This window comes from Rattus norvegicus, chromosome 20 (assembly GCF_036323735.1).
Source record: "Rattus norvegicus strain BN/NHsdMcwi chromosome 20, GRCr8, whole genome shotgun sequence".
In the NCBI taxonomy this organism is placed as follows: Eukaryota; Metazoa; Chordata; class Mammalia; order Rodentia; family Muridae; genus Rattus; species Rattus norvegicus.
The window spans coordinates 28,645,835-28,716,777 of record NC_086038.1 but is presented as its reverse complement, the minus strand read 5'-3'; the positions used below and the strand labels follow the sequence as shown (position 1 = coordinate 28,716,777).

The window sequence follows — 70,943 nt, the reverse complement described above, 5'->3', positions numbered from 1 at the left end:
GTGTAGATAATTTGCTATGTGCCATGTGCCGAGAGTTGTTATTAGTGATTAAAAGACTGGAAAGGACGTTGCAGTCACCAGTTTGCCTGGGTATCTGGATGACAAATTGACATCACAGAAACCACTAAGCATTGTGAATTCAGTGTTACTCAACAAATTCTGGCATTGTGGGATAACATGAACATGTCTGTCCATGATTCAAACACTGTGACAATGACAGATGACAATGGCTATTTTCTTGGAGGTGTGTGTGTGTGTGTGTGTGTGTGTGTGTGTGTGTGTGTGTAAGACAATTGTCTGGCTACACTTCTTTATGTTTTATTTTTGTTTTAAAATGCATATTAGTGCCAGGAACAGCCAAATGGGACTCTAACAAACCTGTCTCCTGAGAGGCCTCAACTGGCAGAAAAACGGTGCAGAGGCCTACAGCCATCAGGCAGAGCTCAGCGAGTCTTGTGGAAGAGTGGGGGATAGAATTGAGCAAGGACACCATGAGAAGAGCTACAAAGTCCACTAGCCTGTGCCCATGGGAACTCATAGAGACTAAGCCACCAATCAGGGAGTCTCCAGGGACCGGACCTAGGCCTGCCATTGGATCCCCTCCCCCTACCTGGACTTCGACTGGGCCTCAGTGGGAGGAGATGTGCTTAGTCTATTTTGACTGGAGGTCCCAGGGGAGCAGTACCCAAAGGGGGCTTCCTGTTTTGAGGGGAGAAGAGGGAGTACTGAGGGGAATGGCAGGACTGGGAGGAGATGAGGGGCAATCAGGATGTAAAGTGAATAAATAAATAGCTACTGCTAATAAATCCACGGGGGTGTTTTGTCTGCATGTTCGTGCTCCACCTGTATACAGGTACCCACAGCAGCCATTAGAGGTGTTGTATCCCCCGGAACTGGAGTTACAGATGGCTGTGAGGTGCAGTGTGACTTCTGAGAGAGTCAAACTGGGCTCTTCTGCGTTCTCAACCACGAAGCCATCTCCAGCATGGCTTTTCTTCTTTCTTTTTCCTTTTCTTCCCTTCCTTTGTTTTTTTATTTTGTTTGTTTTTATTTGTTTGTTTGTGTTTATTTGTGTATTGGATATCTTCTGGTCATTTTTTTTCCAAGACAATTTTATCAGGCTCAGCCAATTGGAGAATGACCTGCCTTGCCCATCCTGTGGGTGGCCTCTCAGCTGGCAGAGGTTTTAACTCGGCCTTTAGACTTGCCTCTGGCTCTGTCAGCCTTGGCCACCTTCATCTACATGGATGCAAGGTCCTTGGTACTGATTTCCACAGCATGGACAGATGCTCATGGACTCACCGGGTGTCTTCAGGCATGGTGAGGGTGGTCCAGTGTGAGGGCAGAAGGCTATTTATTTCTGTTTAATTATATGTAGATGTGTGTTTCTGAGACTGTGGGTGCAGTGCTCATGGAGACCAGAAGATGGCACTGGGACTCTTTTTTTTAAAGATTTATTTTATATATGTGAGTACACTGTAGCTGTCTTCAGACACACCAGAACAGGGCATCAGATCCCATTACAGATGGTTGTGAGCCACCATGTGGTTGCTGGGATTTGAACTCAGGACCTCTGGAAGAGCAGTCAGTGCTCTTAACCACTGAGCCATCTCTCCAGCCCCCTGCACTGGCACTCTTGGAGTTAGATGTTTGTGAGGTTCCAATGTGAGTTCTGAGAACCAAAATTGAATCTTCTGCAAGAGCGACATGTATCTTTAACTAGTCAGCCATTTCTCCAGTTTATCTCTCCTTTCTTTTTCCCTCTGTCTCTCCCTTCCTCTCCCTCCCACTCCTTCCCTCCCTCCCCTTTCTTCTTCCCTCCCTCCCCCTTCCTCCCCGTCCCTTTTCATCCCCCTCCTCCTTCTCTCCCTCCTTCCCTGCCTCCTTTTTCTTCTTCTCCAGATACTTTCTCACTGTCTTCCTGGCTGGCTTCAAACTCACTACGAAGAAGGATGACTTTGAACTTCTGATCCTCTTGCCTTCAGATCCCAAGTACTACTCACAGGTATGCATTACCATGTCCAGCCTGAAGGGGGCAGCAACTCAGTCTGGCATCAGACTCCAGGTCCTCCTGCTGCATCCTGTTCAGCCCATACCTACCAGAATGGGATATCACAACTGGCGTTCTGTTTGTTTGTTTGTTTGTTTGTTTGTTTGTTTGTTTGTTTGTTTGTGACAGGGTTTCACTCTATAGTCTAGATTCACTTCAAACTCATGGTGATCCTCCTGCCTTATCTTCTCAAATGATGGCATCACAGGAGGGGACCACCATGCCCGTTCAACTTATGAGGAAATAGAAATGGGTAGAGGAGACCTGTGCAAAGCTACCCGAAGGGAGCCTGGAGTTAGGCAAAGCTGTTTACAGGGACATCTTCCAGACGCTGTCACAGGAGCCCAAGCCTTGTCACATGCATGGGTGGACACACTGTTTCTTCTTTCTTTCTTTTTCTTTTTTCTTTCTTTTTTTTTTCTTTTTTGACACACGATCTGACTATGTAGCCCTGGCTGTCCTGGAACTCACTCTGTAGACCAGGCTGGCCTCAAACTCACAGAGACCTGCCCACCTCTCTCCCTTCTGCCTCCCAAATGCTGGCATTACAGGTGTGGCTGTCACACCCGACTGCTTGTGCTTCTTTCCTGGATCTCAGCTGTGCATGAACGATGCACACTGTTTGTCTTGCTAAGGTCTCTGTTGCTGTGATAAACACTATGACCCCCAAAACAACATTTCCAGGCAACAGTCCATCACTGAAGGAAGTCAGAGCAGGAACTCAAGCAGGGTAGGAACCCAGAGTCAGGAACCGAGAAGCCATGGAGGGGTGCTGCTCATTGACTCGCTCCCCATGACTTTCTCAGCCTCCTTTCTCATAGAACCCAGGACCACCAGCCCAGGGTGGCACTGCCCACAAGGTACTTGGACCTCCCCCATAAATCCAGAAAGTCTACCAAAGGCCAATCTAGTGGGGGCCTTTTTCTCTCAATTGGGTTTCCCTCTTCCAAAATGACTCTAGCATATGTCAGGTTGACATAAAACTAGTCAGTACCCAGTTGAAAACTTTCCCAGACATCTTTGAGTGGCTTGTTACCTCTTAAAACTCAGACTTAGCATGAGACTTGTTGGGCTCAAGGGGAGCTTCTGGGACCACGTCTTTCCAGTCCACCAACAATAAGCAAAGACAAGCTGGGGCCATTCCCTCACCCGCGGCCTCATCACCTATTTTTCCACCCTGGAGATGGTTGATGATGATCCTGGCTGCTGTGGGAAGGAAAGTTCATTCCGTCCCAGACAGCTTTTGCAAAAACAGCAGCCTAGTCTGCCATCCAGGATGTTTTAAAAACCAGAATCCGTACAAGTGGAAAGCACAGATTGTGTGTCCAGATGGCCTCTGAGAACAGGCTCAAGGAGGGAAAGCTTCAGAAAAGGGCGGGGTCTAGAAGAGGGCGGGGTCTAGAAGAGGGCGGGGCCTTCACAGAGGGAGTGGCTACATGGCCTGTGACTGGATCTGTGGTTCTCAACCTTCCTAATGCCGAGACCCTTTAATATGGTTCTTCCTGTTGTGGTGACCCCTAACTATAACATTATTTTCATTGCTGCTTCATAACTATAATTTTGCTACTATAATTTTTTCCCCGTAAATTAACCCGTTTATTGCAGGCCAGGCAAGTCTCAAACGGTAGGGCTTCTACTGGTCTATCAGTTCCTTCAGTCTTCTGATGGCAGACTTCACTGCTACTGCAAAGGTGGTGTTGTAGGTCCAGGTCCCGCCGGCCACCGTTTTCACTCAGGAACCACAATGCCAGATGCCAACGGTTCATCTCTTAATCTTCGTCTTGCCACAGAAGGAGCAAGTATACTTGGTATGCTGGTTGATTTCAATTTTCTTCACCATTTTCCGGAGGGTCCCGTATTTCCCAAAGATCCCGGCCTTCTTGGTGAGTTTAGCTATGTCGCCGGAACCGAAGCCCAAGCCCGAAGAGGCTACTATAAATTTTAATGTAAAAATCTTACATACCGGATAGCTGATGTATGACCCCTATGAAAGTGTCAATCAACCTCTCGGCACTCTGAAGGGGTGAAGGGTCATGACCCACAGGTTGAGAACCTCTGACTCTGGAGCAACATGTAGAAGAGAACGTGCTGTCTATACATGGTATACACAAGGCGTGTTTGTGGAGATGCTGCCTTCCCCTCCTGACATTAGCCCAGGCTTTTGGGTGGTTTTGTTTTGTTTCGTTGAAATGGAGTCTCACTCTGTGACCCTGGCTATCCTGGAACTCCCTATATAGACCAGGCTGGGCTGGAACACACAGAGATCCACCTGCCTCTGCCTCTATGTGCTTAGATTAAAAGCATGTGCCAACCCCTGGTCATTTTTCTTCATCCTAGTCACCAGTTCTGATAGCCCTATAATTTGGACGTCTGATACCCCTGTACTATAATCCCCAGTAGACATGGGTGTCCATTCAAGGGACTAAGGGTTCAGGGCCCACTGAAGCCAGCTCAGGATCTGAACACCAGCCTCTAGTGGCAGGATCCCTAAGGAGTCATCTACAGAGGGACCTGGGCATCTGTCATTTTCCTCTCGATTCTTGTCAGGAAAGTCAAGTACCAGACAGGAGAGTTCTGCCTGTGCCTGGGCTACGGCTTGACCATGGCTACAGAACCTTTCAACATACTCCAGTGATATGTGGCCAGTTACCATGGCCTCCTCCTCCACAGCCAAGGACGTAGGCATGCTTCCACCCTTTAGAATGAAGGCAGGCCCCGGAAATACGACCACAGTCAGCAGGGTTTTATGCTCCTCCTTAATTCCCCGGGAACATTCTAGAAACCATGGCCTCTGTGGTTTGAGGTTCCTTCAGATAACATCTTTGGTTGCTACTGAACTCAGAGGGAACCTTGTAGCACACTGTGGCCTGTAGGACCGCAGTGATGTCCTATTGACAAAGTTTGCTCTGAGGGTCTGAGAATCTGTCTTTGGGCAGGTCTGCGTGGCCGAAACTCTGTGACTCTGGCTTGACAGTAGAGGGCGCCAGAGCTGTGAGGGACCTTGAGAGTTATTGGGACAGAATCTCAGTGTCACAGGAAGGAACAGAGAGAAAACAACTTGGCAAGGCAATAGTTTCTTATCGTTCTGCACGTGACCGAGATGGCCTTGTCTCTTCTTGATGTTAGTCCTGATTACTCCGATCTCATTGGTGGGAGCTGAACCTCACAGTCTGACACGATTGGCTAATTGGTGCAAAGGGGGAAATGGAGGTTGGGGAATACAGCCAGCCCTTGTGGGGCTAACTACCTTTCCCCCCAACTTTTTATTCATTCTCTGTGAGGTTCATATCATGCACCCAGTACCCATCTCCCTCATATCTGTCTTCATCCTTGCAACACCTCAAAAGGAAATTTAAAAAACAGGGCATAGAAAACATCTTGTGGAGGCTGCAGTGTGTCACCGTGTGTCCCACAGCATACCCCTCCGTCCACACATCTTCACTTGCAAATGTTCATCGCAATGAGTCAGGTTCCAGGTCTCTGGCTTCTGTGACACCATCAATATTGGATCCTCACCAGGACTCCTCCCGGTTATCCTGTTGTTGCCCGGCATCATGGAGAACCTGCAGCTTTGGATTAACAGGAACAGCCCCTTCCTGCTCCAACAGTTCGCAGATGATATAGACATTTGGGTGTCCAACTCAAAGCCCTGGATCTGGGCCTGGGTAGTAGCTGAGTTAGTCAGCCAACTCTCCCATGTTTGCACCTCAGGGCGAGCTCCCCAGCACTGTGTTCGCACAATGCCACTGATATGCAGCACACAGGGTCAGCTCTCCTTCTCTCATGCCCTTAGGGCCAGCTCACCCACACCCATGCCACCAGAGCAGCTCACTGTGCTGCCTAGGCGAGGCCTGTGGCCCACCCCCTGGAGTCCTGCAGCCAGCAATGCCTGGGTGAGCTCTCCTGACTACCACAGGTGGCAAGGGGTGATGGGGGAGGGCATCACTTCCTCACCTGCACCACCTTACTGTAGACAAGTGTCAGAGCCAGCTACCCCTCACTCCCACACTCCCTCAGTGCCTGCTACTGTATAGACAAAGGTACAGAGACAGACAGCAACGTCACTCTTAGAGACACAGGTGTTAACACAGGGACAGGGCTTTAGGTTGAATTCCACACAGGGGGCTGAATTGGGACTCTTTTGTTTGCTTGTTTGTTTGGGTGGGTGGTTGGTTGGTTGGTTTATATCAAGACAGGGTTTCTCTGTGTAGCCCTGGCTGTCCTGGAACTCACTGTATAGACCAGGCTGTCCTAATTCAAAGAACTACTTGCCTCTGCCTCCAGAATTCTGACTAAAGCAGGCACCAGCACCTGACCACCTGGGCTTTTATCACAGTGGCTTCTTAAATCATCTACCCAGGAAGCCAGGGACAGTGAGGAGCCAAGCACTGGACCCCAATCCATGTCAAGCCAATCAGCAAGGCACAGAACTCTGCTCCAGAGGCAAAGTCTACGAGGCAGAGCCGTTCCAGCCAGGATGAAGAGATTCCAGGCATCAGAATCAATCAATGAACACCAAGATGCTGCCCAAAGTTGCCCTCCAACTTAAAGGTGCAAGTGTTAGGGCCAGGAATGGAGCACCCAGAGAGGGTGTGCCTAGAAAGTCATGGGAAGTCCCGGTGGACTTCACAAGCTAAACAGGTTCCCTGAGGCCAACCAGAGAATTGTTCAGGAATCAACCTGTGCTTATTGGCTTGCTCAAGATCCACTGTGGGCCCCACCCTTACTACCTAAGGGAAGCTACCTCAAGTCTCAGGGACTGGATCTGACTTAGAGATAGTTCACTTCTAGCCAGCCCCGTGTGTGGGAGAAGGAGCTGATGCTTATGGTCACACAGCTGTCAGGGTCACGGCTGGGGCTGACTTCTGACTTAATAAGAGTCTGCTTTACTGGAACGTCTCTCAAGTGCTTCTCGAGGCCCTGTAGGAGGGCAGTCATCTATCTAATCTGGGAGACGGCAGCAGGGGACAGTCTGAAGCCAAGAGGAGGCAGGCAGGCTGTGACCAGTTATGGCTTGCCTGGATCCCAGGTAAGGACAGGTCTGCTCACAGGAAGTATTCTAGAAGCATCCAGAGAGGGTAGAGAGATGCAAGCTTACTCCGAGCACCTGGGCATGCCGGGTGTTTGTGGACGTTAGCGAGGCAGAGACGCTGCCAGGCAGTCAGCCTGGGTCTGGGCTTCCTGGAAGCAGGAAGACATCTAGAGCCACGGCCTTCGTTCACTCCTTGTCCTGAAAAATGTTAAACTGGAAGGGAGGGGGGCAGAAGCTCCATTGACAGAATGCTGACCACATTGTGCACAAAGTTCTGGACTCAATTCATTGCCAGCACAGCCTAAACTGGCCGTGGTACACACTTGTAATCTTGTCTCTTAGAAGGGGGAGGCAGGAGAATCTGAGGTTCGAAGTCATCCTTGGCTACCCTGAGCTACAGGAGACCCTGTCTCAAAGATATACAAATAAGACTTCCCCCCTCAGCACCTCTCTCTTAAGCCTAGAGCTAAAAATATATATTAAAATCATGCTTTTTTGTGACAATTTTCAAATCTGTTTCAAAACACAGAACAGAAACAGGGGCCTGTTGTTTTCAAAACAAAAAAATCCCAACTATCAGATTTTACCAATGAAGACTCAGGATCCAGATGTTGGGGTGAAAACCTGAAGCTCAGAGAGGGGAGAAGGCTCCCAGCCGACCTTCCTACCTCACCCATGTCCCAGAAGGGAAAGCCCCTTCTTCACACTGTCTTAAATACCTTGCAGCCCTGTGTCCCTCCTTTCTCTTATGTTCACCCCCTGTCAGGTGGTTGCTTGCTCTGCCTCTTGACCTAGGGTTGACTTTATTTAGCTCTGGGGTTAAATGGTGTGTGTTAGGACTGAGCCACACCACATGGTTTTTCCAGTCCACAGTCTTGGGATTCACAATGTCATCAAATATTCTGCAACGGGGGCCAGTAAGATGGCTGACTGGGTAAAGGAGCTTGCCCCCATGCCTTATGATCTGAGGCGGATCCCTATGAGCCACACGGAGGAAAGAGAGAACAGACTCCTACAAGTTGCCCTTTGACCTCCATGTGTGCTCCGTGGCATATCCTGTGACCAATACATAAAATATAACAACTTTTTAAAAGAACTTGTCATGAGAATCATTGAAACGAACACAAAACTGGAGGAAGGGAACTGCAGCCTGCAGGGCAATGGCCACTCAAGGTTCCACAGAGTTCCACACAGGCATTCTTCCCACTGGTCCCCAGCCAGAACTGACTGCTTTGTCAGGTCAGCTAACACCAGTCCCTCTTCTCCAGTTGCCTGGCTCTGTCCAGGCCCAGGCCTTCTTTACTGATCCTCCAGACCATCTCAGAGACCTGGGTGGCTTTTCCCCCAGTCCTGCCCCTTCTACCTGAGTCCACTTACTGTCCACCATGCAGCTGCCACCCCTCCAGCTGTCTAACCAGAACGTTTTTAGCACCATGTTCCAATTCGAATCTTGGAGAACGAGGACATGTCTTATATAAAGATCTTTAACCCATATGTAATCTGGGTCAAGTCCTCTGCTGGAAGCTATATAAAGACACAGGAGAAGGAAACCTTTGTTCATTGGCTGCCTGCTCCCACTTTGCTAGCAAGTCTATTCCGCCATTGGAGCCTACTTCTTTGGGATTCCAGCATATACTGAAGACAAGCGAAGACTTCTAACCTTGGGGACTGAGCAAGCCAATAAGCAGCACCCCTCCGTGAGCTCTCTCTGCATCAGCTACTGTTCTGTTCGAGTTCCCGTCTTGACCTCCTTCCACGATGTTATAGAAGTATAAGCCAAACGAACCCTTTCTTCTCTGAGTTGCCTTGGTCGTGGTGTTTCATCACAGCAATAGTGACCATAGCTAAGAAACTCCTGCCTCCCACCCCCCGCCTCCTGTCTCCTTGTAACCAAGCCTATCCTGGAGGCTTCGTTTCCCATGGACATCAAAAGGTTTTTGGGAATCTCTGGGTTCACTTTTCCCATGCAAACTTAGATTATTTATGGCTAAGGATATGCCCTTGGAAGCCAGACCCAGTGACACAGGCCTGTAGTTATAGACTTGGGAGGTAGGGACAGGAAACTTAGGAGTTCAAGGTTGTCCTGGTCACATAGTGCCTTACATGAGACCCTGTCTCTAAAGACGGGAAAAGACAGAGGCTGGAGAGATGATTCAGTAGTTAAGAGTGTGTAGAGCACTTGACCATGACCCAAGTTCATCTGTTAATGGCATGGGCCAGCCTGTCCTGCTTGGAACTTTCAAAATATAAACAGTATTTCTGTTTTGAAAAGGCAGCTGCCCTCATTCCGGACTTCCGAATAAACTCCTCCCTCTTCTTCTTCCCCATATCCAATCCAGCTCAGACTCTGATGACCCCATCTCTGACCTTCCCCACGGCTACCACCTCCTGCTCAAGGGACTCCCTGGTCCCTAACCCCACTCACATGATCTCCTCTGTACTCTGTGCTCAGATAGCCATGTCCCCGTCCTGCTGTGCATCCCTCCAGAGCTGCTTAAGAAGGATGCTGGATCTCTGCAGACACCCCTCAACCCCTCCTTCCCCACAGCTTCCCCCCCTGGTCCAGCTTACGTCACACTTCAGCTTAAATAGCCGGCCTCGAGTGCATCCTGTGCTTGCTGATCTTGTTTGGAAAAAGGCTGGGAGGCTGGCTTTAAACTCTAAATATCCCATCTCCTCTTCCCAGGCCCTAGCATCTCAGGGGTACACCATTATACTGTGCAGTTGTCTGTGGTTCTCAGGACGGAACCCAGGGCTTCTGGCATGCCAGGCAAGCACTCTACTAACCGATCTACATTCCCAGCCCTGAATTTATTTGTTTCTTTGCTTTGAGGAGCTAGACTCCTAGCTCTTGAAGAAACAAACGAAACTTTATTTATTTATTTATTTATTTATTTATTTATTTATTTATTTTTTGGAGACAGGGTCTCAGGTAGACCAAGATAACCACGAACTTACTGTATAGTCAAGGTTGATTTTGAACTTCAAACCTGAGTGTCTCCACCAGAGTGCTGGTGTTACAGGTGTGGGATATCATGCTAAGAATCCTGAAGGAAAATTTCAGACACATTCAGAATGAGTGGTCTAATGGGCACAATGGACCTTTCTTCAGTTGTCCCCACATGGCCTATCACATTTCAGCTACATGAACCCACTGTCCTCCAATAAGGAGGGAGAACACTTCACTCTCTGGTGTATCATTGCATCCATGTTTCAAGAAGATGTAATTCTTCCCCCCTACCCCCATTTGTAAGACAAGATTTTTTTTTTGTATGTGTTGCCCTGGAACTCACAGAGATCCACCTACTTGTGTCTCCCAAGTGCAGGTTTTAAAGGCAACACCACCCCCAGCCTCAGAGTCTGGTGTCTAAGATAAGGACTCACTCTTTACAAAACTCTTAATCTAGTCTTGTAATTCATCCTGAAATTATGGAAAACTCCAGCAAAGGTTACACCCCACCAGTGATTTTATTGATCTTTACAGGTGAGTTTTTAGTTTTGAGTCAGTTAACCTGCACGTGGTTAACATTCCCATGTAGTTATTGTGGCAGTGAGTCTCTCTTGGAGGGGGCGAATCTTTTCAGAATCCTACAGAAGCTCATTCTTTTTGAGTGCAGGGCCTGCCATCTGGGCAGGGAGCTCACATCTGCTCCCGAGGACACCCAGGCAACAGGGGGCTCTGAAGTTTGATGTCTCTTTACAGGTGAGTTGGGCATGGTGGTGGAGGCTTTTAATTCCACGGTGATTGAGGCAGGAAGACCACGCATTTGAGGCCTTCCTGGACCACCCAGCAAGTTCAAAGTTCAAAACTAGTTTGAGTAACTTAGATGTCTCCCAAATTAAGAAAAGGGGGATGGGAGTGGGAAATAGACCAGCAAGATGGCGTAGTAGATTAATGTGTTTGCCACCAAACCTGATGACTTGAGTAGGGTCCCCAGGACTCACAGAATGGAATAAGAAAACAGACTCCCAAGTTGCCTTCTGACCCTCACATTCATGGTGTGGCTTGTGTGTATATGCATGCTAAATAAGTAAATGGAACTTGAAAAAATAAAGCTCACATAGGAGAACTTTACCAGACCTTTAAAGATTTATCATTTTTTTTTATTTGTGTGTGTGTGTCTGTCTGTGTGTGTGTGTGTGTGTGTGTGTGTGTGTGTGTGTGTGTGTGCCTGTGTAAGTTTATGAGCACCTCATGCATGCAGGAGCCCACAAAAGCCAGAAGAGGGCATCCTGGGGACCTGGAGTTACAGGAAGCAGTGAGCTGCCTCGTGTGGGTGCTGAGAACCAAACTCCAAATCTGTGTAGGAGTTTTTTAAGGGCTGCTGGAGGGGTTGGAGAGATAGCTCAGCACTGCATCCATATCAGGTGGCCAGCAATAGGCTGTAATTCCCGCTTTAACAGTCTAGAGGACCTGGCACCCTCTTCTGGCCTCCTTGGGGACATGCATACATGTGCGGCATACACGCATATAAATAAACATTAAAAACAAATTTTTTTAATTAAAAAGTGGTGATGGTTGTGAAATCTGAGTCTTTCATCCATAGAATTTTCCAGAGACTGCATGATGTCAATCTTTCAATAACATTAGCCAGGCTATGGCGATAGATGTTTATAGCACCAGCACTCCAGAGGCTGAGGCAGAAGAATTGTCACAGCGTGGGAACTTGTCAAGGCTTATGAGTATAAGATCAGTCATGGATGCATAGCAAGACCTGACTCGAGAAACAAACAAGAGCTAGCCTTGCTGGTGTGTGGGCAGTGGAATAAGAAGAGCTGGTGGCCAGCCTCAGCTACAGTGAATGTTTGAGGCTAGCCCTGGCTAGAGACTCTGTCTCAGAAAAGCTTTTGTGCTTTCCCCTGGTCACTAGCACAATTCCTCCATGAGGTGCTAGTTCCCTTTTCATAATAAAATCTTCCTATTTCTGCTTTTACTTTCTTAAAGGGTCACTAGGCAAGCAGAGGCAAGCAGGTCTCTGTGAGCTTGAAGCCAGCCAAACCTACACAGAGAGTTTCATGGCCATACAGTGAGACCCTGTCTCAAAAACAAAACCAAAAAAAACAAAACAAATTTTAAAAAAGGAAGGCAGAATCTGGGCACGGTAGCACATGCCTTTAATCCCAGCACCTGAGGTAAAGGCAGGAGAATCTGAGTGAGGGCAAGGCCAGCTTAATCTAGTGGCATAGAGCTTTCTAGACCAGCCAGGGCTGCCCAGTGAAACCCTGTCTCGAAATCTCAAAATACAAGCAAACAACCATGAACGCCAAGCATTATGTCTTTTGTCTTTTATATTCTCTCTCTCTCTCTCTCTCTCTCTCTCTCTCTCTCTCTCTCTCTCTCTGTGTGTGTCTGTCTCTCTCTGTGTCTCTGTCTCTGTCTCTCTCTGTGTCTCTGTGTCTCTGTCTCTGTGTCTCTCTGTGTGTGTGTCTCTGTGTGTGTCTCCGTCTCTCTCTGTGTCTCTGTTTCTGTCTCTCTGTGTGTGTCTCTGTGTCTGTGTCTGTCTCTCTCTGTGTCTCTGTCTCTCTCTGTGTCTCTATGTGTGTCTCTGTCTCTCTCTGTGTCTCTGTGTGTCTGTCTCTCTGTCTCTGTGTCTCTGTCTCTGTGTCTGTCTGTCTGTCTGTCTGTCTCTCTCTCCGTGGTGGGTTGCCTAGGTGCTGTTTGTATTGTGATGCTAATTCTGCTGCCTCAAGAGAGAGCCCTGACAGGAGTGGATCACTGAGTGGATCATAGTACTTGAATGATTCCATGTGAACCTTCTCCCCCATTTTAATTGGTCAAATAAAGGCTAGAGCCTGTGATGGGCAGTGGAAGGTAGGGCTGGAGGTTTTAAAGAGGGAGAGAGGGCTGGAGAGATGGCTCAGTGGTTAAGAGCACCCGACTGCTCTTCCAGAGGTCATGAGTTCAATTCCCAGCAACCACATGGTGGCTCACAACCATCTGTAAAGAGATCTGATGCCCTCTTCTGGTGTATCTGAAGACAGCTACAGTGTACTTAAAGAGGGAGAGAGAGGAAGGAGGAGGGGAGATGAGGAGATGGCGCGGGGGGGTGGGGGGGGGAGGAAAGTGGAGCAGAGCCACGTGGCCCAGAGAAGCTGCAAGCAGCACGGGATCTCCTAGCTGACAGTAGAGCAGTGTAGCAGTGAATCTGCCCAATCTGGGTGTGCAGCTTATACATATATTAACTGAGTTGTGTGTTCTTTGCACGGACTTGTTGGGGTTGGAGATTTACCGCATCTCACTCTCTTGCTCTCTCTCCCTCTCCCTCTCCCTCTCCCCCACTCTCGCTTTCTCTTGCTTTCTCTCGCTCTCTCACTCTCTCCCTCTCTCCCTCTCTCCCTCTCTTTCTTGGCTGGCCTGGAACCCAGCCTCTTGCTGGGATTGAAGGCGTGTGCACCATGCCCAGCCTGCCTCATATTTTCTTAACTGGACAAATAAGGCCTCCTACTCTTTTCCACCCATGGCCTTCATTCTCCTCTCCACCTACCTTCACCCCATTCATCCATTTGTCTGTAGCAGAATGGACCACTGCTGCCAGTTGTTCACCCTTGCTGTACCCATTCATGCATGGCTGGACTACTCCTCAGATACAGGAACTGTAGGGCATGTGGGACAGTGCTACCAGACAGGCATAAGAACTGGTAAGGTTGCATGAGCTCAAACCCCAGGAATCTCAGAGGTTTGATGGCAAGAGTGGAGCTGCTTCCTACCTGTCTCTGTACCTGCTCTGGGACCCAAAACCATGACAACCCCACTGAGAGGACTATGGGCACTCAGTCACATAACATAACTCCTGGAGTTTGTCTCCATGCTAATGAGGTACCTAAATAGCCTTGAGCCTTCAGCCAATGAGCTTCCCATCCTGGGTATTCCTTCCCACAAGAGGTATATAATCCCTAGCTTACCCCAAATAAAGTAAATACACTTATGTCCACCATCAAATAAACCAGTATGTGTAGATTAATATCATTATGCAGGTGAAGGTAGGTATAGCATAGAATGAAGCCTGTCATTGGATGAGAAGGAAGGATGGGTAGGAGAAAAGTTTTAGAAAAGGAGAAGGAGACTGGAGCAAGAAGAAAGAACAGCTGAGAGAACATGGAGGCAGATGTTAAGATTTCTCTCTGCACATTCACAGGTTGTTATGACTATTCTTAAGGAATGGGGTGTGTGCAGGATTTTGCACATCTAGATGAGCAAACTATATCTTATTTAGGTGGATAATTATATCTTATCAATTGGATCAGAGATTATTGTGTTGTGTGTTCTTTCATGTGGCAATTTAATTGAGTTCAAGAGAGTGTGCGGTAGCTGGACACACTGGGCCACCACAGAATTGGGATGTGTATGTCTGGCATGGTGGCAACATGCCTTGGGAACTAGATGGGTAGAGAGATTGTTGCTGGGCTCAGAAAGTAGCCATTGACAGTGTGATATGGGCTGGAGCTTAGCAGGCAAGACACTTTGTTGACTGAGATGAATATCCCACAGATGTCATGTGGCCCTACAATGCCAGCACTAGAAACCTTTTTAAAATATACTGCAAAAGGTGGCGCCCAAAATGGGGCAAGAATCCACTAGTAAGCCTAAGAGTTGAACGTTTTACTTTCTAAGTAAGAGGGCCAGTGCCATGTTGAGTCATGTGAGTCATGTCTCAAGCACGGGAAACTTAAACAAAGAAACACAAGCAGATGGCAGGCTGTAGGTCCCCTGCTGTAATAAGACTGACAGCTCAGAGAGAGAGATTAAAAGCTGCTTGCTTCTTTAACAAAAGCTGTTTAGAAAGTCTTACAAGATACTCATATTCTTTCTAACATGGGCTCCACGGGAACTTTGGGTTAAAATTCTAGTTAGACAAGCGGCCTGCTTCTTAATGACAGGTATTAAGGTGATTAAGTTTGTTTTCGGAAGAGAGTACAGTTTACCCAAATCATATGGGGGATTTTCACCCACGGTTTGGAATTTAGATAGGGAAAATTAGTCACTGATTCCAAGTAGAGAGTTGTGATTTTTTACAAGTTAATAATAAGGTTTTTAAAAATAGAAGTCTGCCTGGTATAGACTAGAGAGAATACAGACATATATTATAGAAGTTATCAATAAATAAAAAATCTGAGGCTCCAGGTAGAGAGCTTGACAGATCGATGTATTTTGGGCTAAAGTCCTGGTTTGATAAGTTGCTTACTTCTTATTGGTATTAGAATCAATAGAAGGTGTTTAATTTATTTTATAAATTACCCTGCTAAAGGACATATGGCTCAATGATGTCAGCTAGCAAGGTTTCCTGGTTATTTTTGATATTTACCACAACAGGAAGCTCAGGTTCTCTTAACGTGGGCTCCATGGGAACTTTGGGTTAATTTCCTGTTATGACAGATTGAAAAAGCCTAAACAGGCTCATACACCATTGTTTAGCTTGCTTCTTTTCTTAAAATTGTTTAATTTTTATGATGGGTGTAACTTCTGGTTACAGACTAAGGAACACAACATTTTGGGAGAAAGGTTTTGTCTTTGTGTTTTTAAAAAGGGTGATTAGGCTCTGACACCTTCCAGAGTCATATGGATCAGATTTGATAGAGGGGGACCACCTATCAAGAGAATCAAACAAAAAGGTATCTCGATTCTAAACCTTTGTCTTGAGAATTATATTTTGCAGAATGTACCTACTTGGATTTCTGATCTCAGGGATTTTCACCTGGGTTCAGTCACATCAGGCTACAATGTTACTTCCGTTTTCCCTACCCCTGACCCCTGTGCCAAGGGTGTTGACCCATGTACAGTTTGAAAAAATTATTGAAGAGTCATTACCCCAATCCCCTGGAGTTTTGGGGGACTGAGAGTGGTTATTCTAAGGTTGTTTTTATGAGGAATTTAGAAATGGTTATAATTTAACAGGGAGAAATTAGCTATCTTGAGTTGTACAGCAGCAATCTCACTTGGTAACTAAGCTAAAAATCATATCTTTGGTATAGAACTTATTTGTTACAAAATTTTTAAAAGTACAAGGCTTCAACCCAGTCCTTCTATTGATGCCATTACAAACTTCTGAGTTGGTTAAAAATAGGAATTAGGGGCCAAATAACAAATTCATGGCTCTAAGTTTATTGTTAGAGAGCTTTTAAGATAATATATTAAGATAGTTAACAGACAACAGTCCAGATTACCTTATATAGACAGATGGTTTTCAAAAACGTCAGAAATCCACGAAATATGACGTTTAAAGTTATTTATCTTTTGTTGAGACATATATGCTCCTAACAGTTTCCCTTTGGTGGATTTAACATAGAAATTGAGCATCTCTACCTTTAGGTGAGGTAATACTTTGTGGCTAGGCAGCCACTGGCCAGAAACTGTCTTTTTCACCTACAGACTAATGCTGTCCAAAATGGGACACATTATGCAGAACAGTTGACTAATAATCTTTGCCAAGCCAGAATTATCAGCCCTTCAAGATTTCTGCATTTCACGAGTCTGTCAGTTGATTTTTGGCCAGAAGGCTGAAGACTTAACACTCACATGTTGGTAACAGAGGACTGTGCTAGTGGAGATTTGTCTCTACAATCTCTCAGTTCTGGAAGCCATGTTAGGCTTATTATGTTTATAGATATTTGGTCCTTCTCAGATTTCTGGCAGGGTTAAAGACTGATTATAGTCTCATAGACTACCCAGGCTGTTTAACTTTGAAAATACATATTTAATTAGGTCGTTATCAGAGAGTATACAAGCTAGCCAGGATATAACAGATTTTAAGCCTTTCTTAAGCTGGAACGGATAACTAAGTGTTCTGTTTAATTGATAAAATGTTGGACTGGTTGTTAGGTATATTTTATGCTTTTAAATTACAAAATGATAATAGTTGTGCTTAGGTTATATTTGAGAAAAAAGTTGTTTTTTGTTTTAACGTAGAAGAAAGGGTGAAATGTAGGTTGATGTCATTATGCAGGTGAAGGCAGCTACAGGATAGAATGAGGCCTGTCATTGGAGTAGAAGGAAGGAGGGGTGGGAGAAAGGTTTTAGAGAGGAGGAGACTGGAGCAAGAAGGAAGAGAGCAACTGAGAATACATGGAGGCAGATGTTAAGATTTCTCTCTGCACATCCATAGGTTATGACTATTCTTAAGGAATGGGTGTGTGCAGGATTTTGCATGTCTAGATGAGCAAACTATATCTTATTTAGGTGGGCAATTAAATCTTATCAATTGGATCAGAGGTTATTGTGTTGTGTGTTCTTTCATGTGGTGATTTAATTGAGTTCAAGAGAGTGTGTGGTGGTTGGACACACTAGGCCACCACGGAATTGGGATGTGTATATCTGGCATGGCGGCAACATGCCTTGGGAACTAGATGGGTAGAGAGATTGTTGCTGGGCTCAGAGAGTAGCCGTCGGCAGTGTGATATGGGCTGGAGTTTAGCAGGTGAGATGCTTTGTTGACTGAGATGAAAATATCCCACAGATGTCATGTGGCCCTACAATGCTGGCACTAGTGTGGGGTTAAAAAAAACAACCTTTTTTTAAATATACCACAAGAAGTATGGACAAGCAAGGACCATCTCAGAGAGCTGCTTCATTAAGGATCACTGTGGGGAAGGCCTTCGACTAAACAGCCATGCCTAAGACTCCTGAGGAAGGCTTTCTCTCCCCATCCCCTCTGGTATACTTAGATCTCACTCTCAATTAGACTGAATTCTGTTTGTCCCTGCCCCACCTCCCCCTCTCCACCAGGTGCACAGATGCCCTGAGGGGCAAGATAGACTCTGGTTCTGCCTTCCTCTCCCAATGGTGTGAGAGGTGCAGGAGGCAATCAGCAAGAATGTTACATTAAGTGGGACCTCAGGCTTTGCTTTAGCCAGTGACAGAAGCTGAAGCATTCTGCGTGCATGTGTGTTTTCTCAAGTATCTGTTACTCTTTTGATCTATTTTGAGAAGAACATACTCTAGTACAGCTACTGATCCATGTAGCGTGTGGATCTAAATAAAGGAGACCTGAACTCCGTCAGAAGCCCTAGACTGTCCCAAGTCCTGCTATTCCCTGCCTGAAATAGAGCCCACCTGCAACCAGAGAGCTGGAAATGAGGAAGCTCAATGTCTATTGTTAAGTGTGAAGATTCCGAGGGCCTTCGTTACGGCAGCCTTGTTGAAGCCGTAGCTGACCAAGACATCATTTATCCTTTTGTTCCAAGCCCACCACAATAGTAGACTTTAAAGGTGCATATTGGTTCATGTCTATACTTTGTTTTAGCAGTGCTGAGAGCACCTTGTGCCTGTCAGGCAAATGCTCTGCCACCAAGCTGTTCCCCCGTCCCTCATTCTTTGAGCCAGGACACCTGCAGTAGGGAGTTTCTCAAGCATGGTACCTCTCAGGACATTTAGTACTTCTCCTTCCAATGGGCATACGATGGTTTCTTTACCGTGTGCCCAGACTCCGTTTGGATTTCTCTTTTCTCTTCCTTCCTTCCTTCCTTCCTTCCTTCCTTCCTTCCTTCTTTCCTTCCTTTCTTCCTTCCTGTCTGTCTGTCTGCCTTTCCTTTTTCTGTCTGTCTGTCTGCCTTTCCTTTTTTCTTTCTTTCTGAGACTATGTAGACCCAGGCTGGCCTCAAACTCACAGAGATCCACCTGTCTCCATGTGCTACAGCTAAAGGCATGTGTCACTGGCTAGAGCAAAGCATGAGGTCACACTTAATGTAACATTCTTGTTGTGTTCTCATTTTTTATTTATTTTTATTTACTTGTTTACTTATTGATACAGAGTCTTGCCATGTCTTCCTGGCTGGCCTGGAATATCACCCTGTTGTTGATAGAATGGCGGCTTGTGTCTGGACAGACCATACCAGGCCAATGCAGCACCCCATGAGAGAGGTTTAATGTGGGTGAAGAGGACAAAAGGGGGCGAGAGACAAAGAGGGGAAAGGGAGAGAAGAAGAAAGGATCAGGAAGGGTCTGCCTTTTATTTAGGCTGTGATGTAACAGCTCACAGGTAAAGGTGGGAGATAAACCAAATGGATGCTGAGAGTGCATGGTGATTGCCATGGCAACAGATGCAAGGGTCCCTGTGGGCTATGGGTGACGTCACCGTCACCGTCATGGCTGTGTTCGGAGATGATCTGCAACCAAATTATAAAGCCGGTTCCTGATACCAACACTCTCGCCTCGGCCTTCCGAGCACTGGGGCTACACCAGCTGACTTGCTTAGGTAGTTCTATTTTTGCAATTCGGGAGAAATGAGAGAGGGGAGGGGAGGAAGATGGCAATACCCGTTCTCAGTTGAGTGATACTGTATACTGAACCTGGAGAGTATTTTAGAATGAAAAGTGCTTAAATCTCTTGAGTTAGTCTTTCCACTCAGTGGCAAGTCACATGTCTTCACTGAAGGCCCAGGAACCAGCTGTCCTGTGTTGAGGTATAGCCCTTTGTTGCTATGTATTGCAATGCTAAATACTGGCCCCCAAGGTCTGGTTGTCTCAAGGATGAGAGAATCCTCATGTACATCAAGGGATGCTATGTGACCTTGCTCCTTAATTTAAAACTATTGGTTAAATAAAGATGCTTCAGCTTATAGCTGTGCAGAAGAAAGCTAGGTGATGCTTGGGTTCCCAAGCTTGAGGTCTGAAGCAGGACCCCAAAGGGGGAAGAAGAGAGGGTGAGGAGAAGAGAAGATGACATGGGGTAGGTGAGTCATGAAAACATGGCCATGAGGGCTGGCCAGTTAGAGTTAAGAGAGGCTCATTTGGAACATGGTGACTTCTAACTCGGGGTTATTGGTAAAGAAGTAGATACTAGTAGAGGGTAGCTGTCTGCCCAGCGCTAGTGCTTTAAAGACTTATTATAAACATAAAAGTTACGTGTCTTTTACCTAAGGCCAATTGAGCTTAAATATTTACTACAAGAGCCCTGGTTCCCCAAAGCCTAGGGTAAGGGTGTTTCCCATACCCACTGAGCGTCCAGCTAAGGTCTTCAGCATGGCAGGTTCTGACAGGCAGCTGTCAAACACAGTGCCCATCTGGGGTTCCTTGTGCTCCAGCCTTGTAAGCACCACGTTTCATCGCTTGCATTTGTTTAGATGGGTGGTTCTCAACCCTCCCAAAGCTTCAATCTGTCCTGCCGTTCCTCACGTTGTACTGATCCCCAACCATAAAGTGACTTTTGCTGCCCCTTTAGAACTACAATTTGCCAGTGTTATGAAGAGTAACGCATATATCTGATATTTCAGATGGTCTTGGGCAACCCCTGTGAAAAAGCAATTCCACTCTCAATGGGGTCTGCAGGTTGAGAACCACGGGTTTGGATGTATCCTTCTTCACTACTGCCTATCACATGCTGATGACATAGTTCTATCTGTTGGAGAAAGTATTTAGTCCAGGCTGGAGGTTTCTACCCCACCTTAGCTATTTAAATTCCCGGTGAAAGACACACACACAATCTTTATAATTACAATAAGCTTTAAACAACACAAGGGCTGGGCAGATGTCTACCCTTTCTGATGTTGGAGTCTCCTTTCCTATCAATGACCTGAGTTATTAGTTATTATGTTTGGGGGGGGGAGTCTTTTGTTTTCTAGGTTGGCCTTGAACTCCCTAAAGCTGAGGACGACCTTGAACTTCTGCTCTTCCCATCTCCCCCTCCCACGCTCTGGGATTACAAGTGTGCATCACCACGCCCAAATTAGCGTAGTGCTGGAGAAGTGAAGCCAGGCACTCTGTCCACTTGGCTCCACTCTCAGCCTGACACGGGCCTTACTTTTTGTCTTTGTGTACCCTGAGGTGGATCACAATTTTTGGGTGATTAAAATCCAAGACTCCCTGGGTCCCCAAAGGGAAAGCCTTCTGCATGAGGCTGGCAGGACAGAGGTCAATGGATCATCTTCACAGCATGTCAGACAAACAGACATAGTAGAGTTGGTGCATGTGTGTGTGTGTGCGTGTAACTCCAGACTTGTAGAAGAGATTGGTGACTGGCAGAGTCTATCAGAAAAGGGGAGCCGGGGTTGGGGATTTAGCTCAGTGGTAGAGCGCTTGCCTAGGAAGCGCAAGGCCCTGGGTTCGGTCCCCAGCTCCGGGAAAAAAAAGAACAAAAAAAGAAAGAAAGAAAGAAAGAAAGAAAGAAAGAAAGAAAGAAAGAAAAGGGGAGCCAAGAAATCAGTCCCCAGAAGTGAGCTGGGTCTGCCAGTGAGGGTTTCCTGCTGAAAGCTAGCTGCAGGTCTCACATGGCAATGAAGGGCCCCTGCTATTCAACAGGTTGGCAGATTTGTATCAACCTTCTAATCAGGGACCTGAGAGGAAGTTCTTGAAGCCACCTAGATCCCACTGTCCATTCTGTCTGGCTCTGTATCTGGCTGCCTGAGTCTGTTAATGTCTTCTACTGACATAAATGTTCAGCATGACAGAGCAGGGTCGAGGAGAAATGTGTAAGGTTCCTTTTTTATATTTTCTTACTTCTCCTTTATAGACAATTTGGCCATTTTCTCTAAACCTTACAAAAGCCAAAGAAATGTCAAGAGGGCTGTCTTAGGCCTGAATTTAGCTGGAGGAAGAGGGCTAGGAAGTCCAGGAGGAAGAAAGTTGTACTGGGAGGCCTCGAGGACAGGCTGCATCACCAGAATTGGAACATAGAACCTCAAGTTTGGCTTGTGTTCAACACTGAGCCCTTTACAGCGGTCTTAGCAAACTGGTCCTTTTACAGACCCAGCACCACTCACTACTCATCCACTACTCATCGCCATTCAGAAGTGACATGACCGCCACCTCAGGGGTGTCAGCAGTCCAAGGGGATCTTAAGATAATGACAAGGGGCTCCAGCTCCCTCTGCTTCTTCGTGAGGACCTTTCGTGCATCTCGCCCTGGGGGTTTTGTGAGAAAGCACAGACGACACTTCTGTAACTTGTCGCTGTAACTTGTAAAGAGTGTGGTGGCTTTTCAAAATCTCAGGAAGCATCCACAGAGGGACAAGGTCTTCACGTTCAGCGAGGGCAGCAGCTTTGGGGTGCTCGGGCAGGACAACTCTCCTAGAAGCTTTGCCTCCGGACTCCCTTCCCCGGAGCTGGGAGCTCCTCCCAGCCCTGTCCTCAAGGGTAGGGATGACTGCAGCCCGGCGGCCCCCGGGGACTCAGCCACGTCGGGAACAAAGGCCCTCAGAGGGGTCGAGGAGAGTGAGGTTCCCAGGGGGGCGGGGAGGGGGGCTGCTGCCCTCCCTCCCGGCTCCTCCCTCCTCCTGCGTCCTCCGCCTCCTCCATCCTCTCTGAGAGGCCGGGTGGGCGGCCGCGCCAACTTCACCGAGCGTCCCCAAGTTGCCGGGTGCGCGTGTGGAGTGAGGCGGGGAGCTTGGCGGAGAGGCGAGGGGTTCCCGAAGCCTTGGCTGTGTCTTAGGAGGCCGCCTCCAGCCGCTAGCGGGATCGGAATCGTGGGTAGGACGGATCGTTCCCCTGCAGCTGGGACACCGCCCGCCTGGCGCCGCTTCCCGCCCAGTGAAGGGACCAGCCCGGCCGCGCCTCCCTCCCCGAACTCGCCGGGGACACAGAGTGGGCGCCGAGGGGAGCGCGGCCCCAGCATCTTCTGAACCGAGAGCGCAGTTGGGGGCGGATGCTGCCCGGGCTGGACGCCGGCCTCCGGAGAGTCGGATCCGCCCGCCGGGAGGAGGAGGCTTGGTCGGGGTAAGTGGGGTGCCCGCGTCCCAGCACCGCCTTCTGGGCCCCAAGCGGGTGCCGACCGCGTCCCGGAGCGCGCGCCAAACTTTTAGAGGAGAAGTGGACTGGCGGAGGGCGGGAGGGGAGTTCCCTGCGCGGGGAAAGACCCACGCTGCCAAATTGCCATCTGCCTGGTACCCACAGCCCGGTCACCGCACAAGCCACAAGCGAGGATCTCAGCACCTTCACGCCGACCGTCCTACACACTCTGAAATGAACGACCCTAGGAGCCAGGGTTGGGAACTTTTAAACCAGGCTGGGTTCTTTGCTGGCCTCGCAGCTCCATCCAACATTGAAGCGGAGCCCCCAAACTCCATAGCAGGGGACTACTAGCTGCCTGGGCTTTGGGAAGCTGTGACTGGGACCCACTGAGGCCCAGGAACGGGGAGGAAGAAGCAGACATTAAAGTCACTTCTCCCGGGCTAGCAACTCGGTGGAAACTCGGTGTGTGGATGATGTGTCTGGGTATGTGCAGCCCTTCCGGAGGCAGATGGGGGAAACCCGAGCCAGTGGTTTGGAAACTTTTAAAGTTCTTCAGCACTGGGGTCTTCAAGCTGTAAGGAAAAGGCTGCGTATGTGCTGGTGCTGCGCCTGACATCTGCGTGGTGTCCGTGACAGGGCGTTGCAAGGAAGCAGAGACCCTTCCCCCTGGCGGATGTGCTTCCTCAGAGGAACTTCCATGGGGGATCTCAGCTCGGGGCCATATAAATGGGGCCACGGATTGAGCTGAGACTCAAGTCAGGGAGAAACCAGGCCTATTGGCCTGTCTTGCACCAGAATGTCTGCTTGATTTCTGATTTGTAGTGTCTTGGCATGTTCCAGGGATATTGGGACTAGTGTAGTTCAGGGCACACGGTCTTAGTAAATCGCTGGTGATTGGGGGGGACAGGCAGTGAATTATGGACTTGCCTTGAGTGGAGCCCAGGGAGCCTTGGCCGAATTAGCATTGGTCTTCTTGGAGAAAAAAAGGCCTCATTGGCTGCAGGGAGCCCTGCCTGGTGTCTTGGGAGGTGTGTGTGTGTGTGTGTGTGTGTGTGTGTGTGTGTGTGTGTGTGTGTGTGTGTGTGTGTTGAGTCCACAGTGCCTCAAGGTTACCTCTCCCTCCCCAGAGCAAGAGGAAGGTTCCATTTCAGCATGTGGCTACGATGGGGGAAGGAATAGGATTGGAGGGGTTGTGTGCTGTTTGACAGACTTGAGGAGCTCTGTGCTGGACAGTATAAGTAGATTCCATTAATCCTCCCATACCCTCACCATGGGCACAGGTGAGTTAGTGGAGGAAAAAGGTCAGTGGGCACATGCTGGGACGTGTGGAATTGGGACGGGTTGTGTACTCTTGCTGGCTCCTATTGACCTGGCTGGAGAAAGGTGGCTACAGGAGTCCAGTAGAAGCTGTGTCTTCCAGCAGGGGCTTGACTTGATGGTAGCACAGGACTGCATCTGTGAGAGGGGGTTGGTCATAGTTCCGGTGCAGAGCGTCCATGTCTGTTCTTCTGTGCCAGCTGGTGTGAGGCTCTCTGAGGGACAGAAACATTTCTTCTTCCTGGAACTGGGGCTGCCAGCAGTTGGGACTGAGAGTCCACAAAGATGTGAGGGTGGCCCTGGCTTGTCACCGGGAGGAAATGTGTCAGTCCCCATGCCAGTTGTTGAAGAATACTTACTAGCAGGGGTGTAGACTCCAGGGCCCTCAATGCCAGGATGCATGGGTAGTGCCAGGTCTGTGGTCCCAGAGGAGAGAGGAGGGCTTTGTACTTGGCCACCTCCAATTCTGGGTAGAATACCAGCCCCTTCCTAGCCCCTCTCCACCTTCTTCATGTCTTCCTCAGTCAGGAACTTCACAGATTCTGTCCCCGAGAGCCATTAGGTCTCTCTAGGATTTCCATCCCCCTCCTTTTTCACAGATGGGAAACTAAGCCTCAGAACAATTAAACATCTTTCAGAGTCACCTAGTTGGTAAGAGAACAAGCCAAGATTTGAACCCGGAGAGTCTGATTTCAGAATTGTGGTGACTCCACCATGCCAGCCTGTCTGGATAGGCTGTCAGCAGCAAGGCAGAAGCACTGGTATTGCTTTGAGCTGGCTCTGACTGCCTCTTTCCCCCACAGTCTCTGGGAATCGTGTTAGCCAGAGCCTGCAGTGTGGCTCTGCAGGCAGAAAGCTGGGGCTTTGGGTGTGAGGGCAGGGCCACGGTACAGAAACTTCAGGAGAGGCAATGCCCTACTCAGCTGCAGAGCGAATGGCGAAAACTGTCCCTTCTAACGGTTGTGTGTCATCTACCCCTCCTATGCTCCTCCCCTGTCCCCCATCCATAGCAGACACTATTGTCTGAGGAAGTTATTCCTAACCGGCCACTTCCCTGGTGAACGGCCATAGCCATTTTTTCTCAGCATACCATGTGCCCTGGAGAGCTGGACTCTTCGGATCATCAGACAGGACAGGTGGGGCAGAGCTAGGCAACTCAGGGAGAGGATGGTAATGGCTCACTTTGTCCCCAGCTGCGCTTCTGTACACAGGGCCCACAGAGTGTAAGAGGTCTGACCCCCTGGGGCAGAAGAGGATGTGATGGCCAAGGGCAGATGCCTCAGCTCACCGCCAGGGTGCCGTAGCCACACTGCTCTGCATCCCCGGCTTGATGCCCAGGCTGGGCATCTGGGTTTTAAAATACCTGGTGTCCTATTCCTCCAACCTCCGAGGGTTAGAGTCACCCCTGGAGGGGCAGGGTTTTTAGCTATCCAGGGTTTCTCATATGATATCTATCATATGAGAAAAGTAGGTACCCTTAAATGGAGGCAAGAGGCCTTGAGTGAATGCAGCTCAGCAGACACCCCCACTCCCATCTAACGGAATCTCACCGGGTGGAGTCCAAGTGCCTTGGAGTCCTAGCTGCAGGACACCAGGAGCCTTCTTCCCCTCCTTGGCAGAGTGGAGAGAGAGGATGCTGGATGGAGAGAGAGGAAGGTGGGGGATGGGAACCACCCCATAGAGCACTTTGGCTGGTCCTATTTGTACCTCCAGGCCCATCCTGGTGCCGGACACCCAAGGAAGGTGGCAGCTGGGAATGTTATCAAGTGACATGAAGCCTGGGAGTGACTGGGTGCTGTTGCTGGGAGGTTACATGGAGGGCTTCTTAGCCACTAGAGATGGCTCAGGAAGTCATGGCAGCCGCACTTAAATAGGACTGATATCTATCACCCTTTCTTCTCTAAAGCCTAAAGATAGGACAAGAAGTTGCCTGTCTGTTCCAAGTCTGTGGATTCCACAGCTGGGTGTGGGTAGTGGGGAGCAGGGTGTTGGCCTTTACTGCAAGCTCAGGCACCTCTGTCTCCATTGTCCCAACCCTCGCTGTGTGCTCCTGGTCCCCAGCCAGAGTGGAGGGAGGAACTGGCCACTGGAGCCTCTCCATGATTCACCAGCATCTGCCTGGCTCTTCCAAGTGCTGCCACCTTCTCACAAAGATGGCCGTGTGCCTCAGCACTGAGGGTTTCTCTAAACTCTGGGCAATTCATCACCAGAGTCCTGAGGAACCTGTGGAAAGTCTGGAGGAAATGTGGAAAACCAACAAACAAATTTCCCACTCAGCCTCTCTTGGTGGTCACAAGTAAACAGCCACTTCTGGGGCCAGCCTGGACTGTTGAAAAGTTATGCCTGTCCCTCCTTGCCCAGCCCTCCCTCCTTGACTTTGGGGACCTCAAAAGCCAGGGAGCACATCCTGGCCAAGCCAGTCCCATACTGCTGTGCTAGATGTTGGTGGTTGGGGTCACGCAGCACTTGGGGGATAAAGGACAGCCTGGGGCTGCGGTTCGACTCTCTGGGTAAGTTCTTGGTCTGGGAGGAAGGCTGGTACTTTGACCCGGGGATGAAGGACAGCGGGATTTTTAACCAGCTTTGGGGCATCTTACACATTGCTTCAGAGTGAATGGACTGTCGTTAATTTTCATCTCTCCAAGGTGGGGCCTTAGGTGTGAGGTTGCCCGTGGCTCCTCAGAGTGCAAGCACTAGGGGACCTTCCGTATCTTTGATAGCTGACCTCTGGCGGCAGCTGCAACTTATTTAGGATGAACTGCAAGCTCAGACTCAGAAAGAACGGATGTGGTCTTTAGGTGAGGGCAAGTTGCTCAGAATCTCTGCCTCAGGGCCAAGCAAAGTCCCAGAGCCCTCTTTCGTGTGGCCATGCAAGCTGGGTCTATAAATTTCAGAAGCCCGGGAGAGGGGCATTGCCTGAGAGTGCTCAGTACAGCTGTACCAGGCTGCTGGGGAAGGGAGTTGTGGGGTGTCCTCTCCTCCATGATTGCAGTTTTCTCCTCTGGTGTTAGGTATGGAACTCGGGGCCTTACACACTCACTAGACAGACTGTCAACCATGGAACTCCCTCCCCAGACCCATTCTGCAGCCTTGTAGGCTGCACACATAGAATATTAAGTAAGCACGAGACATATACTCCAAAATCGTTTATAGGCACAATTGGCTACAAACCCAGACCCATAACCTCAAGGCTACATTCATTAAAAAAAGGCAAACTATGATATTATGATATTTAAGAACACCTTGGGCTGGGTACTTAACCTTTCTGAGCCCTCCTTCCTTGTCTCTAAGAGGGGATTGGGAACCCTAGTGTGACTGGGTGTTGTGAATTACAATGTAAGCAGAGGCTAGAACTGGCCACAGCGTATGCTAGGTATGTGGTATTCCTGGCATCTTTCTGGCACACCCTGTGCTGGCTCTTTATAGAGCTGAGGACACAAGGCATCTCAAGGATCCCCACATTGATGCTGGATCAGTATGCTACACTGGTTGGGGCCTGACTCTCCACTATGGGATCACATCCTTGTGCTGGACCCTCAACTAGAATTTATTAAGAACACGATCACGTCCTCCCACTGGCAGCTCACGCAACGCAGGAGTGAGCTCCTCCGAGGGTTAGTGGAATTCCTTCAGCAGCAGTTTAAAAGCAGAGTAACACGGGATTCTCTGCTTGGCAAGGGAACCCCGAGAGGCCGGATGCTGGTAGGGCTGCAGCCCCTGTTCCCATTGGAACATTCTGGACTTCTGAGCCTAGTTTTGGGCCATAAGAAGGCTCACAGTTGGGTTTGGTGGCCTATGCCTGTAATCCCAGCATTTCGGGAGGAAAAGGCAAGAGGTGCAGGAGTTCAGGGTCATAATTCTTGGCAACAAAGAGAGTTCAAAGTCAGCTTAGGCTACATGAGACTCTGTGGAGAAAGAGACAGAGATAAACAGAGACAAACACAGACAGACAGACAGACAGACAGACAGACACACACACACACACACACACACACACACACACACACACACACAGAGGAGGACACAGAGAGAAACAGAGACAGAGGCAGAGAGACAGAGAAAGAGAGAGCTCACAAGCTTACAGCCTAGATGGCACCAGTGCCTCTGTGGGCTGCTGTGCTTTCTGTATTCGTCTAGGGTCCACATAGGGCACTTTTAGGTGTCCATGCCGGCTCCCTTCTACCTGTCATCTGGCCCAATCCATACATCCTCCTCCCTGCCTCCCTGTCTCCCTTCCTCTCCAGCTGCCTCACCATCTGCAAGATCCTGGAAAGTGCTGGGGTGCCTGAGCCAGAGCAGTGTTAGCCAAGGAAACATTTTGCAAATAAATGTTCCCCTCCACTCCCCCGCAGTTCCCCCTCCCCCGACCCCCCCAGCTGCAACTGCTCTAATTTTCAACAAAGAATTTCACAGCTCAAAGCACACAGCCACAGGCCGGCTGGCTGGCTGTGGTCTTCAGCTCCTTCTCTGGAGACAGCCAGAGTCTGAGTGCTAAGGGCAGATGCCCAAAGTCTGAAGAAACTCCAAGGGAGAAACCTAAAAGTCCAGTGTCTCAAGGGGCAGGGGGAGGGGGAGGTTCTTTCCTCTGAGAATGAATGGAGCTCCCTTGGTCTGTTGGCAAAGCTAACTCCTTTTGCACCTTACATTGATGTCTGAGGGCAGGGCTCACAGGAACTAGAAGCTGCAACAGTTGGTAGGTCAACACCACTGCCGACTCTTCCCGCCTGCCTTCAGTAGCATCCCAGGAAGCTCCTGAGCTGGTCACGGGAACCACCACCACTTCCAGGCTGAGCCTCACCACATTCATGGCTGTTAAGCTGACTGATCTTTGCCTTACCATAGGTTATTTCTCCACCAGTGAACTGTGCCAGTTCCAGCCAGACTAGAATATATGAAAGGCAGGTTTATTGAGAAGCTGCCCTTAGGCCAGTTCACTGGTCCTAACGACCAGGGAAGGCCAGAGAAGTCACCATGGGGAAAGAGAAGGTGGGGAGAGGGAAGAGAAAGAGCTTACGCCCAGAGAGAGAAGGAGATGGGTGAGGGGAGACCAAAACGTCTGGATTATATAGGGAAAAGCCTCTAGGGGAAGGACAGAGCAGCCCCTGGGCTGGAAAGTTCAGGGTTGGAGTCAGGGTATGCCAGATAGGGACTGAGGGATCCAGGGAGAACCTGGAGGCCAGGTCTGCTTTGATGTGTGAAATATGCACCCCAATCCCTTGTCCTGGGGTCTGAAACCAAATAGTCACAGGTGTGTATTTGTCTTCATACATCTGTACTCAGAGAACGGAGCTTGTGGAGGCCAGAACCTACCTGAGCATCAAACTGAGGGGCTGGATCCAGGAGGTTGCTGTCACATGTCTCTGAGGACACCTCAAGAGGAAATATGGTTCTGACTCTTTGAGTCTGACCTGGCATCCACTAGCTGACCGCAGCCGGCATCTCGGATCATGCAGCAATCTCTAGCTATAGACCTAGTATCTATAGGAGAGGCTTTCAGAGCCAGGAGGAGAGGACAAACCAAAGCCTGTTTCCCTATGGTCATCTGAGCAGTGCCGAGTCCTGGCTGGCTTGCCTGGCCTATGAGCTGTGGAACATGGCTGCTTCAGTTCGTATACAATCTCCTCTCTGCAGTTTCAAGCTCCCCTCATTTCCTGGGCACAGCCTGCACTCCACAGCCTCTTTAGCTGTCCAGGGCACCCCCTCCATCCCTCTTCCCCTCTGGCATTCGTGTCACTCTCTCCTGGAAGTCTAGCTGGGTGGCTCCCATCACAGAACCTGCATGTCCACACTATCCCACAGCATGGCGGCTGTTAGTATTGTGGCCAGCGGCTCTGTTGGGTAGCGACTCTGATGACAGTATTGTCCTACGTTATTCATCTGTGTCCCTGTGCAGAGCACTGTCCAGGGCATCAAGGAACACGTTGTGTCCCGAGTACAGAAGGCAAGAGCTGTAGATGTGAAGTAGGACTTTGTAAGAGTGGCTGGCAGAGGTGTTAAGGTGATCCAAGCCAGGATGACCCCAGGAGGCAAACGGAGGTCATGCTGAATAGGAACATTGGAGAATGACAGGGAGAGCAGATCCCCAGACATCTGACGTATTTGTTACCTAGTGGGATCTGGGCAAGGATCCCGAGACTGGACCTGAAACCCAAGAGGGGCTTCTCCATCTATCCCTGCCTACCCAGCATGCCTCTTGGCACCATGCTGCTGGCTCCTGGTTGGCTACTCTCTAGGCTTTTTGCTCAACCCCATAAGCTTTCAATGTCCGGTCCCCTCCTCTCTGTAGATGCTCAGGCAACCTCTCCAGGGTCTACCCCTGAGCTCCAGGCAATGCAGGTCTCTGAGGCTGTTGTTTCTTTGAGGAAACTGAGGCACAGAGTGGAGAGGAGCAACTTGCTTTGGGGTTCCATCTGCAGCCCCCAGTTTGTCCTTTCAGAAGTTGTAGGTCTAGATTTTGGGGTTCAGGGACCCAGCATCTGATCTTACTCAACACTATGTATGATGAACCGGTGGTAGGGGGAGGCCCTTCTGGAAAAGAGATGAGAGGGACATCAGTGATTGCCTCTGAGTCTTGCTGGGACAAGGACGCAGGAAGCCTTCTAGGAAAATAGGGGTGATGATGCTCAGATATGGTGTAGGGACCAAGAGGAGTGCAACCCGTCCGCACTGTTCACAGGATGCAAGAAGGAAGAAGAGACAAGGTGGAGCGTGGCTATACTTGCAGGCTCTAAGCCAACCTGCCTGCCTCGGAAGCCTTGCTCACCCTTCCTGTCAGCGTGACCAGGGCCAAACCGCCGAACCTTCCCGTGCCTCAGTGTCCCCACTGATGGAACTCAGCCTATAGAGCATGTGTGAGAATAAGATGTAAAGGCTTTTATTACACATTTGTTTATTACGCGTTTGTTTGCTTATTTACTTGGTTGTTTTCTTGTCTGGTGTGTGCGTGCCAGAGAATCACTTGCTGGAGTCAGCATTGTGAGTCCCGGGGAATGAACCCAGGGTCAGGCCAGGCAGTGAGCACCCGAGCTCTGTTGCAAGAGAGGACACGGGATGGCTAGAGCCACTGTAACCACCCCAGCAGCAGTAAAGATCTGTGTTTATGCCTATGGACTACAGGATAGCACTTTGGGGTCAGCTTAACGGGTCTCCTTTAAGAAGCATGGGTTATGGCCCTCACCAGCGCTAAAATGTTCTGTAGAAACCCTTAGTGCTGTGCTTAGCACACAGCGTCAAGCAAGGTGGGCTGCTTTACATACAGGTGTGTGTGTGTGTGTGTGTGTGTGTGTGTGTGTGTGTTGCTTTTGAGAACTGGAGACTGTGTGTGTGTCTCTGTGTGTGTGTGCATGTGTGTGTGTGTGTGTTGCTGTTGAGAACTAGAGACTGTGTGTGTCTGTGTGTGTGTGTGTGTGTGTGTGTGTTGCTATTGGGAACTAGAGACTGTGTGTGTGTGTCTGTGTGTGTGTGTGTGTTGCTGTTGGGAACTGGAGACTGTGTGTGTGTGTGTGTGCATATGTGTGTGTGTTGCCGTTGAGAACTAGAGACTGTGTGTGTGTGTGTGTGTGTGTGTGTGTGTGTGTGTGTGTGTGTTGCTGTTGGGAACTGGAAACTGTGTGTGTGTGTGTGTGTGTGTGTGTGTGTGTGTGTGTGTGTTGCTGTTGGGAACTGGAAACTGTGTGTGTGTGTGTGTGTGTGTGTGTGTGTGTGTGTGTATGTGTGTGTTTGGTGTTTTGAAGCAGAATCTCACTGTGGAGCTCTGACTAGACTAGACGCTTTCTACAGAGACCAACCTGGCCTTGAACATTGGCAGTTCTCTTTCTTGCCTCTGCCTGCCAAGTGCTGGGATTGCAGATATATGCCACCCTGCCTGGGTCTCATGAATTTTGAAGGCAGCTAGAAGTAAACTGAGTTTGTACCTTAGCTCCCCTTAGATACCATACTTGGTGTGACATACTTTGCTGCTTGGCGTCCTCACTAAGCCCCCCCCACCCCCAACCTCCCTCCATTCAACCTATCAAGGTTGCTAGCAGGGTCTCCATTTCTCAGACGAGCAAACTGTTCCCCAAGGCTACTCAGCCCTGAGCACTCAGAGACAGGCCTGGCTCCCTGGGTTTGTCTGTGCTTAAGTCTCTCCACATGGTTGAGGTTGGCTGAGGCTGGCTGAGGCTGTGCCCAGGCCAGGGTAAAGAGATTGTAGTTGTGAATTTCCATAGCAGAGAGAATGAGAGGTGACAAGGGACAGATGCCAGGACAACTCAGAAGGGAGGATGGCCTGGAGGCCACAGTATAAAGTTCACTATTCATAGCTTAGGACAACCATTGAGTCATTGGGGGAAAACCTGACATCATTACATCTCTGTCTGCTGCCTACCTGCCTGCCTGCCCTTCCTGGGCTCCTGGAGACCTTCAATGCCCACAGTCCCCCAATGCCCACAGTCCTATAGCCCCTCAACGCCGGCCAGGTAGCAAGGCCAGAAGCTGCCTTGCATTCTCTCCTGAGATTCAGTTTCCCTCTTCCCACCTCTCCTATTGTGGTGCCCAACTTCTGTGCTGAATTTCCAGCCTCTTTTCCTTTGGGAAAGGTGCCTGGTCTCCTGCTGGAGTCAGGGTTTGCTTGTTTGTTGTCGGAGACAGGTCTCATGTAGTCCAGGCTGACCTCAAACACTGTATAGCATGAGTCTCTTGTTCCATTTCCCAAAGGCTGGGGTTACAAGGGTGTGTCACCATGCCCAGTTTTTTGACATGCTAAGTATTGAACCCAGTGCACGCCAGGTAAGTACTCTCCCCACTAAGCAGCAACATGTCTAACCCAGGAGTCAGTGTCTAGAAAGTGAAGCTGGCTGAGCCGTGTGCCCAAGAGTGAGCTATGTTCTAGATGGCAGAGCGATGCTGATAAGCCGGCCCCTGTTTCCAAGGATGCAGCCCAGTGTCTGAGAGATCTCTGTTTAAGCACCTTTGGCTAACTGCTTCATGTACCACAATTAAATAGCATTTTACGGAGGCCAACAACGAAGCCCAGAGGGGTCAGGGGACTTGTCCTAGCCACACAGCCAGAGTTTAAACTCGTTATCTTAACTCCGCGTGTGCTCTTGGCCACTGTATCAAGCGGATTGCGTTTGACTCAGACTCACCACCTTGGCAATGCAGACTGAAAGTACCAGGGGAGCTCCTGTGTCAGGATGGGTCACTATTCACTTTCCTAGAGCATGTGGACCCGTGTGGGAGGTGGCACAGAGCCGTGGGTGGCTTCCCTGGTCATGGGAACTCTGCCGATTCCCCTCTCAGGAAGGCACTTTCTCCATGCGTCAGAGGGGTGTCTGTCCAGGATTTGGTGGGTCAGCCCTGGAAAAAGAACATGAGTCAGGCTGGGGCGAGCTGCCAGCTTCCTCGGCCCAGGCTGTGGGTGCAGGATGCCAGGCTGCTGCAGCTGCTGCTTCGACTCAAAGCTCTGCTTCTGCTGCCCCTCAGCCAGGAGCTGGGGGAAGGGGTCTGTGCCGGCTCCACACAGAGTGGCACCTTTACACCCTCCTACCACCTCTCGAGGGAGAGACCTCACCTGGTTAGCCTGGCTTCCCAGTTAAGAACACAGAGGCTGGGGGTTGGGGATTTAGCTCAGTGGTAGAGCTGAGGGTTCTGGGTTCGGTCCCCAGCTCCGAAAAAAAAAAGAAAAAAAAAAGAACACAGAGGCTGGGGTCCTCTTTCTGTATGTAAAAGGAGAGAGGGTCTTCTTTCCTGGAGGCAGGGACCAGCATGGTCCTCTCACAAAGGGCTCATAGACTTTTTGATCCTTTCTCCTTGTACCTTATTCTGTAGTCGTTGATACAAGTGTGAGCACCCTATTGGAATTCCCAGATACTTGTGTCCAGCAGCAAAGAGTGAAGCTGGAATGCATGAATAGAGGCAGAGACAGAGATGTTCTATAAAAAGGAGGAAGGTAGTTCTCAAAGTGGCCGTGGGCCGGAGAGCTGGGAGGGGTTAGAAGCTCAGGGTATTGGGCTACCGAGAGCTCTGACCCTTGGACTTGCAAAGGCTCAACTGTGGGCAGCCACTTGGCAATGAGCATAGCTAGAAATAGGGGTGTCAGAGTGGGACCAGTCCCAATTGTTTTTAGGTTGTACCTCAGTTTACCTAATAAAACAGGATGCCCAAATGGAGTGGAATTTGAGCTGCCTTCACAGTGGAGGGGGCTGAGGAATTGGCTCTGTATAGCCTGGGTAAGACCTAAATTTGATCCCAACACTACCAAAAAATAAAATAAAATTAGAGAATTAAAAAAACGAAAAAAGACAAGATGGCGGTGGAGCACACCTTTAATCCCAGCACTCAGGAGGCAGAGACAGAGAGATCTGTGAGTTCGAGGCCAGCCTGGTTTACAGAGTGAGTTCCAGGACAGCCAGGGCTACACAGAGAAACCCTGTTTTGAAAAACCAACCCAAACAACAACAGCAGCAACAAACCCAGGCCTGACGTTGCTGGTTGCTTGTATAGACAGTCCCCAAATGCCCCTGTCAGGCACAGGAAAGAGAATTCACCATGTAACCTTGTCAATGTCGCACCAGGGACAACTGGTACTCATCCTAAGATTTAAGAGGAAACAAGAACATAAAAAACAGGGGCTGGTTCTTATCAATCTCCAAAGGGTCTGACATGTCTCTTTAAAGTCAAACTCTCTTGTTCTGCAAGCCTCTCTTGTTGTTTTTTTTTTTTTTTTTTTTTTTTTCTGGAGCTGGGGACCGAACCCAGGGCCTTGCGCTTCCTAGGTAAGCGCTCTACCACTGAGCTAAATCCCCAGCCCCACCTCTCTTGTTTTTAATGAGTCTCATAGAGCCCAGGCTAGCCCCAAGTACTGTGAAGCCAAGAATTCTTAATCCTCCTGCCTCCACTGGAGTGCTGAGATTACATACGGGCATTGTACCACCTTGTTCAGCTCTTAGAAAATCCATTTAAATAAGCCTTGACATTTACAAAGAGAGATAGTAAAATCTTACACTGGCAAGGACAAGGGAAAACGGAAGCCTCCCCTGCCACCTAGCAAAAGCCAACCAGCCTTCTCTACAAAGAAAGCAACAGTTCTCCAGAAATTCCAATGTGGTGACTGAGCGAGCCTGAGAGCAGGGGAGAGTGGGCCTGGATGGTTTTGTCACCTCTAACCCACAGGGACTCATGGCAGGGGACAGTTTGAGCCTGGAGAGGCCCTTGCTAGTCCAGGCTTCTTGGTATGTTTGGGAGGGGACACTTCCCGGAAATCCCTGAAGAAAAGTTACTGGAATTGTGCCAGTGGCGCAGAACTGGACTCAGGGTTTAGTGACCTGGCCACTGAAGAGGCTGGGACACCACAAACTTCTAGGCGTGCAGACTTCTAGGTGAGTATGCAGTGCCCTGTGTTGCATTCTGGGTAATCACAGTTAGGTACTTTGTGAAGGCTGCTTATGAGCACACCCTTCTGAAGGGAAGTAGAGAGAGGGCTAGGCTAGCACAGACGTGATCAGCCCTAGATGTCTCTGGAGAGGCCCTAAGGCTACGGACTACTTCAGGAGAGATTTTATGGCTGTGAGGGAGAAAGTCCACATGGTGTCAGCCTGAGTTTGTCCTTTGAACTCACTGCTAGAGGAGAGGACCAACTTCTAAAAGTTTTCCTCTGACTTACACACACACACACACACACACACACACACACGCACACACACGCACGCACGCACGCACGCACGCACGCACGCAAATAAAAATAAAAATGCTACAGAAAAAATAGAGACTCATCCCCAAAAGGGGAACGAAAGCCTTCCATCTTGCCCCAGAGAGGGGTGCTCTTAAACACAGGTGCCCAGCTGCCTCAGGGGAAAGAGAACCATGCAAATTAGCATGAAAATCAGTTAGTAAGAAGTCAGGAAGCCCTTCCTTACCGGGGCATTATGCAGACAGTATTTGGGAAGAGCAGACAGCATATGTGGTGGGCATTGCCGTCCCAACGGACAAGAGAGGAGGGAGTCCCCATACCAGGACCTCAGCACCCCTCAGGCATGTGGTGCTCAACTCAATCTCTTCTATAATGGATGACCTCATCCCCCACAGTGTGGGTAACAGCATGGCTACCCTCTCCATGAGTTTTAGGAATCCCAACTCAGCTCTGTCAGTCCCCGGGGCCTGGGCCAGAGTTTTGCCCCTTTTGGCATGTGTCTGAAGCTTAGGAAGAGGTTCTGGGGTGAGATCCCTCAAGCTTAGGGGCAGTCTGTGAGGTGGGGAAGCACACTTCCTTCCCCAGGGTGGCCTGTGTGGAGGCTGCTGCCCTTCCCTGACTGTCTCCCTCCCCCATGCCTGACCTTGCAGGCAGGGTCAAGGTGAAGTTCAAGGGGTAGTATTCACATTTTCCCTCCCTCCTTCCTTCTCTGCGTCCGTCCCTCTGTCGTTACTTACGCTTGTGCTCCGTCCGTGTGGTGGCAGCCCAGGCATGTCACCTCTAAGAGTGGGAATGGATAGCACAGAGGACACAGAGATAAACGGGCCGGGAAGGAATGTCCGGCCAGCCAGAGCCAGGGGACCTTGCCCTGCGAGGTCTGGCCTTGACTCTCCAGCTCCGTGCCCTTGGGCAGATCACTTCTCTGAACCGATGTTTCTTGTCAAGACAGTGAAGGAGGTGGTGAAGAGAGGGTCCAGCTGCTGTGACAGTCCGGGTGGCACAAAAGGATTGAAGTGGCACATTAGGGAGGGGAGGGGCTTCATGCTAGTCCCTGGGGGACTGACCATGGCTGTAGAGCCGGTGGCGCTGAGGGCATGCGTGGTTCGGGCCCAGCTTTCATGGTTGCACCCACGCTCTATTACCACCTTTGTACCACCCTGGGTTAATGGCTGCCTGTTCTCCTTTGCACCACTTCCCCTTGTCTGCAGCTCTCTACGAGTGTTTTAGAGTGGTCATTTTATTCTCTTTAGCGGGAAGGCAGATGCCTAGTGCATATGGTTCCAGAGCACTAGATAGGAACCAGTGTGTCGCATCTCCCCTGTCCCTCCACCGCATGTGGCTGATAAACTATTTGGTCCAGCACTGGCAGCGTGCGCAGGGACAGGTGGGGCGGGGTGGCTTTACATGCATAGGGGAAAGTGAGATATTTTTAAACCAAATGTGTTGTAATTTTGTCTCCTTTTCTACGTTTATTTATGTATTTTGTTCGGGGAGAGGATAATAGGCACAGGCAAAGATGCACAGGCTCATTATCGGAGGTCAGAGACCACCTAATGGTTCTGTCCTCCCGCTATGGGGGTTCCAAACTCATCTCACTGGCTACAGGGGGCTCACAGTGTAGCCCAGGCTAGCCTTGAACTCTTGGCTTCCCTGCCTCAGCCTTCAGGTTGCTAGGATTAAAGGTCTGTGGCACAAGACCAGCCTGAAGCTAAGTGCACAGTTTTGTTTGAGTTTGGGACAACATTGCATAGAGCTGTCTGTCCTGAAAGCCATCCTTGTTTGTGTCCCACCCACATGACTGTGTTGTGCGGGACTGAAGGGACATGGCTGTGTTGTGTGGGACTGGAGGGACTCTCATACCATCTTAAAAAGCTCCTACTCAGGCAAATCACAGAGAAGGAGCCAGTCCCAGTGAGCACATTCAGCACTGAAACACTGGCTGTCGAGGCTTCTGAACGGAAAGCTCAACACAGATTCACATAACTGAAGCAGACATCTTAGGAACCTTACTTGTATGAGTTCTTACAGCACATGAGACGCTCTGGTGTTTTCTGGTTTATGTGGCACTGGTCTATGGTGAAGGAGAGGAAGGACAAAACCTTGTCTGGCTTAGTACGACCTTCAGTTTGAAACCTAGCAGGAGATGGCTCAAGGTAAGATCTTAATCAGGAGTGTATATCGGACCTGCCTTGCGGGGAAGTAGCCTGCCATTTCCGCCTCCAGAGTTCTGCTGGTGACCCTGACCTGGCCCAAATATTTGCACAGCACAGCATTGAGAGGCACCACTGCTGCTGCAGGCTGGCAACCCTTAGAGATAGCTTTGTTAAGCAGCCCAGGTTGACTTGGACCTCACTAAATGTCCTAGCCTAGGTTGGTCTCCAGTCTGGGCTAGCGACCGTGTGCCACTACGTCCAGATTTCTTGTGGACTGTTTTTAACCAGGAGGCCCACTTGGATTTGCTTTATGGAACAGCTGAGAGTAGATGATGATCTCAGAGAGTAGAAAAGATGATCTCAGATTGTCAAGGTGGTGCCTGGTGGCCATACCTGATTATCTTTGAGTATCTGGGGCACTTCCCTCCTAAGATCTAGCTTACACCATTTATACAGAGTGTGGCATGTCTAAGCAAAGAGACGCTTGTGCTCAGCCATAGCTGAAAAACCTGCCTCTCGAATCCCGGTCCCACAGAACACAAAACCTTCCCAACCTTGTAAAAACACTTCTTCTAGAGGCTATGAAAGGCACCATTTACTCAGTGATTTCACGTTTCTATTTTCCTAGGGGGAAATGGTAGGTCAGGCATGACTACCCAGTGGGTGGTGCTCCCTCTGGTTCTGCTGGGGTCTGCTGGGGTTCACCAGCCATCACTGACTTTCCAGTTTTACCTAGAGAGCTTCCCTGGTGCTACAGTGAGTCTGCTTCCTAGACATCTGTCCTTCTGACACTGGTCATCCTGGATAGTCTTGGTTCCCCTGAGCCCCTCCCTAGCCTTTTTTTTTCCTAAGCTAACAGCCAGCTCAGCTGGGAGCTGCTCAGCTAGGAGCAGAGTGTTAAGTGGGCACAGAGCCTCCTCTGTTCCAGTAACAATGGCCCCTTGATGGCTAGATGGGGTCCCCTCACTCCTATTGGACTTTGGGGAGGAGAAAGGATGCCTGCCCTGCCCCCACCCCAAGCAGTCAATGCTGGGTGTGAGCTTAACTCACAGCCTTTAGTCTCTGTCTGCCCGCAGGACCTCTTTCTTCTTTCTTCTTGGGCGCTGACCCTTCCCATCCATCCCAGGGACCCTCGGGGTGGCTCCCGGAATGATTCAGTTCACTTACATCAACAAGTATCCATTGTCAGACCCCTGGGCCCTGAAAGTTACTGCTGAATAGCTATAGGTTAACGGTTAACGGGGACAGCAAGAATAGCTCCCCTCTTGGATTTAGAGCTTTTACAGTTAGCTCACTTTGGCAGCCCCACAGGCTACAGAGAGCTGATGCCCACCCTTCCTCACTGTGGACCTTCAGGGCACTGATAGTTTTAGGTTTTGCCAGCTGGGATTCTTATACTCAGCTGGGATAAAGCATCCCTGGGCCTCCCAACCGACACCATGCTAACAGGTCACTGCAGTACCCCACTTAAAGAGTTTGTGGAAGGCCAGATACGAAATCCTCAACCCTCACATACTTATGTCCATATTTGAACCCTTGTGGATATGTTATCTTACATGGTAGAAGAAGTTTTATGGATGTCGTTGAGGATTTAGGGATGGTGGCAGAGTGCCCTGATTTAGCTGGGTGACTCCAAATAGAATCACAAGTGTCCTTATAAAAGGGAGACAGAGGAAGACTTAGCTGCAGAAGACACTCAGAGCTATGCATCAAACTCAGGCATATTTGTGAGTGCTAAGCTAGCACTGTCAGCTCTGCTCATGTCAAGCTCCAGAACTGGTTTTGAATGAGTCCTACACTTGCAGTTTTCCAAGCACTTAGTCCTAGGCAACACTGACCTATTTTTTTCTGTCTTCTGTGTTTGGTCAGCCAGAGACATCATGGTGCTTACTTGTAATCCCAGCATGGGGGAAGTTGAGGCAGAAAGACTTCTGGGAGTTCAGATCTGGACTTAATAGTAAGACCCCGAGTCAAAAGGGAAAGATTAGTATGACCTTGCTGGTGAGCTAGTGTGTAGCACGTAGGAGCTGGCAGCTTCTGTCATCTCCTGGATGTCCTGTGATAGTGTACTTTGATGCTCTTAGATAGCATCTCTTAGTCTTTACTAACCCTAAGTTAGAATCATCTAAGGACACTTTAGCAGTCCTGATGCCCAATAAATCTCAAGAGGTGGGATGTGGCCATCAAGGGTTCTTTTAAGCTCCCTAGATGCTATCGGGATTGAAACCCAGAACTCCAGAGCAGGCTCTACACATCCACAACATGATGCGTCTCCTCCACCTGTGCAGACATCACCAATCGATTTGCGATTTCTTTCTCACAGTGGGATGTACCTGTTCAAATACAGCTCTGCAGGAAACCTTTTCCAACCAGTCAGCCTCAGAAAGGAGTTGAAATTTACTTGTCCTCCTAGCTGAGAAGCTATAAACTATCTGGCTGGGGCCATGTGTATGTCTAGCCATATCTGAACCAAATAATGGTAAAAATAATAACATCAAACCTTGACCAGAAAGAGTGACTGCCACGGTTATATAAGGATTGTTTGGATAGGTTAAGAATAGCCAGCATGAGTCAGCTAGCATCCCTGTCCTGCAGTAAATTGCTGCCCAGCTGGGAGAACTATATGGAGGAATGCAAGCCAGTGTGGTGCTGTAGGACAGACAGGCTCTGGCCGACATTTGTCTAGACCAACAAGCAGCTGGATCCTCATGTGCACTTTGCTAGAACTTAGGGTCACCATTTTTTTTTTTGTCTCAGTACAGAGACAAAATATCTGACAGAAGTCACCTAAGGACTCGGGGAGGTTGTCAGCTTTTACAACTCCAGCGACAGTCTGTCCTATCAGGGAAGGCATGGCAACGGGGGCATCAGACGGTCAGTCACATGCATCTGCCATCAAGAAGCAGAAAATAGAGAATGTTTGTAATTAATATTCTCTCTCTCTCTCTCCCCTCCTCCTCCTCTTCCTCCTCCTCTTCCTCCTCCTCTTCCTCCTCTCTCCTCTCCCTGCCCCCTTTCTCCCCCTCTCTTTCTCCCTCTCCTCCCTCTCTCTCTCTTCCTCCCTCTCCCTCTTTCTTTCCTTGAGACAGTGTGTCTCTGTGTAGCTATGGCTGACCTAAAACTCACTCTCCATAGACCAGTAGAGCAGGCTGGGCTCCAACTCAGCCATCTGTCTGCCTCTGTCTCCTGAGTTCTAGGATTAAAGCCATGCACCACCACCACCTGGCCACATGTATCCTTATTGTCACCTGTATGAGGGTGGTGCACATTAACTCTTAGACTTGGAATTGCTGAGCTAGACAGTGTCTTAGTCTGTTGAGGTGCTAACATAGTGCCATTGCCTGGGAGATCTACTAATAAGAGAATGCTGTCAAACATGCTTCTGGAGGTTGGAAAATTTTAAACCAACGTGCCAGCACATTCGGCGTGTAATAAAAGGCTCGTTCTCTACATCCAAGATAGAGCCTTCATGCCATGTCCTCACATGGTGGAAGGGATGACTAAGTTCCCTCGCACCTCGTTTACAAGGACACTAATTCTATTCACAAGGACCCTACCCTCTTGACCTACCACTCTAGTCACTTTCTGAAGGTGTCACCTCTAACACCAGCACACCACCGGGAATTCAACTTTAACGTAAGAACTTTGGAAGAGCGCCAACGTTTATGCGGAAGCAAAGACTATGTACATTGGAACCTTTGGCGGTCCGGAGCAACCTAAGCTGTGACAAACTGTCTCAAGAAGTAACAGGGTTGGGGATGCAGCTCAGTCGTACAATGCTTGCCTAGCATACATGGAGCCCTGGATTCAGTACCCAGTGTGGGGGTTTCGACAAGTATGGAATGTATGAGACCTTGACACTACCACCACCACCACCACCACCACCACCACCACCACCACCACCACCACCACCACCACCACCACCACCACCACAACAACAACAACAACAACCACAAAAACGTAAATTATGATGTTTTGGCCAAATAATCCTTCAAAAAGGATACCCCCATCAGCACTGTGAGAGGATCCTTTCTTTTTCTTTCTTTTCAAGGCAGGCTTTCTCTGTGTAGCCTTTGCAGTCCTGGAACTTACTGTGTAGAACAGGCTGGCCCAGAGCTCACAGAGACCCACCTGCTTCTGTCTCTCCAGTGCTGAAATTAAAGGTGTTCACCACCACACCCATCTGAGAGAATCCTTTCTGTTACCCAGGAGAGGAACCGGCTCTGTTGCTGAAACAATCAGACCCCAGATCTCAGTACATTTTTTTTTCTTTTCTTCTTTTCGGAGCTGGGGACAGAACCCAGGGCCTTGCGCTCTCTAGGCAAGCGCTCTACCGCTGAGCTAAATCCCCAACCCCATCAGTACATTTTTATAGGAAAGCTTATTTTTCTCATTTATCCCCTTTGGCTCTCCCATAGTCAGCATGCTTCTATCTTGAGCTAAGCCTGTTGGAACTGTGGCTGCCCATTCAGCACGGCCCCTGGGGAATGTGGGGAAACATTTTAAGGACCAGGCCTTGAAGTGGTTCCATCACTTTCTCCCACATCCCACAGACCGGAACCAGCCACATGGTCAGCAAGGCCGGGCTGTGGGGAGGGGGCACACAGGTACTCGGGGGAATGCTGTAGCTGTGTCAGAGGGTTCCCTGGAACTTACATCCCTGCACATACTCCAGGATGTCTTGTTCTTCGCCGACCATGTGAAGAAATGTCACGGAGCGTTGTGTCAACTTTAACTAATATCTGGAATGATTTGTCCTAATTAAACCATCTGGACTTTGAGGTGGCAATATCCACCTTTAATCTGGGCCACAACTTCTGGAGGCAGCCTATGTAAAGGGCGCAGAAGAAGGAACTTTATTTTTTCCTTCACTGGCTTGTTCTAGCCCTCACCAACAAGTCCATACCTTCCTTCACAGGCATTAGAGCCCACTTCTTCAGGATTCTGGTGAGAACTAGACACCCAGCCTCGTGGACCGAACAACTACTGGATTCTCGGACTTTTCGTTGGTAGACAGCTATGGTTGGGCTCGCCGGACCTCAGCCTGAGTGATGCAAATGTGGCTCCGATTTTCCCTCCTATGCTTCCTCAAGCAGCCACAAGCCACTGTGCTCTGTCGTAGTATCCAGAGCACATTGTGTTCACGATCAACACACCCCCGGCGGCTTTGCCCCCAGATGTCCCCAAATATCCATTTGTGGGAAAGCCTCAAGACTTTTTAAAAAATGTTGGCTGCTATTCATAAAAGCATACAAAGGCATGTGAGCAGCAATATAAAATTAGACGCGTCAAGATCTCTGCCAGCTGCACTGTGGCCTGGCGTGGCCACGCTCTTCCCTGATGTTCCCAGTCACCGTCTCCTTCCACTGTGTCTCTCCTTCAGGGACACATACACTGAGTGAGGAGAGGAGTCAGATTACGATAAGGGGAGGGAGAAAGGGAACCTCTTGTTCCCTGGTGTTCTGTTTCAACTTTTGCAAACTTCTGGGCTGGGACTGTTCTTAACCCTGAGGTTCATATGACTGTGAGGACCTTACAGGTTTAAAGCTTGGAGCTGGTGTGCAGGGGGATGGTCTTGGATGACAACTTTGCTGACAGGAGCTAGAGGACAGGTGGGATTTTGTCTGGTGTCACAGCATGGTGTCTCACAGCCAGATGCCAAACTAAAGGATGGGAAACATTGGTTTACATACTAGAAGGAGTCATCTAAGGCCGGGAGACCAAATGGGCTCTGTCTTCCAGGTCACCTTTGGTGAAGTAGCCCTGCACCCAGACAGCAAGCAAATGCAAGAAGCACAAAGCATCCATAGCATCTCTCTCTCTCTCTCTTTCTCTCTCTCTCTCTCTCTCTCTCTCTCTCTCTCTCTCTCTGACTGTGGGCTCAATGATACACTATGTCTACTTTCTCTCTCTCTCTCTCTGACTGTGGGCTCAATGATACACTATGTCTACTTTCTCTCTCTCTCTCTCTCTCTCTCTCTCTCTCTCTGGGCTCAATGATACACTATGTCTACTTTCTCTCTCTCTCTCTCTCTCTCTCTGGGCTCAATGATACACTATGTCTACTCTCTCTCTCTCTCTCTCTCTCTGTGGGCTCAATGATACACTATGTCTTCTCTCTCTCTCTCTCTCTCTCTCTCTCTCTGGGCTCAATGATACACTATGTCTACTTTTTCTCTCTCTCTGTGGGCTCAATAATACACTATGTCTACTTTCTCTCTCTCTGGGCTCAATGATACACTATGTCTACTTTCTCTCTCTCTCTCTCTCTCTCTCTCTCTCTCTTTCTCTGTGGGCTCAATGATACACTATGTCTACTTTAACATAAGATCTCACAGTGTAGCTTAAATTATCAGAAATCTTCCTGCCTCTGCCTCTCAGGATTTCAGATGACATTCATTATGACTTTTAGTAAAACAAACAAACAGACCGTAACTGTGGCACTTGTGTGCCCTCAGGTCTTTTTGGTTCAGTGTCCTAGCATGAGCATTTTCATCGAGGTTTATATTGATAGTCTCCTTTCAGGAAAGTATAAATCAAGACTTTTTTAGAAGACAAAATAAAACACCAAAAAAAGTAATAAAATGAAAAAACACCAAAAACCCAAAATCAAAACAAAACAAAAAATCCAAAACAAACAAACAAAACCCAGCATCCCATGTAGCCCAGGCTGGATGACTTTGACTTTCTATTCCTCCTGCTTCTACTTCCTGATGCTAGAATTGCAGCTGTGTACAGCCACCTCTGGTTTTATGAGGTGCCAGGGGTAGAACCTTCATGCACATTGGGCACTATGCCGGCTGAACTACATTCCCAGGTCCAAGTCAGGCATCTTATAGGTGCCCTGTACTCTGACAGCCCTGGGGAGGACAGATGGGTACCAAGAGCCAGACCTGACATTCTAGACACAATGGAAGTCCATTCATTTATTCCACAGAGACTTACTGAGCCCAGCTACATACCAGGAGCTATGCTTGCTGCTGTGGGACTCCAGAGGACACAACCGCCATCTGAGAAAGAACAGGGGCCCTCCCAGGGTCCTTTGTTTTTCTTACCCTTTTGCCCATAGGAGTTTTTAGTAAACCACCAAGAACAGAAAAGCGTGGCATAAAGCTCACCACTCGGGAGTGTGCACAAAAGAGATGGCTCAGTGGTTAAGGGCTCTTCAGTTCTTATTACCCACACAGCAACTCACAAGCATCTGTAACTCCAGTTCCAGGGAGTCAGACGCTTTCTTCCAACCTCTGCAGGTATCAGACACGCACAAACACTTGGAAGCAAAACATTCGTACACATAGATGAAATAAAATAGATACATCTTTTAATACGAACAGCCACCACTTTAAACGGCCAGTTTCCCGGCTATAAATGCCGTCGCTGCCGTCCGTCTCCAGAATCGCCTTTATCTTTCCAGGCTAATGCTCTGTATGTAGGTGAGTTATCCCCCTGCCTCAGCTTCTTGGGTAGCAGGTACTTACTACAAATGGTACCACCGCACCCCACGCCTGCATCCTTTGTTTGTTTAGCTGTTTTTCCTTCTTTGTTTTGTTTTTAAAGTCTCTCAGGCCAGCATCAAATTCACTGTGTCGCCTGAGGATAGTCTTAAACTTTTCATCCTCCTGCCTCCATCTTCTGAGTCTTACAATCTCCTGTGTGTGCCACAATGTAGAGCGCGCTCTGGGTGGAACTCGGGGCCTCATGCATGTTAGGCAAGCGCTACCTACTGAGCGCTACCTACTCCCAGCCCAGTCCTGCACTCTTCATAGCACTCCTAGCATCCCATGCAGGCATGTGGTTGTCCAAATACTAACTCTGTAGAAAGGCGTGAGAATTGTCCCTTACAGCATTTCTGTAGCTGCCTCAGCGTTTTGAGCCCGTGGGTGGGGGGTGGTCAGTTCCCTCTAGTGGGACATTTCATTGTTTTGCCTGGCTGGTGTCCAGGTCAGTTTTGAATGGAGCAGACTGTTCCCCAGGCTGCCTGCTCTGTGTGGCTGAAGGCAGCCTGGACAGCAGTCACCGTATGGTGCTGGCTAGCTAGTAGCAGGTTACTAGGTTACTAGGCCTAGTGGGGCCTGATAGGGGACTTGCATTTCAAGCAACCCTGACTGTCCAGTGGAGGTAGATAAGGAGTGCTTTCCGGGCATGAAAGGCTAAGGGTGCCTTGGGCTGGTGTTGCCAAGGTTATCCCATAGCTCCATCAGTCTAGCCCTCAACTCCATAGTCCACCGTGGCTCGGGTGGACTCCTCCTCCTTATAAGTACATGGGCACCTTTGCCTTGGAGTCTTGGCTGTAGCTGGACACACACAAGAAGCTGTAGATGAATTCCTTCATTGTGTTTGTCTTTTTTAAAAATTTTATTTTGTGTGTGCATATGTGTGTCTGTGTGTATGTGTGTGTGTGTGCCTGTGTGTGTGTGTCTGTGTGTGTGTCTGTGTGTATGTGTGTGTGTGCCTGTGTGTGTGTGTCTGTGAGTATGTGTGTGTGTGCCTGTGTGTGTGTGTCTGTGTGTGTGTGCCTGTGTGTGTGTCTGTGTGTGTGTCTGTGTGTGTGTCTGTGTGTGTGTGTCTGTGTGTGTGTGTCTGTGTATGTGTCTATGTGTGTGTCTGTGTGTGTGTCTGTGTGTGTGTGTCTGTGTGTGTGTCTGTGTGTGTGTCTGTGTGTGTGTGTCTGTGTGTGTGTCTGTGTATGTATGTCTGTTATGTGTCTATGTGTGTGTCTGTGTGTGTGTGTCTGTCTGTGTGTGTCTGTCTGTGTGTCTGTCTGTGTGTGTGTCTGTGTGTCTGTGTGTGTGTGTCTGTGTGTCTGTGTGTGTGTGGGTCTGTGTGTGTGTCTGTGTGTGTGTGAGGGCATGAACTTGGCCTCCAGGTCATCTTGCCTTCCTAAGTTCTGGGATTACAGGATGATGAACTGTACTGGGAAATGTGTTTGTTTTAGAGAAGGAAGCCAGAGCCCCAGGATGCTAGGTTGCTGAGGTGCTGGGATGCTGGTTTACTGGATGGAATGCTGGATGCTGGAATGCTTCAGTACCATGATGCTGAATGGCGGGCACGAGTCAGACTTGCCCTCACACCCTCCTTCCCTGTCCCTCTTCTCCCTTCACTTAGCCATCAGCATCCTCTGAGCATATGCTGTCCTATCAGAACCTCACGATACTGGGGTATGGTGGGGAGGAGTGTGCCCTTCCTGGGCCATCTCTAGACGCTTCTCTGTGAAATAGGGTCTAGCCTGAACAGGTCAACGCATAGAAAAACCCAACTTATCAGAAACAAGTAACTTCAGTGTTTCTTTTCTTGTCCTGATTGACTGAAAGAAATGGCAGAGTCCCAGGCTACACCCTCCCCTCTGCTCTCTAGGGATTGAGGAAAAGCTTTCACAGACACGCCCCCCACCCGCCCCCCTTTCAACTGGGTGACACAGAGGGATCAGCCTTCTGACCTCCATAAGTGGATTCACAACTTTCCCACAGCAGCCTGATCGTCTCTCTGCCTGTAGAGCCCTGAGGAGCTCTGTGGAGCCCTGTGGAGCCCTGTGAAGCCCCTTTTTTTTCTACTTGAAGAAGCTGTGTTCACAGGCATGTAACAGCTGAGGCTGTTTCCTGCTACACTCTGGTCCCAGAGAGAGGGGAGTGAAGGCTTGGCGCTTGATGCAATGTCTGGCAAGCCCCAGCCCCTTATCGGACCTTCCCTCCCAGTCTCCTTCGCTCCAGAAGGACAGAGGCTGAACTGCCATCCCTCAGGGGCCTCGGTGGAAGAACCCCGCTGGAGGCAGTCCAAACGTGAGGCAGCTCTCCAGTGAGGCAGTTTGCCAAGTCATGGGAGAGGCCCGTGCAGGAAGACCCCTGAGCAGGGAGGAGGGAAGGGCAGCTGATGCCCTGCTTGGCAAGGCTCACCCACCTCAGCTGCCTCCCTCCCTTTCTGAACCACCAGTTGCCGTGGGGGCTTTCCCACCCCTCCCCCTCACGAGCACACAGCTGTGAGGAGCTTGTGTGAAAGTCCCCAAGAACCGCTTTGCCCTTGGTCCATATCCCGCATTCTAGCACATGCCCACTGCAGGTCCCAGGGCGTCTTTCCCTCGTGGCTCACTCACGCACGGAGCTAGTGAATATTCTCCTTTCCCTGGTGCTGCCTGTCAACCTAGAATGCCTGAGCGTTCTGGGTGAAGTATTCTGGGAAGAGCATCCGTCTGTCCTTCCACCCATCCATCCACCCATCCACCAATCTGTAAGTCTGTCAATCTGTTTATATACCCCTTTATTCAAGCTCCCCCCCTTAGCAGGATGTTACCTGCACCCCAGAAAAATCATTTCAGGACAGATCTGTGTGGAACAGAGTTAGGCTTATTACGCAGAAGTGAAAGAAACCATGTGAGCACACACATTAAATCTAAACATGGACGTCGGAAAGACTAGGTTCAGTGTCTTATCAATAACATACGACTTCATGGCTTTATGTTACAGTATCCAAAGGATGTAATTTTCTTTCTTTTTTCTTTTTATATTATTATTATTGTTATTGTTATTGTTATTATTATTATTATTATTATTATTATTATTGGCTTTTTTGACACAGGGTTTCTCTGTGTAGCCCTGGCTGTCCTGGAATTAACTCAGTAGACCAGGCTGGCCTTGAACTTGAACTCAGAGATCCATCTGCCTTTGCCTCCTGAATGCTGGGCTTAAAAATGTGCCACCATGCCTGGCATTTTTTTTTTAAAGATTTATTTATTCTATATAAGTACACTGTCGCTGTCTTCAGACACACCAGAAGAGGGCATCAGATCTCATTACAGATGGTTGTGAGCCACCATGTGGTTGCTGGGAATTGAACTCAGGACCTCTGGAAGAGCAGTCAGTACTCTAAACCACTGAGCCATCTCTCCAGCCTGCCTGGCATTTTTTTTTTTAATTTAAACAGTTTTCATTTGTTTAGTGAAATGAATTGTACAGTGTTAATGAGGCGCTTTGCTGGGGTCTGTGGTAAGTTACAAAGGTCTGCAGCCCTGTTCCTCAGCGAGCACGGCTCACTTGTTACTTATGCGTGATGAACAACACATTGAGATATCTTAAGAAGGCGAGTCTTGCCCCTGTAGCAATCTCTACTGATTTTGTCAGTTGTGTGAATGAGGAGCCTAAATTAGATCCTGTGGGGGAGGGGCCTTTTCCACTTCTCACATCCCCTTGGCTTTCCTGTCCTTCTATCCAGTCCCACCTGGAATACAAAATCTTTGTCCCGCTGGAAAAGAACGTTTGCATCCAGGAAAGAAATAAAGCACACGAAAAAAAGAAAGTGATGGTCAGGGAAGGACTTGGAGCTCTGGAGGCTAAGTCAGCACAGGCGGAATAGGGATTTCTGACTTCTCTGGGCTTTCCTGGAGGAAGAATGATCTTGGGGGTCCATGTTAAATAGAACGAATTCCGGTGAGGACCAGAAAGGATGCACCCCCAGGTGGGGAGTAGTGGGAAGGACTGGGGCCAGATGATGCCCACAGAAGCTGGAGGTGAGGTGTGGCTCCCACTCCCGGGGCCTTGGAGGGCTTGTGCTCTGCTCTGAGTTGTGCACAAAGGGTTTTCAGCCGCCAGAGTCACCCGGAGTACTGGACTGGGTGTCTGGGAAGCTCCTCAGGCCTCGACCGCATCTAAGCTGGGTTTAGGCCCTCGTTAGGCCCCTGTGTGTTGGAGGCGGGAAGAGTTTGGGAGAGGAACATGGACCAGAAGATTTAACTGTGCAGAACAGAGGAGTGAGATGCATGAAATGGAGGCCACCATCACCTAAGGAGAGAATAGAGAGGGAGGGAGGAGCGCACCTCCAGGTGATCCCAGAGGAAGCTTGAGCAGAGAATGACCAGAGCGCAGGAGGGGAGGAGAGACCGGCTGAGGAAGGGAGAGACATGCCTGTGTAGTCCCCAGGTTGAAATGTAGCAAGGCCCACTCTCTCACTGAAGGTGACTGAGGGTGTTGTTTAAGGAAGAAAAGGACATTGCAGAAGAAGAGGACTGAGACACAAAGGCCAGGGAGAAGTTTGAGGCAGGAGGATGATCCTTTTGAGAACTATGTGGCTGATTGCCATGAGTGGTGTATGAGAATGTTGCCCAGCTGACACCCATTGCACCTCCCTCGGGTGGCTCTCAACATCGCACAGTGGCCCTCACCAAATGGAAGCTTCCATGGAGGAACTCGGCCAGCCATTTTCTCTTACTGCCCCTGGTGTTTGTACCTAGCAGGCAGAGAGCTGGTCCAGCTGATGGCGAGTCCTGTCCCATGACCAGCTGTGCCAGGCAGAGCTGGGCTGGGCCTGTAATCCTGGCCTCTTTCATCACTGACAAGGACATGCTAGCGGGTTGGCCTTTAGTGACACCTTGGCAGGGGTACGAGGGCGTTGAGAGCCATGGAGTAGAGGATGCTGGGAAGGCCATCAAGGGAAGAGGCAGCAGAGATTTCCAGTCAACGAAAGGATCACAGGACCAGTATAGGCTTATCAGCCCTGGAAGGGAGATAGCATGGAGTTTCAGCCATGTTATAATCCACTTCTTACACAGGACATCCTTCAGGGCAAGCTCTGCCTGAGTCTTCGCTGAGTGAGTCCTAGTCTAGGCCTCTTCTTTGACCCTGTAAACTCCTGGCGTTGGACTCTCCTCACACATTCCTCCCTCTCCTGGCTAGTCACCTGGCCTTGGGGCTTCCAAGGCTGCAGAGGGGACATCCTACTAGGGATTCATGAAGGAGCTGCCAGTCTGCTCACGCAATGCCAGTGTCCAGTCTTCCTTCTTCCTGGCAGAACCCTGCATTGCTGTAAGGGAGAGGAGGTTGGGCTGACTTCAAAATAGAAAAGGCCACTGGAAGAGGGGGGAGGGGAAGAAGGGTTAGAAGCTTGTCATCCAAGGAGCCCAACTCCTAAACCTGGCTGTGCGCCTAGGACTGAGCCTGAGGCTCCAGCATGCTGGGTACTTACTATGATACGGGGCTTCATTCTTTGTACTTTTTTTTTTTTTTGAGCCACAGTCTAACTAAGTTGCCCTAGAAGGTCTTGAACTTGCAATCAATCTTCTTGCCTCCGCCAGCTGAGTAGCTGGGATTACAGATTTATGGCCATAAGTTCCCATCAAATCAAAAAATCTTGCCAAAGGTTCTGGACTCAGGAGCGAAAAGCATCTTTGCAGAACCCAGAGACTCCGGAAACACAAGACCAATAGGCTCTCCCTGCACAGCACACTGTGCCTCATGTAGCTAAGGATAGCCGTGAACTTCTGAGCCTCCTGCCCACCAGCTCCTGAGTACGCTGGCATTGCCTGGATGTGTTCTCCGCTTCCGCTTCTATGCGGCGCCAGGGATCAAACCCAGGGCCTCGTGCTAGGCAAACACTACCAAGTGAGTCACAGTCCCAGCCCTGTGCTTTTGTGTGGCAGGTGGCTCAGGTTACTTTGCACTATCACCACCACACGTGACACTGGTAGCTGTGATGTCATTAGCAACCAGGATTCTGCAGCTCTGTGGCTCTGTTTTAACAGCAGCGACCAGCGACCACTTAAGTTTTCCTTGATGTAAATACTCAGTGTGATGCTTGACGGTGCATGCCTTTAACCTGTGAGGTCCACAGAGAAACTCATGGAAACGGGGTGGATAAAGGGGTTTGTCATTCATTCATCTATTTATTCATTCATTCCTTCACTCATTCATTCATCAGGTCTTGTTCTAGCTCATCAGAACTCTGTAGCTCAAACTAGCATTGAACTTAAAAAGATATTTCTGTCCCAGTTTCCCAGGTGCTGGGATTACAGGTCTGTACTGTCACGTCCTGGTTCCTTGCTAGCATTTTGGGTGTTTTATTGCTGTTTCATGTATTTTTTGCTACCCTGCTTTAAGCTCCAGGCAGACCACGCTATCAGCCCCACCCAGATTCCCTCAGATCTGTGGATGAAACACACACACACACACACACACACACACACACACACACACACACACACACATTTTCAACCTACCTTATTGGCTCAATTGCTGGGTGCTTCTAATCTCCCATGACTAGCGTGCCCTTCCCGATACTCTTAGCTCAGCACCTCTTAATCTGCCCTTAGCTTAGCTGCACTTCTAATCTCCCGCCTGGAGGAGCGGCCTATGGTCACTCCACCTGAGGTCTCATATGGATGGTGACCTTTTCTTCCTCCAAAGCATGGTGAAATCCTTTCTTCCTATTCCTGCGTCTCTTAGCCTGCCTGCCGGGACCTGGAAGTCCTGCCTCTTTCCTTCCACCCTGCAATTGACCCCTGGCACTTTTATTGATCAATCAAGAACCAATTGGGGAATAGGACCTTAGCATCAGCACCACCTCCTACAGCTGTTTGTTTTGTTTATTTGTTTCTAAGGGAAAGCAAGCAAAGTTTATTAGATAGAGTAACAGCTACTAGACGTAATGCTTTTTGTTTACCGTAGGACTTCTAGGATTCCCTAGAAATGGAGTTATAGATGACTGTGAAGTGCTGTTTGGGTGCTGGGAGCTGAACCTGAGTCCTCCGCAAAGGTATTGAGTATTCTTAACCACTGAACCATCTCTCCAGACTCTGTTTTCGGTGTTTGTTTGAGACAGAGTCAAAAGGCTGGTCTAAAGTATACCATCTAGCTAAAGCTGGCCTTGAGCTCCTGATCCTCCTGTCCTACCTCCAGAATGCTGGGATGTGATCTATTAAAGAAACCCCAACTGGTGTGTAGAGTGCACCTGTGATCCTCTAGGAGGTTGGGCGGGGGGATAAAGAGGTCCAGAGTGGCCTGGACTACACAAGAGACCCTATCTCAAAAGAGAGGTGGAGACTTAGGTTTTGAGAGTGGGCCTGAGGTCTCTCTTCAAAAGTTTTATAGAAAGATGACTCTGTTCCCTGTGTATGAACAAGGATGTACCCATCTCTTCACAGGATGAAGGTGTCTCCCACCTGAAGAGGACAGGTTGGGTCCCGAGCTCTGCTCCTGAGCTGAGTGCCTGCAGCCAGACTCAGGAGCTTCCATGGCGCCCCCTGTCTCCATGGAGAAAGGACTCGCTTTGCCTCAGGATTGCCGGGACCTTGTGCACAACCTGAAGATTCGAGGCAGATATGTCCTGTTCTTGGCATTTGTGGTCATAGTTTTTATCTTCATTGAAAAGGAAAATAAAATCATATCCAGGTAAGGAACTCAACCACAGGTCCCCTTTATGAGAGGTGAGGTCAGAGGTGACACTAGGGTTTTCAGAGGATCAAGAAGGACATCCCTTCTACAAGAGGTCATCAGGAGTGAGACTTGGGCAGCCCAGGCTGGCACCTCCACACTGTCCCTTCTCAAATGCAAGCGCTTAGGCGAAACACTTCCCTTTGTTGAGGCGGCCTTTCTAATCGATGACTGGTGATGGGCCCGTCTTGTTGAGAAGGTAAATACAGGAATGTAAACCACAGCTTGCCCATGGCCTGCCACATAGGTGACGTTTGGTACTTGCTGGTATGGCTACTTCACTTATTATTCTTGTGCCCCTTAGCAGTATCTCCCTTCTACAAGTCTTGATATCATAAGTAGAGGTGAACCCACAGGAAGGAGGATTCTGGTGTGGCCACTCTGGTGGGTGGGGCCATCATGGGTAGGTACCCAGATAGTTTATCATTCAACCCCAAGGGAGTGACCCTCAGATAGACTGCATACTCCTTGATTTAGCAGGTACTGTGTGGGGTGGACCTGCTGGACACAGAACCATTTCTTTTTAGTACACTCTTTTTTTAAAGATTTATTTATTTATTATATATAGTGTTCTGCCTGCATGTATGCGGGCAGGTCAGAAGAGGACACAAGATCCATGGTTGTGAGCCACCATGTGGTTGCAGGGAATTGAACTCAGGGCCTCTGGAAGAGCAGTCAGTGCTCTTAACCTCTGAGCCATCTCTCCAGCCTACAGAACCATTTCTTAATCCTGATCTCCCAGATGCGTGGCCCTGCATAACATCCTCAGCCAAGGAGGATGAAGGACTGCCAACGAATCCGCTCGTGCCTGCTGCACACCGTGTGGCTTTCCTGAAAGCTGCTACTGACTTGCCCCAGATGAGCTAGACATGCAGGAGAGTAAAGAACCCTAGTTCTCTAGCGAAAGTGAGCCTATGTCGCATAGCTTCTCTCACTGAATCACTCCTGGGTTTGTGCCAAAGAAACAGCCTCTAGGCCTGCTTTGGAGAGACGCAGCTAAGACTGCTTAGCCTAGTATGGGAGATGACTTCCCAAATCAGTCACAGACGGTGTCCTTTTTTTAACCCCGCCCCCAGGGTCTCCGACAAGCTGAAGCAGATCCCTCAGTTTGTGGCAGATGCCAACAGCACCGACCCAGCCCTGCTCTTATCGGAAAATGCATCTCTCTTGTCCCTGAGCGAGCTGGATTCCACCTTCTCCCATCTGCGGAGCCGCCTGCACAACTTGAGCCTGCAGCTGGGCATAGCGCCAGCAATGGAGGCCCAGGGCCAGGAGGCTGTGGCAGAGAAGCCATCCCAGCAGGCTGGAGCAGGGACCCGGCGCCACGTGCTCCTCATGGCCACCACTCGCACCGGCTCCTCATTCGTGGGCGAGTTCTTCAACCAGCAAGGCAATATCTTTTACCTCTTTGAGCCACTGTGGCACATCGAGCGCACCGTGTTCTTCCAGCAGGGAGGTGCCAGCGCGGCGGGCTCAGCGTTGGTCTACCGCGATGTCCTCAAGCAGCTATTGCTGTGTGACCTGTATGTGCTAGAGCCCTTCATCAGCCCTCCGCCCGAGGACCACTTGACTCAGTTCCTGTTTCGCCGGGGATCCAGCCGCTCGCTCTGCGAGGATCCGGTGTGCACACCCTTCGTCAAGAAGGTCTTCGAGAAGTACCACTGCAGGAACCGTCATTGCGGGCCACTCAACGTGACCTTGGCCGCCGAGGCCTGCCGCCGCAAGGACCACATGGCCCTCAAGGTCGTGCGCATCCGTCAGCTGGAGTTCCTGCAGCCTCTGGCTGAGGACCCAAGGCTGGACCTGCGAGTCATCCAGCTGGTGCGCGACCCCCGGGCCGTGCTGGCTTCACGCATGGTGGCCTTTGCGGGCAAGTATGAGAGCTGGAAGAAGTGGCTGTCCGAGGGCCAGGACCAGCTGAGCGAGAATGAGGTGCAGCGGTTGCGGGGCAACTGTGAGAACATCCGCCTGTCTGCAGAGCTGGGCTTGCGGCAGCCAGCCTGGCTGCGCGGTCGGTACATGCTGGTGCGCTACGAGGATGTGGCACGCAGGCCACTACAGAAGGCCCGAGAGATGTATCGCTTCGCAGGCATCCCCTTGACCCCGCAGGTGGAGGACTGGATCCAGAAGAACACGCAGGCGGCGCGCGACAGCAGCGACGTCTACTCCACTCAGAAGAACTCCTCGGAGCAGTTTGAGAAGTGGCGCTTCAGCATACCCTTCAAGCTGGCACAGGTGGTGCAGGCTGTCTGCGGCCCGGCCATGCACCTCTTCGGCTACAAGTTGGCAAAGGATGCCGCCTCACTCACCAACCGCTCCATCAGCCTGCTGGAGGAGCGGGGCACCTTCTGGGTCACGTAGTGGGGGTTGTTCAGGACCCTTGGAACCCCTTCTTATGAAAGGCTGGCCCTGCTTCCCTCACACCCAGCCTGGCAGTGAGACACAGCCCTGGCAGAGAGTCAAATGGGGGAGCTGTGATAGGAGAGGTGATAGGATACACCCCTGGCTATAGCACTAGGCTCCCTGCCAGCTCAATTCCCCAGCGCAGCTAGGGCCTTGGGGCTCCTCTAAGGACAGCAGGACCCTGTCTCCTTAGTGGTGCAGTGTCCCCAGCAGGCCCAGGTAGGTTCCTGTGGTGTGGACACGCCTCCCTGGCCCCTTACACAGTCACATAAACATACACGAAGCACATAAAGGCCTGTGGGCTCTGTGGGCCAGAGTCCAAGTGTTTAACAGCCAGAAGGGGCTTAGGCCTTCTCCAGTCGCTCAGACCTCCTACTGTATTAAGTGTTAACCTCTTCCGCTCTGAGTCAGAGAAGCCTGGCTGAGTCCTGGGAAGGAGGAGGAGTGCAGCCTAGGGTGAGGAAGGGGGCATTTGAAGTTCCTCGGGGAACAATGGCTGTTTACCAGCTGATAGAAAATGGTCCGGGTAGCTGTTCTAAATTGTCATGAATATCATCAGCCTGTGTAGAACAAGACACACAAAGTGCATGTAAAACCGACGAGGCTGGGGGATGGCTCGGTGGTAAAGCCCTTGCCTCGCATGCCTAGGGCTCTGGGTATGATTCCCAGCACTACAAATATAAGGGAAGGGAAGGCATCCACATATGTGCAGCACCGAGAGAAACAGAAAAGCGTCATAAAAACATTCCCTCCTTCCCCCCACCCTCTCTCACACACACACACACACACACACACACACACACACACACACACACACACACTACACACTGGTACAGAAAAGCTTCTCTTCTCTATTCTTTATGCTCACCGTGATTTTGTTGTTTTTTTGTTTGTTTGTTTGTTTTTCTGTATCTAAACAAGGAGCCTTAAATCACATATTTTAGGATTATGTGGAGAGGGCACATATTCAAGGACAATGACACTTTGCCCTGACCAGAGCTGAAAAGGAATAATGGTCTCTGAGCCACCGCTGAGCATCTTAGGTTGTCATGGCTACCTCCTCGGACCCATCCACATGCTCCAGCTGGCAGGCAGAATATTTAGAGATGGCATGGGTAGCCTTCATATGACTATGGTCCAAAGGCTTCTCCTACCCACTCCTGGGGAGCATGGCTGGTTTTGAAGGCTTTCTGAGGCCTAACCAGCAGGCTTAGCTTCGGCTCCTGGAAGGGAAAGACAGCTCATGGACTTTCTGTCTCTAGCCAGGCCTCCCCTGGGGCTAGCCAAGAACTTCAGAGTGCTCCACGGGGGAAAGTCACATTAGGACATAGCTTCCCTCAGCAGCCTGCCATTTCTCTCCTAGTTGACAGAGGTCAGCCCTCAGGTTGCCATGGCTACAGCTAGTGTCTAAGAAAAAGTCTGCTTTAGGGCTTTGGGAAGAGATAGGCTGAACTCAGGACAGGCAGGTATCTTATTTGGGTTCTTAAGTTTATTTATAGCGTGGTGCTGTATTTGACTTTATTTCTGTAAAACTACTCAGAAGCTGTTGGTTGTGAGGAGCAGGGAAGGCTAATGCCAGCAGGGAGCAGCTGGCTCCTGGTAAAAGGACAGACCAGAAAGGACTTCCCATAGGAGGACTGGAGTCATGCAGAGCCCCTAGGGTCCCGCATGTTCCCACATGAGACATCGGATGTGTAGCTTGGAAGTGGGCCCAGCACGGGTGCGGACGGCAGTGACCGAACTCCCCATGTGCCGGGTTTGTTAACCACCTGCTCAGCTGCTGGGTCCCAAGCATAGGTGCTCTTCCCTCACTCAAGCCAGCCTCCGCTCTTGATTTGGACAATGGAAGAACAAGTGTATAGGGGACAAAGAGACACCGGTTCTTCATACTTGACGAGGACAGGATGTTGTGGGCAGGCTCAGGAGTGTTACCCTCTCTCCAAGATCGTCATCCAGGCCATAGTCCCTTCTCTGCACTGCAAGTGGGGTGGGAGGGGCTGAGCTGGGCGTTCCCTTCCTTCTTCCCTATGGGGTGTGGGCACAAGGCCTCCATCTCTCCTCTCTCTAAGGACAGATCCCCGCCACGGACCTTTGGAACTTCTCAGGACATTGACAATGTCGTGTGCACTGCAAGTTGACTTTATTTATTTTGTAGGACAAAGAGACAGTATTCTTTGCAGGGACCTAAAACTGTACCCTAACTGAGAAGTACAATTAGTAATGTTATTATTATTAATAATAGGGATGATTCACAGGCCACACACACACACATACACACACACACACACACACACACACACACACACACACACACCTGGGAACACCCAAGGAGCATGTAGGAGATGAGATAGAACCAGGTCATGGAAGCCCAGGATGCTGAAGAGGGTCTGTGGGTCTGTTATTGATCAGGAGATACAATATGGGGGCTCAGGTGTCTGTAACAACAGAGCAGTTCAGGTGGGTGGATGGGCAGGCAGATGTAGCCTCGAAACACATCCCCAGAGGCTTGGCCATCCTCAAAGTCCGGAAAGGGACAGAGTAGGGCAAACTACTGGGCGTCTTGCCTGGTGATGTGTTAGAATTGTGTTTTAGTGTGAATCTAGATAGAGAAAGTGGCCATGCTGGTGGCATGGGACAACTGCTGATCCAACTCCAAAGATCAAAAGGCATCCAGGTAACCTATGACAGTGACACTCTTTCCTATCATTAAAAGTGTCTGCCTCATGTTGGAAGATGCCCCCACTGAAAACCATGGGATTTCTTGCCCTAAGTGGGGTAGGAAGGACTTAGGGGTACTAGATGGCTTGATCCCATCCCCAAATCCTTCAGCTGTCTTGTGTATTAGTTGACCATGGACTTGCCCCTTGAGACATCCTGGACTTTGGAAGGACAGGAGCATCCCCAAGGCAGTCCCTCACAGAGGCAGAGGGATCATACTAAGGGAGGGAAGGAAAGGAGTTGGGGCCAGACCCCCAAGAAGCCAAGTGGGTCCGCTTAACCTGTACACAGGAGAAGGAAGAAACATCACTAAAATCGGGCCTGGAGCTGGGGTGTTGTTCATGAGATCCTGTGGTGTGGCTGGGTGCGGATGTTTTCTGAGCATGCTCACACCCCTCCCAACTTCACATCCTTAGAAATAGTGGGGCCGGGGCCATGATGCCTTCCCTCAAAAGGATGAGGCGAAGCCTGCAACTCCCAGTGTCTTAAGACCTTCAGGGTCCTTTGAGCTGTGTCCTTGTCTCTACATGGGGACAGACTCCTTAGGTGTTCCTGCAGTCCCACCCTTACTTCTTGTGCCAAGGATCAGCTTCTTACTGGGCATATAAGGCAGCTGTGTCACTGTTTCCACCTGATTGAACTTTGCCTCCTGTCCAGTCTCCATCTCTCCCGGATAGTCTAGTCCCTGGGTCTAACCACCACCCTCCACTTCCTGATGGCTCCCGCAAGTGCGGTCTTTGTGGCAGTACCATGTCCTGCCTCATGGCTAAATGGTACAGGACATTTTCCCAGTCTGAGTGGTCCTAACATGTGCATGTGTGCTCATGAATACATACATGCTGTGGGTGGGTAGAGGGGTGCATTCTGTTCTGCCTTTGGTGCAGCCACACAGCCACAACCTCTTGCTGTCATTGACCCTCTTGTTCTTGTGGCCACAGACAATCTTCCGATGCCCGGTGCTGCCGTTCTCCTCCGAGGGCTGACAACCTGGTGTTCAGAGTAGAGTTCATGAACTAGGATGTGAAGCCCTTCTCCTTACTGAACTTATTTAATTAAAAATGAACATGTAGGGGTTGGAAAGATGGCTCAGTGGTTAAGAGCACTGGCTGCTTTTGCAGAGGACCTGCATTCAATTCCCAGCAAACACATGGTGGCTCACAACTGTTTGTAATGACTTCTGGGGGCCTCTTCTGGCACGCAGGTGTATCTGCAGATAGAGCACTCATGCATAAAATAAATAAATCTTAAAAATAAATAAACAAACAAACGTGCTGTAAATTCTGTAGTGGTTATTTTTCCTTTTGGTTTTAACATCAATCTAGTCATAAAAATGAACAGAAGAAAAAGCACTTACATTAATGAGAAAGACATGACTTTCACCGTGAAGCTTTTCCTGCCCATTCCCAAGGGCCAGTGGCCCAAGAGGAGTATGGGTGGGTGCAAGTGTCAGGGCCCAAATGATGTTACTTATGGTCCCAAGGTGGTGGGTCTGCTGACCCTGCTTGGAGGCACCAAATGCAAGCATGGCATAAAAGTTAGTTAAAGGACTGATTGTCCCTTACCTGTGCCAACATGCTACTTGAGGCTTCCTTCTGTCTTCCACAAAAGCTCCCCAAGTAGATAAGAAGACAGCTGAAACCCTTTCAGCTGAGGAGTATAACAGAGTCCCTTCACGCTGTAGCTGTGGTTCTCTGCCAGAATAACCTTGTCGTGAATTAGATTTCAGCCCTATAGTAATCAGTTTTCTGTTACTAGAACACATGCTGTCTTAGTTAGGGTTTTACTGCTGTGAGCAGACGCAATGACCAGGGCAAGTCTTATAAGGACAACATTTAATTGGGGCTGGCTTACAGGTTCAGAGGTTCAGTCCATTATCATCACGGCAGGATCATGGCAGCATCCAGGCAGGCATGGCGCAGGAGGAGCTGAGAGTTCTACATCTTCATCTGAAGGCCTCCAGGAGGAGACTGTCATGCTCAGGCAGCTAGGAGGAAGCTCTCTCAAAGCCCACCCCAACAATGACACATATCCTTCAACCAGGTCACAGCTACTCCAACAAGGCCACAGCTCCTAATAATGCCACTCCTGGACCAAGCATCTTAAAACTGCCACATTTACCTAAGGTAATCAGCTTATCAAATGAAAAGGTCTATTTTAGTTCATAGTTTGGGACATTTTAGTCTATGGGCCAAACCATCATGGCCAAAACATAGAGGAAGAGGAAGGGGTGGGGGCCCACTGTCCCCTTCAAGGGCACTCTTAGTGACCTAAAGACCTCCCACTGGGCCCCACCTCCTTCCTGCACCACACTCCAAGTTATAACTCGTTAACTCATGGGCATCTGAGGGCATTCTGGATGCAGTGAATGGGAGGCCCTCTTGTCTCCTGAGATGCTTCTGCAGGATACAGGGAGATTAAGCGAGGGGAGTTGGGGGGTGGGGGGAGGCGTCTAGCAGCTTGAGGCACAGCTGTGAATAGATGGAAGAGAGCTGAACCCTGCCTGAGGGCAGTGGCTCCAGAGAAGGACCTGTCAGAGGCACAACATGAATGAATGGGATCTCTCTTCCTCTCAACCTCCAGTCTCCGAATCTGCCCCGGTCCAGACCTTAGCAAATTGAACCATTTCCACCCCAGCCTTCAACGTTTCAGCTTACACAATAACTGATCGTTCCCCCTCCAGTATGGCTGTCATTGTCCCATCTGCTCTGGGGACTAGATACAGTTAGCATAACTTCTGGGCTGGGCTTCAGTGGTCTGTCACAGTTGACCCCTACAGAGACAAATTAGCCTAATCACAAAGCAAAGAGGCCTGGACACCCACGTGCCACCCTCAGCACAGGCCAAAAGCCTCTTTCTGATTCCCCCTTCCTTCCCCTCACTCTATTCAGGGTTCCTGACTCCTCTTGCCCTACATCCCAACCCATCAACACTGGGAGGACTTGGATACCGTGAGCCCCTGAGATAGTTACCTAGAAACAATAAGGAAGCAACTGGATCATCCTGGACCTGTCTTCCCTGGAGCCTGCAACACAGTGTCCCCAGTGTACGTTTAGAGGAGAGGTGGTCAGCTGCTCTTGAGAAATTACTGTGTGTATTAGTTTACCTGAGATGCTGAGAAGGCCTGCTTTCCTTTGGCCAACATTAGGGATTCCTCCACAGAATTACACCTCCCTCCCATCTCTTTTGGACTTTTTGAGGTAGTATCTCACATAACCAGGGTTGACTTTGCATCTGTTATATAGTTTTTTTTTTCTTTTTTTCTCTGGAGCTGGGGACCGAACCCAGGGCCTTACACTTGCTAAATCCCCAACGCCACATCTGTTATATAGTTAAAGATGACCTTGGACTTCTGATCCCCCTGCCTCCACCTCTAGGTGCCGAATGGGTGTATAGGCATTCACTATCATACCTAGTTTACGCGGTGCTATAGTTCAAACCCGGAGCTTCGTGCACACTGGGCAAGCACTCTCTAAGCTGAGCTACAGCACCCATAGAGAACTTGGGGAGAGGAAGGTATCTCACTATGTATCCTTGGTTGGCTTGGAATTCACTCTGTAGACCAAGCTAGCTTTGGGCTCACAGAGATCTACCACCAGTGTTGGATTAAAGACATGCATCATCATGTGTGGACTCTTATTCTATCTTAAAGAACCATTTTTAAGAGTAAAATCCTCAGGCTGGAGAGATGGCTCAGTGGTTAAGAGCACTGACTGCTCTTCCAGAGGTCCTGAGTTCAAATCCCAGCAACTACATGGTGGCTCACAACCATCTGTTTCTTTTTTTTTTTTTTTTTTTTTTGGAGCTGGAGACCGAACCCAGGGCCTTGCGCTCGCTAGGCAAGCGCTCTACCGCTGAGCTAAATCCCCAACCCCTCGCAACCATCTGTAATGAGATCTGATGCCCTCTTCTGGTGTGTCTGAAGACAGCTACAGTGTGCTCATATACATAAAATAATTTTTTTTAAAAAAAGAGTAAAATCCTCATGAATGTTCTTACCAATTGTTTTGAGCACTTGCCGCTCTTGCAGGACCTGGGTGTGGTTCCCAGCAACCACATCAAAAGGCTCGCAACTTTCTGTTACTCAAGTTCCAAGGGATCCAATGCCTTCTTCTGGCCCCGGCAGGCGTCTTTCTTCCTGTGAGGAGGTACCTGTGTCTTTCTTTCATCGAGATAAAATGTGTGCAGTCTGAGATTTACTCATCACCATATCCAGCCATTCATAATGAAATGCATGTGGCACAGGCCATTCATAATGGAATATGTGCGACACAGGCCATTGATAATGGAATGTGTGTGACACAGGCAATTCATAATAGAATGTGTGCAACAAAAATCATTCATAATAGAATGTGTGGGACACAGGTCATTCATAATGAAACATGTGCAATATAGGCCATTCATAATGGATCGTTCTCAACAATGGTTCTAAAACATAATCACCATCCTTAAAAGAGGCCCCCATTTCCTTCTCACCAAAATAGGAAGCAGCAGGTACAGTTCAGTCCCACAAATCCTAACCGGGAGCCTTCTGACTGCAGGACCCACACCAGCCTCAGGGACACAGGGCAGGAATCACAGCCCCTGGCTCCTGAGCTCCCAGTGTGTCCATGGAGACAGATGTCCTGTATCAGATTGCCCAGTGAAGGAAGGCCACCAACAACATCTACAATCATCTATACAATAAGGTCCCAAATGGAACACCAAAGCTCACTGTCAACATTTCTATCAGTCCCTCCCTTGTCTACCCGCACGTCCTGTGTCAAGTGTGTGGTGGGGTCAAGGACAGCTCACCCACTCTGCCTGGTCTGCACACTGCAACACTCAAACCTTGCCCAAGGGGGCTCCCACGGGTTACAGAAGCTCGCAGCTGTGTGCTTATCTCAGGCACCAAAGCCATGGGAGCTGCTGACACAGTCAAGTGAGGCCATATGTGCACTATTAGAGAGCAAATGGAGGCTAAACTAAAGGAGGAAGTGGTCGTTTTTCCTCATCTACCCATAGAACTGGCGTTTTGGATGGGGCCAAGGGTGGCCTTTGCTTCACATGGTCATGGTAAGGATTAGACACAGCTGCCATGTGCAAGTGCACAGAAATGCCTTCGTTATTACAGTAGGAACCTGTGTAATTATTACACTAGGAACCTTAGTTGTTACACATGACATCTATGAGATTATTACACTAGGAACCTTATTTATTATACTAGGAATCTTGATTATTACGTCAGGAACCTTAGTTATTACGCTAGGAACCTTAGTTGTTACACTAGGAACTTCAGTTATTATACTAGGAACTGTTGTTGTAAAAATATAAAAATAAAAAAAGTATGTTTGTCTTTTACCCTGCTAGGTTCGCACAACAGTGCCCCAAGATATCTGCTAGATATCTTGGCAGAAACACATCCCAGCCGCACTTTCCTACACTCAAACCCTCACATAAAAGAACACACAACACAATAATCTTAGATCCAATTGATAAGATATAATTGCCCCCTTAAACATACAAAGCCCGGTACCATCCATCCCTTAGGAACATTAATAACAACCTATAAATACACAGAGCAGAATCTTTTTTTTAAAGAATTATTTATTAATTAATTTATTTTATATATGTGAGTACACTGTAGCTGTCTTCATGACACCAGAAGAGGGCATCAAATCTCTTTACAGATGGTTGTGAGCCACCATGTGGTTGCTGGGATTTGAACTCAGGACCTCTGGAAGAGCAGTCTTAACCACTGAGCCATCTCTCCAGCCCCACAGAGCAGAATCTTAACATCACCTGCCATGGCTTCTCACACTCTCCTCCTCCTGTCTCTTCCTTTCTCTTCTAGTCTCCTCCTCTTCCTTCAAACTTCTCTCCCGCCCATCCTTCCTTCTCCTCCAATGACAGGCCTCCTTCTATCCTGTACCTGCCCTTCACCTGTACTTTACAAATTCAATGGGGAGGTGGTTCTGGCGAAGTCACGTGAGTTCTGAGTACTGACTAGGCAGCTGTCCTTGGGACAGTGGAATTAGCATCAAAATACAGATAACTCCAGGGCAAACCACAACAAAGAACTTTAGACATTACACTAGAAGCCATAGTTACTACAGTAGGAACCTATGTGATTGTTAGAGTAGGAATTATTAGTTATTACACAAGACATCTTTGTGATTATTACACTAGGAACCTTAGTTATCACACTAAGAACCTTAGCTATTACACTAGAAACCTAATGTAATTATTACACTATAAACCCAGCGGGGGGGGGGGGGGGAGGAGGAAGAGGGTTAGAACCGCTCATGATTTTTCTTCTCATAAACGACAGGATCTACTATATATCCATGAACATTTTAAGAAAGCAATGTTTGAAATATTACTTCCTAGTTGGGCATGGTGCACATGCCTTTGATCCCAGCACTGGAGAGGCAGAGGCAGGTGGGTCTCTATTAGTTCAAGGCCAGCCAAGTCTACAGAGCAAGTTCTAGGACTGCCAGGGTTACACAAAGAAACCCTGTCTTCAAGAAAGACCAAAACAAAACAAGAAGAAACGAAAGAAGGAAGGAAGAAGTGAAGGAAGAAACAAAGGCAGAAAGAAAGATTTCTTCCTACCCAACATGCATCTCTCCAAACCCTCTGGGCTCTCCAAACCCACATTATTTGCCTAGGGCCTCAAGGCCAGAATCTCATGTTCTATGAAGCAGATAGTAGACTAGACCATTTTACATATATAACCCATTTACCTGTCAACACTACAGCTTGGTAGGAGGAGTTAACTGATGTGGTACCAACTGCAAACCTGGGTCTTCTTGTCCCAGGGCTTGCCCTCAGAAATGCTGGGCTGTATATTTGAGGGAACATGCATGTGCCAGCACTAAATAGCCTGTCCCTCTCCCCAGTGATGAGACAGTTAAAGGCATTTGTTCACCAGCCTGGCTGAGTGGCTTCCCTGTGGACATCTGCATCTGTGAACAGTGCTGTTTGGATCCTGGCCAACCCATGAAGAGATTGGGAGCCTTGGGAGGTTGTGCTTTGAAACGGACTTTGATGTTAGGTGGCCAGAGCCAGAGTACATATGTAGATCCCTAGATGCAGTTCTTCCTGTCACCCCTCAGATACAAGTGGGAAACAATCGTAAAAATAGAGCCAAGCAAACACAGATAAAGAAAGGCAAAGCCATGTGTATGGGGTGGTTCTGATGCTCTGACCTCGAATCTGCGTGTGAGCCCTGAAGGTCCTGTTCCCTGATTGGTTCTTGTTCGATCAATAATGATGCTAGAGGCCAATGAGCTGGGAGGAATAGGCAGAGGTTCCAGTTTCCCGCAGGCAGACTAGAAGACACAGGAGAGGAAAAGAGTATTCACCATGCTTTAGAGGGAGAAAGAGCCACCAGCCATGTGAGATCTTGGGCAGAGTGGCCCTCCATGGATTCCCCAACTGAGCCTGGAGTCGCAGGCAGGATATTAGAAACATAATTAAGTTGAGGGGAGATTTAGGGGGCTGAACAAGGAAAGTTGAGGGCAGATTTAGGGGCTTGAGCTGGGAGTGAAAAGAAGGGCAGCTGTTGCAGCATCCAGTTCCTCTTGAGGATATCAATCAGTCAAAAAAAAATAAATGTCTGGTTTCAAACAAACAAACAAAAAAGACAGTTTTTTTTTGTTTTTGTTTTTGTTTTTAATGGGGGAAGAAATCGAAGAATATGTAGCTCTAGGACCTGGCTGTCCATTTCAAAGCCATCCTTGAACAAGTGTGTCCTTCCAAGGTTTCAACTGAAATGCAACACAGAAGTAATAATGACCAGGAGTCTTCAACAGCCTCCTTCGAGGCAGTGCAGGATGTACCCAGATAGAGAAGTCTTTGTACCATGCTGTCTGGTGGCTTCCCATACGATTTCATTCACTATTCTGACCAATTACCATTATGGTTATTAACGTAACTACTGTGGTGGAATGGCTTTGCCCTACTTGGTCCGGTCAACTCTGTACAGGTCGGCATCTGCTCTCTGGCTTCCTAGGGGGTTTGGGCCACACCCACCACAAGCTTGATATCCCGGCTTCTCATCTTTCCACAGAGAAGTCTGGGAACAACAGCCTAGGAAACACTGGCTGGCCCCAGAGTGAGACTCAGAAGTCTACGCAAATACATAACCTCATGTTTGGTTTGGGAAGAGAGATGGAGCAGAGCCTGTGCCAGGAGTGAGATAAGACCAGAAAGGGAGGGCTGGAGAGATGGCTCAGTGACTTCCAGAGGTCCTGAGTTCAATTCCCAGCAACCACATGGTGGCTCACAACCATCTGTAATGAGATCTGATGCCCTCTTCTGGTGTGTCTGAAGACAGCTACAGTGTACTCACAAACATAAAGCATATTAATTAATTTTTTTAAAGAGGGCCAGAAAGGGAATCAGGGAAGCTGAACAGAGGTCTCCAATCATTCAGCAGCCTCGTGTGTGAAGGACACCTGGCTCCGATACGGGGCTGATTTTAATAAATCCAAGACATCTCCCTCAGCTCAGCGGACTGGGACGGGGTCCATGAAAAGCCTGTGGTGCTGTCAGCAGGAATGCTGGGAGGCAAAGGGCTGGATGGGAAAGAGGAGGGTGACTCATAACCAAGGGGAGCCCATGTGGTGTGTTCGGAAATGGAGATGAGGGCCAACTCTGTTGGCTGAGTGTTTGCCTCGCCTGCTTGAAACCCTAGGTTCAGCCTATCACTGCGTTAACCAGGCATGGCGGACACACCTGCAATCCCAGCATTCAGGAGGTGGAGGCAGGAGATCAGAAGGCTACATAGGGCGTTCAATGACATTCTGGGCTACATCTCATCTCAAACAAACAAACAAACAAACAAACAAACAAACAAACAAACAGACGTGGAGATGAGTGTCCAGAGATAGACACCATCAATGGTCGGAGTCGTTTCGGGATGCATCTCAGGCTACACGCTGGGAAAGCAGTAGAGTTACAGAGTGGCGGCCGCCTTCGCCATCCTGTTGGTTTGTCATTGCAGCCAACTGCTTGGAACATCTGGGTGAGTGTAACATTCTAGTGACCCAAGGCAGGGCAGCGTAGATGGCTGGAGCCCCAGGAAGGGTGGAGGGAAACATGAGACCGAGAACACTAAAAAGAAGTCAGCTTAAGGCTGCTGAGATTCCTAGAGGCTCCCACCCACATCCCACCACTGGTTCATTACTCCAAAGGAGAGATGAATTCCTCCTGAATCAACACCAGGAAGGCACCAAAATCCAAGAAAAAGGGTGTTGGGACATGAACATGGTGTGGATGGAACTGGGAAGCAGCCAAGGGCCAAGAGCTGCACTGTGGTGCGCGTTTCCCGTCGTTGGCAACGTGGCTGTGTAGGGTGGGGCTGCCTGCCTGATCTGAGGTTTGAGGAGAGCAGCGTGGGGGTGTTTATGGAATGGCTGACATTGCTTAGCTCTCTCCCTTACAAATGAAGAGTTGTCCAAAGATCACAGTTCTCTCCAGGGTCCAGGGCTGCTCCCTCTCACCCAAACTCTAGGTCCCATTCAGGAGGAGGTGAGCAGGGGGCTGCTGCAGAAGATGCCAGACTCGGTGCTTATCTTTTTATTACATCTACTACCTAACAAGACCAAGGTGGCTCTATCTGCAACTCTAGCACTGAGGAGGCAGAGGCGAGAGAATCATTGCAAGGTCTTGGCTAGTCTGTATATAGAGAGACCCTGTCATAAAAACCTCTCTGAACAACCACAGTATGTATGTATGTATGTATGTATGTATGTATGTATGTATGTATGTATTCATCCATTCATTCATTATTTATTTATTTTTTTTTTTTTTGGTTCTTTTTTTTTTTCGGAGCTGGGGACCGAACCCAGGGCCTTGCGCTTCCTAGGTAAGCGCTCTACCACTGAGCTAAATCCCCAGCCCCCATTATTTATTTATTTATTTGTGTGTGTATGTGTGCACCTTTGCATGCATGTGGAGGGCAGAGAATAGCTTACAGGAGTCAGGTCTTTCCTTCCACCATGTGAGAGGAACCCAGTGATGGTTTGTGTATGCTTGGGCCAGGGAGTGGCACTATTAGAAGGTGTGGCCTTGATGGAGTAGGTGTGACCTTGTTGGAGTTGGTGTGTTGCTGTCAGCATGGGCTTTAACACCCTCCTTCTAGCTGCCTGAAGTTAGTATTCTGCTAACAGCCTTCAGATGAAGATGTAGAACTCTCAGCTTCTCTTGTACCATGCCTGTCTGGACACTGTCATGCTCCTGCCTTGATGATAATGGACTGAACCTCTGAACCTGTGAGACAGCCCCAAATATATGTTGTCCTTCATAAGACTTGTCATGGTCATGGTGTCTGCTCACAGCAGTAAAACCCTAACTAAGACAGACCCAGAGATGAAACACAGTTTGTGGAGCTTAGTCGTGAGTGCTCTTACCTACTGCGCCAATTAGCCCTGGATACATTTTTTTATTTTAAATATTTTTATTCTTTGTATTTTGATGTATATGGGTGTTTTGCCTTCATGTATGTCTGTGCAATACGTGTGTGCTTGGTATACTTGGGGGCCAGAAGAGACCATCAGATTCCTTAAGACTAGAGTTACAGACAGTTAGTTGTAAGGGGCCATGTGGGTGTTAGGACCCAAGTGTTAAACCTAGGTCCTTTGGAAGAGCATCCAATGCTTTTAACCACTGAACCATCTCTCCAATCCCCTTGGATACACTTTAAAATTTCCCTCTGGCTCTCATGCTGTCTTGTCCCCTGAGGCTTGTTAAAGCTCAGATTGCTGGACCCACCCAGGTTCATATTAGCACTGGGAGGGTTAATACAGTTGATTCCAGGGCCAGATTTGGGGCCCATTGCTTAGCCATGTGCCTAGAGAGGTATCCTGTGGGTCTGGAATAGAGTTCATGGTCTGGGATGCTTAGAAGTGTCTAGAAAGGAAGATGTAAGGGGTGCATGCTTGCAACCCCAGAACACAGAAAGCAAAGGCAGTAGATTCATAAGGCCCAGGCCAGCCTCACCTACATAGGGAGAGCTGACTCAAAAAGCCAAAGGGAACAGATAAAATGGCTGCCCAGATGGTCACAGCTACCATACTGTTTCAGTCATAGCCATTACAGCTATGAACACCATTACCAACAGCAGCTTAGGAGAAAAGGGTTTCCTTTACTCACACTTCCATATAATAGTTCATCATCAAAAACAGTGAGGGCAAAAAAAAAAAAAACAAAAACAAAAAAAAAACAAAAACAAAAAACCAAAAAAAAAACAAAAAACAAAAAACCAAAAAAAAAACAGTGAGGGCAGAAACTCACACAGGGCAGGAACCTGGAGGCAGGAGCTAATGCAGAGGCCGTGGAAGGATGCTGCTTACTGGCTTGCTCCCTATGGCTTGCTCAGCCTGCTTCCTTATAGAACACAGGACGACCAGCAAGATGGCACCACCCACAACAGGCTGGGCCCTAATTAAGAAAATGCCCTACTGGGCTGGAGAGATGGCTCAGTGGTTAAGAGCATGGATTGCTCTTCCAGAGGTCCTGAGTTCAAATCCCAGCAACCACATGGTGGCTCACAACCATCTGTAATGAGTTCTGATGCCCTCTTCTGGTGTGTCTGAAGACAGCTACAGTGTACTTATATATAAATAAATAAATCTTTAAAAAAAAAAAAGAAAAGAAAATGCCCTACAACAGTGGTTCTCAACTTGTGGGTAGAGGGATTCCCTAAGACCATTGGAAAACACTGATATTTATATTATGGTTCATAACAGTAGCAAAATTACAGTTATGAAGTAGCATGAAGAATAACTTTATGGTTGGGGTCAGCACAGCATGAGGAACTTTATAAAAGGGTCACAGCATTAGGAAGGTTGAGAACCGCTGCCCCACAGGCTTGCCTATAGTGAAATCTTTTTTTTTTTTTTTTTTTTGGTTCTTTATTTTCGGAGCTGGGGACCGAACCCAGGGCCTTGCGCTTCCTAGGTAAGCGCTCTACCACTGAGCTAAATCCCCAGCCCCTTATAGTGAAATCTTATGGAAGCATTTTCCAAATTGATGTTCCCTCCTCTCAGATGACTTTACCGTGTGACAGGTTGAGGTTAAACTAGCCAGCACAATTACCAAGGCCTGGGAAAGACCAAGCTAGACTACCAGTTGTCCCAGCACTGAGTTCCCACATCCTGTTCTCAGGCAAGTGCTCACTAAAGCCAATTATGCTCAACCTTGACCTACGTCAAGGGATACCTCTCTGGTTACCCACCATCAGCTCTGTGTCCTGCTTTTCCAAGTCTTGGCTGAATACTGTGCTTGCCCTTGCTCTCAGCTCTCAGGACCATTGTTCCCTAATGCTTTAAGTTTCTCTCCAGTCCCTCCCCTGACTCCTGGCTTCTGAAAGAAAAGGTTCCCTCCCTTGCAGGTGAAACTGCAGTCCCTCGAGTCTTGCTTTTCTCAGGACTGAAAACAAAACAAGCTGCTCTCATTGACCATAGAGAAGCTCAGGGTGAGAATCCTCTGCCCAGCAGGCCAGCTTTGCAAGGGACTGGCCCCTTGCTCCTCTATGCTGGTATTCCGCCTCAGCTCCACCTCCATGGCTACCTGGCAACAGCCAGGTATGCCCCGCCCCACAGTTGCCTGGCAACAGCCAGGCATATCTGACTATAAAAGGAGCTGCTTGCCCCCTCCTCTCCCTCTTACTCTTCTCTGTTCTCGTGCCCTCTTTGTCCCTGTCCCTTCTCTCCTCATCCTGCCTTTCCTTCCACGTGCCCATGGCCAGCCTTTACTTATCCCCACCT

At 49.2% G+C, this 70,943-nt stretch overlaps 1 protein-coding gene and 1 pseudogene across 2 annotated transcripts; one reads left to right on the top strand and one right to left on the bottom strand.

The window, feature by feature from the left end:
- Window positions 1–3,638: 3,638 nt before the first annotated feature.
- On the bottom strand, window positions 3,639–4,736 carry Rpl37a-ps15 (ribosomal protein L37A, pseudogene 15; annotated as a pseudogene).
- Window positions 4,737–21,801: 17,065 nt separating this feature from the next.
- On the top strand, window positions 21,802–59,470 carry Chst3 (carbohydrate sulfotransferase 3). Of its 2 annotated transcripts, XM_039099127.2 has the most exons (4): window positions 21,802–22,723; window positions 52,306–52,393; window positions 52,782–53,028; window positions 54,147–59,469. In XM_039099127.2, the coding sequence occupies exons 3-4, from the start codon at window positions 52,871–52,873 to the stop codon at window positions 55,429–55,431; spliced, it is 1,443 nt and encodes a 480-aa protein (XP_038955055.1). In that variant the 5' UTR covers window positions 21,802–22,723; window positions 52,306–52,393; window positions 52,782–52,870; the 3' UTR covers window positions 55,432–59,469. The 2 variants fall into 2 exon arrangements, with proteins under 2 accessions (XP_038955055.1, NP_445860.3); NM_053408.3 differs by lacking the exon at window positions 52,306–52,393 and having other exon boundaries at window positions 22,252–22,723; window positions 54,147–59,470.
- The last annotated feature ends 11,473 nt before the right edge of the window (window positions 59,471–70,943 follow it).

Excerpts from the sequence above, each read along its gene's own strand:
- Chst3 (XM_039099127.2), top strand. The coding sequence starts at position 52,871 with ATGGCGCCCCCTGTCTCCATGGAGAAAGGACTCGCTTTGCCTCAGGAT. Across the intron at positions 53,029-54,146 it reads GAAAATAAAATCATATCCAG|GGTCTCCGACAAGCTGAAGC; the intron begins GTAAGGAACTCA and ends CCCCGCCCCCAG.